The sequence below is a fragment of the Salvelinus fontinalis genome, chromosome 25 (assembly GCF_029448725.1).
Source record: "Salvelinus fontinalis isolate EN_2023a chromosome 25, ASM2944872v1, whole genome shotgun sequence".
NCBI lineage: Eukaryota > Metazoa > Chordata > Actinopteri > Salmoniformes > Salmonidae > Salvelinus > Salvelinus fontinalis.
The window spans coordinates 248,110-320,198 of record NC_074689.1 but is presented as its reverse complement, the minus strand read 5'-3'; the positions used below and the strand labels follow the sequence as shown (position 1 = coordinate 320,198).

At 43.1% G+C, this 72,089-nt stretch overlaps 1 protein-coding gene and 1 long non-coding RNA gene across 5 annotated transcripts; one reads left to right on the top strand and one right to left on the bottom strand.

Annotated features, from left to right (window-relative positions):
- Nucleotides 1–23,302: 23,302 nt before the first annotated feature.
- On the bottom strand, nt 23,303–43,379 carry LOC129822716 (uncharacterized). The gene is made up of 3 exons (XR_008754518.1): nt 42,659–43,379; nt 41,214–42,150; nt 23,303–28,214 (listed from the first exon to the last, which is right to left on the bottom strand). It is a non-coding gene; the product is annotated as an uncharacterized LOC129822716 (long non-coding RNA).
- LOC129822715 (enkurin-like) lies at nt 42,081–50,029 on the top strand. Of its 4 annotated transcripts, XM_055881041.1 has the most exons (6): nt 43,385–43,603; nt 43,900–44,045; nt 44,132–44,364; nt 44,552–44,698; nt 49,060–49,112; nt 49,666–49,755. In XM_055881041.1, the coding sequence occupies exons 1-6, from the start codon at nt 43,524–43,526 to the stop codon at nt 49,670–49,672; spliced, it is 666 nt and encodes a 221-aa protein (XP_055737016.1). In that variant the 5' UTR covers nt 43,385–43,523; the 3' UTR covers nt 49,673–49,755. The 4 variants fall into 4 exon arrangements, with proteins under 4 accessions (XP_055737014.1, XP_055737015.1, XP_055737016.1 ...); XM_055881039.1 differs by lacking the exons at nt 43,385–43,603; nt 49,060–49,112 and adding an exon at nt 42,081–42,206 and having other exon boundaries at nt 49,666–50,029; XM_055881040.1 differs by lacking the exons at nt 43,385–43,603; nt 49,060–49,112 and adding an exon at nt 42,141–42,227 and having other exon boundaries at nt 49,666–50,029.
- Nucleotides 50,030–72,089: the final 22,060 nt, after the last annotated feature.

The following is a 72,089-nucleotide window of genomic DNA, read 5'->3' as shown; positions in this document are numbered from 1 at the left end:
CCACTTTAATCAGTGTAGATGAAGGGGAGCAGACAGGTAAAAAAATTATTTTTAAGCCTTGAGACAGTTGAGACTTGGATTGTGTATGTGTGCCATTCAGAGGGTAAATGAGCAAGACAAAAGATTTAAGTGCCTTTGAACAGGGTATGGTAGTACGTGCAAGGTGCACTGGTTTGTGTCATGAACTGCAACGCTGCTGGGTTTTTCACACTCAACAGTTTCCTGTGTCTTTCAAGAATGGTCCACCACCCAAAGGACATCCAACCAACTTGACACAACAGTGGGAAGCATTGGAGTAAACATGGGCCCTGTGCATCCCTGTGGAATGCTTTCGACACCTTGTAGAGTCCATACCGCAACAGATTGAGGCTAATCAGAGGGGGAATTGAGGTGTGGGGTGCAACTAAATATTAGGAAAGATTTTAAGCAATCTCATTTCTAGTAGTAGTACAAGTACATTTACATTATTTAGCAGATGCTCTTATCCAGAGCGACTTAAAAAATTGGAAAGTTCATACATATTCATCCTGGTCCCCCCGTGGGAACTGAACCCACAACCCCGGCGTTGCAGGCGCCATGCTCTACCAACTGAGCCACACGGGACCGCATTTACAGTTTTAATTTATTATAGTACATTTATCTTAGTCAGGATTACTTATTTTAAGCACAATATGCTATTTTTCTGTACATTCCTGGGAATATTGCCTTATTTCAAGACGATTGCAATAGCATTGGATTCTAAATTTAAGCACATTTTCCTACATACTGAGAAAATAATTTAATATTTTCTTTGTATCCAGACAAATGTACTTGTTTTTAGTGTAGCTGTACTGGTTTTAAGATACTACTACTAGAAATGAGATTGGCCTGCTTAAAGAAAGAATGAATCTAATTTCTTTTCACTTCTTTATTGAGGACTCAGTATATCCAAAGGCTGATATGGGCAGAGCAAAGGATGCAAAAGCAACAACAAAGGCCATTGGTGGTCAAGGTGAAAATGTAAGACCTATAAAGATAAACATAACAGATAAACATAACAGTGCTTTAAATCTTCTGATAATAAACAACAAACGCCCTGCCCTACCTATTTATTAAAGGTTATCGTATCGGTTCTCGGATGGGCCAATACACCCAGTTCTGTTATCGGGACCGGAAATGAAAAAATGTATTGTGCAACCCTAGTCAGTAATGAACTTTTTCCACTCGGCCATATCCTTTTTATCATGTCCCGGTCGTGGATGGCGTCCGAGAGGACTTCTGTCTGCTGCACAGAGAGGAGTGTCGCAATGCACTTGGGATATGTGAGGTAAAGGCATAATAACACGCCATGAGATACATCACGCTGGCATAGATGTTCTCTTTTGGGAAGGTCACCACAGACATGGTTCCAATGGCCAGTACGCAGTTGGTTTCGCAGACAATCACGGCAGGGCTGAAGAGTGGTCTCGCCTGAAGAAATTGTTGGGGTCTTCTGCAGACTGACACAAACACAAAGAGAAAAACAAATATGACCACAAAGACAATTCACAATCTTTGTATGTTATGGTTAAGTAATGAAAATTCTAATACATGCACACATTTCTTACCTCAAGGATGTGAAGCATAGCCTCACTTGCATGTCCTAACTTCTTCGGTGGAGCCACAGGTTATGGGAACATATCTGGTAAAGCCTTCATCATGGCGATTGAAAATTAAAAATAGTTTCATTTGATTTACTGCAGCCAAATATTTAAAACCAGACCGAATCTCAAATGAGATACGGTGTGGGAACTGAGAAGCGTGAGAAGCCATAGCAGGCTTTGGTGCCCATAGCTATTTGATCTATATCTCACCTGAGCTGACTGGAGATTGTGGCAGAAGCCTATATAGGTGGATGTATTGCAAGAGCCCGTAGCATCAGTACTTGGGAGAGAGATCCCCCTGCAGTACTTTATATATATATATTTTTTTTTAAATTGATGATCTTCATCAGATGACACTCATAGGACTTCATGTTACACAATACATGTATGTTTTGTTCGGTAAAGTTCATATTTATATCCAAAAATCTGAGTTTACATTGGCGCGTTACGTTCAGTAGTTCCAAAACATCCGGTGATTTTGCAGAGAGCCACATCAATTTACAGAAATACTCATTATGAATGTTGATGAAAATACAAGTGTTATGCATGGAACTTTAGATACACTTCTCCTTAATGCAACCGCTGTGTCAGATTTCAAAAAAGCTTGACGGAAAAGCAAACCATGCAATAATCTGAGTACGGCGCTCAGAACCCATAAAAGACAAAAACATATCCGCCATATTTTGCAGTCAACAGAAGTCAGAAATAACATTATAAAGATTCACTTACCTTTGATGATTTTCATCAGAATGCACTCCCAGGAATCCCAGTTCCACAATAAATGTTTGTTTTGTTCGATAATGTCCATCATTTATGTCCAAATTCCTCCTTGTTGTTCTAGTGTTTAGTACACTTTCCAAACTCACGACACGCGTGCAAGTCCAGCGGAAAGTACGGACGAAAAGTTTAAAAATATATATTACAGTCCGTAGAAACATGACAAACGAAGTATTGAATCAATCTTTAGGATGTTTTTAACATAATTCTTCAATAATGTCCAAATGGAGAATTCCTTTGTCTTCAGAAGTGCGATGAAACAGAGCTCACTCTCACAAAGACTGTTAAAGACTGTTGACATCTAGTGGAAGAACAACAAGACCAATATCCCACTGTATCTTCAATAGGGAATGAGTTGAAAAACGACCAACCTCAGACTTCCCACTTCCTGGTTGGATTTTTGCTCAGGTTTTTGCCTGCCATATGAGTTCTGTTAAACTCACAGACATCATTCAAACAGTTTTAGAAACTTCAGAGTGTTTTGTATCTAATAATAATATGCATATTCTAGCTTTTATGGCTGAGTAGAAGGCAGTTTACTCTGGGCACGCTTTTCATCCGGACGTGAAAATACTGCCCCCTACCCCAAAGAAGTTTTAACCAAGCTAAAGAAGCATATGGCTACTTAAAATTAATACATTTGCTTACATGATCCAGTTCTCTGAAGCAGGGATATGCTTGAAGTATCTTGGTAGTCCTGTCCTGCTCCTTAGTAGGATCAGAGTCGATGAAGGCCCGTCTTGCTTGGAATTCAAGGTCCAGGAGCTGGGAAACATCCTTCTGGTTGGGTCTGGCCTTGGTTTTGTACATCTCCTGTAGAGTTTTATAATGTCTCGTCTGGTTCTGTAGGCCCTCAGTAGTTTCTGATGCCAGAAAACATAAAAAACCCGACCAAAAATGTAGACTGAAATGAAGACCAGTGATATCGCTGGTACTACCCCCCCCCCCCCCCAAACCTCTCATTCCACAGGAAACACTGAAGACTAAATATTCACTTTGTTTCTAGTCCCTCATTTAGAGTAGTAGTAGAAGTTGCATTTATACGGAAACACTATCCACTATTTCAATGTGTGTACTTACCACCCAACTGTTCAACCTCTGGGGTGCAGCATCTAGATTGTGGGGGTCTCTCCAAGATCAGGGTTGAGGAGGTGGATTCGTCAGTCTCATCAGTGGACATCTCCTGGCTACTCTGAAATCTAAGGCTTCGTGGCCTCTTTCTTGAAGGGGTCGCTCCTGCTTCTTTTTGGGGGTTGTCACATTCTGAATCCATTTCAAAAGCTGCTTCTTCACAGATTCCTAACAAACAACAAATGGTTTGTGTTATAAATCACATGAAACAAAATCGAATCCAGAAATGAAACGATACAAGCAGACACATGTTACCCTGATTGATCTGGATGAAGCACATCCCTCCTATTTTGAGTGTCAGATGTTTGCACGTTGGCTGCCAGGTATCCAACAGTGCTGTGTTTGGAAACATGTGTTGAATACCTGAGTAGTGACTTACCCACTCAGCTCCACTGGTTGTAGATCTGTCCCACAGCATTGGGTAGTACTCTATGAGACGCTTCGCCATTACGGTGAGTTCACGGCTGCATGGATACTGGAAGTCATGTTTGTTACTGTATTCCTGATTAGTCGACAGTGAAGATCTTTGGGAAGGATATAGTCTCCTTGTCCAGCATGCTGTTTTTCAAAAAAGGTGTTTCTTGATTGCTCCAACTCTGTGTCTGTGTATAAGACATACTGTGGGCTGACAAGCTGTACGGTTCTGGTGGCACCATGTTGGTCTCTTGGGTTTGGAGAGGGATGGGGGGGGGTGGAGTGGACAGGAGGGTGGAGGAAGGGGGGGTGGAGAGTGGAAGGAGTCTGAGTGGGGCTGAAATCACAGGTCCCAGAGGTGCCTGGCCTAAACAGGTCTGATTCTTGACCCTGTATAAGACATACATTTATTCAATGGTAATTATAGATAAAAAAATAACACCACACTGTAACAACAACCTAAAAGGAAACACCAAAACAACTACATCTTTAGATACATGTATTGTAATGATGGCCAGGAAACACTGTCTGCATGGTTAGATTAAATATCTCCCAAATGTCAAAATCTAACATTACCTCATTTTCGCCATGAGAAAATCTCCAAATGGTTCTCCTTCTGAAGAAGTGCTCTGGCCCGGGAAAAAGATCACGTAAATCCTCCTTAGAGAGGCTGGGCAGCATGTCTGTGTTAGCAGCTGATAAATATTATATATTAGCAGCTGATAAACACATTTAACCACATGGTAAAGAGTTAAGTAATTAGCAACTAAATCATAGTTTATAGACGCAAAGTGTCAGGTATATATGGGTTATGAGACATTAGCATACTGTCTTCCCTCTCCAGTTATTGCAGGAATAATTTACCAAGCTAGCTTATATTAGCTAACAAAATTAGACTACCAGTAACGGAAACTCTGGGACTGTAGGTACTGTAGTGACTGTGTTGGTATCAAAATGTGAACTACGTTTCGATTCAGAGTTGATTGACATGGTAATGGACTAACAGATGAAGGAGAAAAGATGAAAAAACTGAACCCTCTGACGCTGTACGTTACATCGTGACGTGTCACTACGTAACGTACAGCACTCATTTGCAACTCATTTTATGCCGTACAGCCTCTTTCCACCAGGGGTAGCCCTTCTCTCGCACATTAAAATCATGCTTAACCATATGCACTTGTAAGAAAACTTCATGATTTTTGTCTAAATTAATATAATTATTGCCAATATTAAACTAATATTTCATGACTAGGGTGCCAATTGTATTTTTTTGCTCGTCAATGCTGCAAGCCATCATGACACTCAAAAGCCGGAACAGCTGCAGTTCACTTGTGAGGCTAACGTTATAGCGCAGCCCTAAACCCCTCTTTAAATTCGACACAAACCTTCAAACAGGTATGTGATGAGACATTACATAAACTCTTTATGTTTTATTTACATTTTAAAGTTGATTAGTTGGAGAAATCGGGTGAAAAAAAACTATTTTCTTCACCCAACATATTTCCCCCTTTCAAGATCACCTCGTTGCCTTCGCTCCCCACCCGCCATTTTTAAAAAGACCCGACGAAGCTCATTGCCTTGTTGAATTATGCAGAGATCGGCATCATGAGGGTCTCATAAATTTTGTTGGAAAGGAGAGAAATTGTGCTTTACATTGGTATTGATATTACAGTTGATCTGGAAGTATTACGTTTTTTGGGTGCAAAAATAAGGTCAATTGTACGGACCAAGGCGATGTAAAAAAGTGAGTGAATTTACGTTATATCATTAACGTTGCCGTCAATTACTTTAAACCAAAAGATAGTTTCATTAGCTTGCACTAACGTTATCACTAAATTGTCTTGCATATTGAAAATCTTAGTTAGTTAATCTTTGCTTGCCTAGCTAAGATTGTAGACAATGACTGACCATCGATAATTTAGCTTCGCCGTCTTTGGTGCCCTTTCTATTTATTTTCTATTGTCAATAGAAAGGGCGCCAAAGATGGTGAAGCTCAATAATCGACGGTGTCAGTCATTAGGGCACATTTACACCTCATTAACACTATTTCTGGCAATAAAGCACTCTCAATCTAACCAAAGTAAAAAAAATCAACGAATGGCTGTTTGTGCAGTTATTAACTGCTAACAGTCAACGTTACCTAGTTAAAATTAGCATGCTTACTTGGTTTGCCAACTTTCCAATTCAAATGAACGTTAGCTAACGTTAGCTTGCTAAGTAGAAAGGTAGACGGTATAAACATGACCTTTTAATACTGCGGTTGATATATGATCCATGCCTGGATATGTGTCATCCATTCCATCTTCATTCATGGTGTTGTTAGATGACTCAAAGATTTGGACAGTCTATGAATTTTTAGTTATAGGCTTCCTTTATGTAGCTAGATAATGTGATGAGCGTTCGTCAGTTAAGCAATATCACACGAGAGGGAGTGCTGAATATCAGCACACCTGTGATTCGGTCATAGGTGCGAGGCCGCAGTCCAAAGATAATAATATTCAGTATAACAGCACGACCTCGAGTGTGATATTGCTTTTATACAACAGTTCTACAAGCGCAATTTATTAGTTAGTTATTAGTTTAACAGTAATAAGCGACAACAGATTATGATTTGTTTATTTATTTAATAATTTAATCATCATCATCATCATAGTTTCCCAACTGGTCTGGGACTGCCAAGCACCACATATACATTTTCCTGCACACTAGCTTGCTACTGCTACTTTGTGTAGGTCTACACGTTAACGTCCTCTCCTGACGACCATTCATCATTTAACTCAAATGTTATTTGTGGAAATATGTTCATCTTTGCGATGCGAAGTTTGTTACAATTTAAGATAGATAACGATCGTTAATGTATTTAACGGTTATTAGAACACCTGTACAGCGGAGTGATACATGTATAGTTAAAAGTCCCAGTCCTGCTGTACTCTACTCAAATCAAATTACTTGGTCGTATTATAAATACTTGTGAACGTCATTTTCAGTTCTTTCCCCCCCTTTTCATCGAAAGCAGTGGGAACGTTTTACTTGCGTTTGCTTTTAGTAACGTTCAAGATGCTTTGGCGGTGCGTTATCTGCTGCGTTTTTATTACTTTTTCATTGAAACTGTTATTGAGCCATATCAATAGATTGCACAGTCACAGCCCTGATTTCTGGTTGGTCTGTGGTATTGACGGATGCACTGAGGAATATAGAGTGTAGAATTCCTTCTATCATCATGTAAAGAGAAACCACCTTCAATAACTATTTGATTTCACCCGACCAGATGAACAGCCATCGGAGGAAAGCCAAGTACCACCGTAACAAGTAAGTAGCTAGCTAGGATTTTTTTTGGTAAGATATTTGAATGAACGGACGATGCACGGACCAAAGCCATACTGTCCATAGGATATTTGCTTTTAGCTATATTAATGTGAAAATACTCATTGATAAATAGGAAAAAAACACTTAACCTGTCTAGGACTGGGGTGCCGCGAGCGGCACCCCCCCCCCCACATTCCACTGAAAAGGCAGAGCCGCGATATTCAAAAAAAAAAATATTTTTTAAATATTTAACTTTCACACATTAAAGTCCAATACAGCTAATGAAAGACACAGATCGTGTGAATCCAGCCAACATGTCCGATTTTTAAAATGTTTTACAGGGAAGACACAATATGTAAAGATATAAATCTATTAGCTAAACTCATTAGCATAAGACACCATCTTTTATTTGTCCACCAACACCAGTAGCTATCACCAATTCGGCTAAACTAAGATATTGATAGCCACTAACCAAGAAAAAAACTCATCAGATGACAGTCTGATAACATATTTATGGTATAGGATAGGTTTTGTTAGAAAAATGTGCATATTTCAGGTAGATGTCATAGTTTACAATTGCACCCACCGTCACAAATGGACTAGAATAAATATATAGAGCAACGTGTTTACCTACTTACTAATCATCAAACATTTCGTAAAAATACACAGCATACACTAATCGAAAGACACAGATCCTGTGAATACAGACAATATTTCAGATTTTCTAAGTGTCTTACAGCGAAAACACAATAAATCGTTATATTAGCATACCACATATGCAAACGTTACCAGAGCATTGATTCTAGCCAAAGAGAGCGATAACGTAAACATCGCCAAAATATATAAATTTTTTCACTAACCTTCTCAGAATTCTTCAGATGACACTCCTGTAACATCACATTACAACATACATATACAGTTTGTTCGAAAATGTGCATATTTAGCCACCAAAATCATGGTTAGACAATGACAAAAGTTGCCCAGCTGGTCAGACAATGTCGTGCGCCATATTAGACAGTGATCTAGTCGTATACATAAATACTCATAAACGTGACTAAAAAATATAGGGTGGACAGCGATTGATAGACAATTTAATTCTTAATACAATCGCTGATTTACATTTTTTTAATTATCCTTACTTTTCAATACAGTTTGCGCCAAGCGAAGCTACGTCAAACAAGATGGCGTCCTAAGCGATTAACATTTCTCGACAGAAACACGATTTATCATAATAATTGTTCCTACTTTGAGCTGTTCTTCCATCAGAATCTTGGGCAAAGAATCCTTTCTTGGGTCTAATCGTCTTTTGGTCGAAAGCTGTCCTCTTGCCATGTAGAAATGCCCATTGCGTTCGGCATGAACTGGAACCGTGCCCAGAGATTCACAGTGTCTCAGAAATAAATGTCCCAAAATCGCACTAAACGGAAATAAATTGCTATAAAACGGTTTAAATTAACTACCTTATGATGTTTTTAACTCCTATAACGAGTAGAAACATGACCGGAGAAATATAACTGGCTTCACTAGTGCTTGGAAAAAGTGCAGGTCGGTGTCCTCCGCGCGCCTGACGCACCTGGAAAAGAGTTCCTACCTACATGTGTTTTTGTTTTATAGGGGCTGTGACTGGGCAATCGATACCATTCAAATCGTCATCACGTAAAGGCATCCAGGGGAAGACGTAAGCAGTGTCTGTATACTCATAGCAATAACAGTGGCCTTTTAACTGACTCCAGATCAGGGGCCAAAATGTGTGAAATCTGACTCCATGTCAGGGAAATTGCTGTAGAATGAGTTCTGTTCCACTCAGAGACAAAATTTCAACGGCTATAGAAACTAGAGACTGTTTTCTATCCAATAATAATAATAATATGCATATTGTACGATCAAGAATTTAGTAGGAAGCCGTTTCAAAAATTACACGATTTACATAAATAGTGACAACAGCACCCCCTAGCCTCAACAGGTTAAATAGCTCTATTGTTGAAACTAAATACAATTTCAAATAATAATCTCGTGTGGGACACAGGACAACATTCAACCCGATCAGCTTCTAGCTAACTCCAGCATCACTGATCAGCAACTCCATACATCTTACTCAGATGAAGGACAAAGGGGCATTGACCAACATGGAGCTGTCAAAGTGCAACAAGTAAGTTACTCGGTTGGTGGCAATCTACTGAAATGTACCATATTTTTTTAAGTACTTAGATTTACTAATAGCATTCATAGTCAGTCTTCACAACCACTTCTCCTCTCACAAACATTATACTTGTCATGAACTAGTAATGTCCAGCCTCAGGATCTACATTCAATGTCAAAACATTTTTAGGATCTGAAAACACATGCCACTGATTTCGTGATAAATGCCAGAGCCAAGCATCGTCTCTTACAGGTAAGATTCTTTTTCTGAACAGTATTTGGTTTGTTACATTATGCAGATAATTTTGTAGTTGTTCAGTGATGGTTGAGTTCATTCTCAGTGCTAGGTTGTCCACCTTACTATTGTTGATCCCTTATGTCCTTGTGTTAACCTCTTGAGAATACAGGGGGTGCTGTTTTCGCATTAGCATAATTTCCTCTACAGATTAAACTGCCTCTTATTCAATTATTGCTCTTACTATATGCATATAATTAATACCATTGGATAGAAAACAATCTATAGTTTCTAAAACCGTTTCAATTTTGTCTCTAAGTGAAACAGAAGTCATTTGACAGCACTTTCCCTGACCAAGAAGAAGAATGCAAGATGTGTATGCTCGCTTCAACGCTCTGCCTATATATGGTCACGCCACCTATGACCCGAAACACACTTCATTCGTCTTCCGCTGGGTGTCAAGAGGACGTCAGAGGAGAATTTTTTTGTTTATCTTGTACTGACGTGAAATAAGACCTATTTCTTTGGCGTGACCGACAACTTCCGGTTCTCTGAATCGCGCGATTTGTAGGTGTGATTGTCTTCTGTTTTGTTGCCGTTACGGATGAAAACTATCTCCGTCTCGAAGTTTGTTTGATACATGTGACCATATCATCTTAATGTATGTTTTTTCAATATAGTTTAATCAGATTATTTGAATTTTTTCGGGAGTTTTGCCGTGTTCCGTTCTGTGACTTTTTTTCTTTGGCCAGTCGACCAGTACATATGCTAAATGAAGAGGGAAAGTTGCCATTATGAATGGATTGAACGACTCATCAGGACTAAGGACACCTTGATCAACATTCTGATGAAAGATCAGCAATAGTAAGACCCAATTTACGATGTTATTTCATATATCTGTCGTGCATGTGAACTGGTCGGGGCCGCCCAGCTGGTTCTGGCTGGCGTGGCTATGCTAATTTAGCGCTACATTTTGTTTTCGCTATAAAACATTTAATAAATCAGAAATATTGTTTGGATTCACCAGATGTTGGGCTTTCAATATCTGTACGCTGTGTATTTTTTCTGAAATGTTTTAAGACAAGTAATTAGTTATATGACGTTGGCCTCTGTAATTGTTCTGGCTGCGTCAGCACTATTTCAGATTGCAGCTGCAATGTAGAACTGTGATTTATACCTGAAAAATTCACATTTTTCAAAAAAAAACTATGCTATACCATAAATATGTTATCAGACTGTCATCTTATGAACTTGTTTATTGGTTAGTGGCTATATATATTTTTATTTAGTCGAATTAGTGATAGCTACTGACGCAGGAAAAAACTGTTGGAGTAAAAAAATGGTGTCTTTTGCTAACGTGTTTAGCTAATAGATTTACATATTGTGTCTTCCCTGTAAAACATTATACAAATCTGAAATGGTGGCTTTATTCACAGGATCTGTATCTTTCATTAGGTGTCTTGGACTTGTGATTTAATGATATTTAGATGCTACTATTTAATTGTGACGCTATGCTACCGATGCTAATCAGTGTGGGGGGGGGTGGGGGGTGCTCCCGGACCCAGGGTAGGTGCTCGGTAGAGGTTTTAATGAATGTCATAAGCAAATCTGAATATCATAGGTATACATGTGTGTTCCAACCTCCATGATTGATTCTCTCTCTCTCATTTTCAGAAAGGCGTGAATGACATTGTTGCGTGGGTACAGCAGTATCAATCATCACTATTGGACAACCTCAGGAAGCAGATGGAGGCAGTGCTAAAGAAGCATTCAGGAAGCACATCAGGTCAACTTGAAAAAGATGCAATGGATATATTTGATAATTTCATTGACCCTTTTGCTGGCGTTGCAACAACATTTCGACAGGACAGTGTTATTAAGAAGCAGTTTAGCTGTTTGGACGCAGAGGAAATTCCAATTGTTCGAACCATATGCAGGATGAAATGTGGAGGATCAAAAGACATTTTCATCAAAGACAAATTATTTTATTATGTACCATTAGTCAAAAGTCTAGAACAGTTCTTATCACACCAAAGGATATGGTCTGTGGTTGAAAAGGGACCCCAGATGTGCAAGTTCTTTTCATGACATTGTTGATGGTGGTCTTCTAAAATCACATCCCTTATTTTCAGAGAAACCAAATGCATTGCAGATTGTTCTGTACACGGATGAAATAGAAATCTGTAATCCACTAGGATCCTTTGCATCAAAAAACAAGTTGTTAATGGTGTACTACACCCTAGGAAATATAAATCCAAAATACAGGTCTAAACTGGCTGCTATCAGGCTACTTGCCATGGCTAGATCAGCAGACCTCCGTCAATCTGGTGTAGATGTAATATTGAATAGAATCAAGGAAGACATGGATGCATTGTACAGTGGGGTTAAAATGCTTATTATTAACGGAGAGAACACGATATATGGTGCCATGGTCTCTCTCTGTGGAGACACCCTGGCACAACATGAACTAGCAGGGTTCAGAGGGTGTGGGCTTTGCCTACATGAAGTGCAGACACTGAGTGTTCTCTTGAGTACATGCAGACACACTTCAATGAGGATGCATATACTTAAAGGACATTGGAGAAGCATGTCAGACAGTGTGATGAAATAGAAAAGGCACAGACGGACTTGCTTCGCAACAGCCGAACAACACATGGGATCAATAGAAGGTGCAAGATAGCTGAATTCCCAGCCTTTGATATCATACAACAAACTCCGCAAGACATTATGCATGTAATTCTGGAGGGCATAGCCCCAATGGAAATCAACTATGTTTTGAATCATCTTGTTGTGTCAGGACAGATTGATTTGGACTCAGTGAATTCTGCTGTTTTTGGTTTTATTCCCCTCTAGATGTTAGAGATCGGCCATCCCCAATTTCCGTTAATACAGTCACATCAAGTGATGGTAAACTAAATTAGTAATCTGGGCCAATGCTTGTCCTGCTAAGGATATTGCCATTTGTTTTGGAGAGTTTGGAAGTGAAAAATCTGAAAAGGTTGCTCTGTTTCAGGGCTTGCCTATTCAACTGGCTTTAATTTATCGATATGCATGCACTTCATACGCCTTCCACTAGATGTCAACAGGCAGTGGAAGGTGGAATGGGGTGTCAAGCTTGATCTGAGGTCGAATAAGAGCTTTTGGAGTGACAGGTATTTTCTTTGTCCTCAAAGGCGCGCAGGGGAGCTCGACATTGTCTTCTGAAAAGCGTTCGGTATACACGGCAAATATCTCCGGTTCTGATTTTATTTGAAACATATGATAATAACATCATAAAGTAGGTTTTTTCAACCGAGTTTTATCAGTTTATTCAACGTTTATTGGGACTTTTGGAATTTTCCGTTCTTTGCACCAAGACAGGGTGGGAATGTTAGCAACCTTGGCTAGCATTTTGGCGCGAATTCGACAGAAGAAATGGACATTCTAAAACCAAACAACGATTTATTCTGGAAATAGGACTCCTTGTACAACATTCTGATGAAAGCTCAGCAAAAGTAAGGAAACATTTATGATGTTATTTCGTATTTCTGTGGAATATGTAGAATCCAACAGGGCGGAGAATATGTGAGCGCTGTCTCACAATAATGTATTTTGTATGTTGCAGTAAAGTTATATTTAAAAATCTAACACAGCAGTTGCATTAAAAACCAGTGTATCTTTCATTTGCCATACAACAAGTATTTTTATGTAAAGTTTATGATGAGTTCTTTGGTCAGATTAGGTGAGTGTCCAAAATATCTCCGGACATTCTGGGAAAATGTTGCTACGTATTCACAATGTATAACCACGATTTGCAGCTCTAAATATGAACATTTTCGAACAAAACATAAATGTATTGTATAACATGATGTTATAAGACTGTCATCTGATGAAGTTGTCCAAAGGTTAGTGATTCATTTTATATCTTTTGCTGGTTTTTGCGAAAGCTACCTTTGCGGTGAATAAATGCGTTTGTGTGTTTGGCTATTGTGGTAAGCTAATATAATTCTATATTGTGTTTTCGCTGTAAAACACTTAAAAAATCGGAAATATTGGCTGGATTCACAAGATGTTTATCTTTCATTTGCTGTACACCATGTATTTTTCATAAATGTTTTATGATGAGTATTTATGTATTTCACGTTGCTCTCTGTAATTATTCTGGCTGGTTTGGTGCTATTTTTGATGGTAGCTGCAATGTAAAACTATGATTTATACCTCAAATATGCACATTTTCAAACAAAACATAGATTTATTGTATAACATGTTATAAGACTGTCATCTGATGAAGTTGTTTCTTGGTTAGTGACAAATTTTATCTCTATTTTGTCGGTTTTGTGAAAGCTACCTATGCGGTGGAAACATGGTGAAAATATGCGGTTGAGTCTTTTGCTATTATGGTTAGCTAATAGAAATACATATTGTGTTTTCGCTGTAAAACATTAAAAAAATCGGAAATGATGGCTGGATTCACAAGATGTTTATCTTTCATTTGCTGTATTGGACTTGTGATTTCATGAAAATTATGTTATATGATATCCCTGTGGCGTTAGGCTAGGCTATGCTAGTCAGCTTTTTTGATGGGGGGGGATCCCGGATCCGGGTTTGTGACTCGTTAGAGGTTAATTAAGAACACATTTTTATTTACAATGAAGGCCGACCAAAAAGCAAAAGGCAAAAGGCCTCTTGCGGGGACGGGGGCTGGGATTAAAAATAAAAACAAATTAAATAAAAATATATGCCAAAACAAACATCACGACAAGAGAGACAACACAAAACTACATAAAGAGAGACCTAAGACAACAACATAGCATGGCAGCAACACATGACAACACAGCATGTTAGCAACACAACATGAGAACAACATGGTAGCAACACAACATGGCAGCAGCACAACATGGTATCAGCACAAAACATGGTACAAACATTATTGGGCACAGACAACAGCACAAAGGGCAAGAAGGTAGAGACAGCGATACATCACACAATGCATTTACAACTGTTAGTAAATGTCCATGATTGAGTCTTTGAATGAAGAGATTGAGATAAAACTGTCCAGTTTGAGTGTTTGTTGCAGCTTGTTCCAGTCGCTAGCTGCAGCGAACTGAAAAGACGAGCGACCCAAGGATGTGTGTGCTTTGGGGACCTTTAACAGAATGTGACTGGCAGAATGGGTGTTGTATGTGGAGGATGAGGGCTGCAGTAGATATCTCTGATAGGGGGGAGTGAGGCCTAAAATGGTTTTATAAATAAGCATCAAACAGTGGGTATTGCGACAGGTATACAGAGATGACCAGTTTACAGAAGAGTATAGAGTGCAGTGATGTGTCCTGTACCCCTGTAAACGCACCCATGACCATTTTATTGCAAGAGGGAATGTACTTTAAGTACTGTAAAAACTCCCAACAGGTATTTGTTAGTGCATTGAGTACACTCACATTGAATTGTATCTCAGTGCATTTGGATACAATCTGCTACCATGTCCTTCTCAAAGACATGAACTACCAGAACTAGTGATGGACAACAGGTGGTGAAGCTCTTACAGAAGAGAGCAAAAAGACACCATTTTGGATCTGATCAGCCAACGTCTTCAATTATATGACAATTCCATGTCTGCATCCTAAAAGTCACCCTATTCCCTATATAGGTTCTGTTCAAAAGTAAAGCAACATTTTTTTAATACCTTTATTTAACTAGGTAAGTCAGTTAAGAACACATTCTAATTTTCAACGACAGACTAGGAACAGTGGGTTAACTGCTTGTTCAGCGGCAGAACGACAGATTGTACTTTGTCAGCTCGGGGATTTGAACTTTCGACCTTTCGGTTACTAGTCCAACGCTCTAACCACTAGGCTACCCTGTCGCCCCACTATATAGGGAATAGGGTGCCATTTCAGACACACACCCATATTTAGCCTGTCTCCCATCACACACTAACCATAGGCCATCTAAAATAGAGATAAAACGACTTACTGTACAGTATGTTAATTTAAAACTACAGCATATCAAATAAGGCAGACAACCCTTCAAGCCTACATTTCCAGATGTTTCTTCTTGGAAATTGTTCTGTGAATTAGTGTCTGGTGCTACGAACGTGAGATTCCACTTGAAATGCATGAATGCCACCGACACCGTACAGCGCTTTGCATCAGCAGAGCAGATCTCACCAGGCAATAAAGTACAATAGAAAAAGCATTATTAATTTAATGGCAAATGTTCCTTCATGGGCACTTTCACTGGAGTCTACTATGAGTTGCAACATTAAGTGGTGGGATTTTTTGCAAAAGCTCTGAATTTGGGAATTCTGTCCAACAGAAGAAAGGGTACAAATCAAATATAAAATATTTCACTACCATTGGCATGGGAGAAATGTGTCAGCTTTTTACCACATTATAAGGGGCATTTTTGTTTTAACAGAGCTATCTAACTAAGCAAATGCTACCTGATGCAAAGTATGGAATGACCCTGTGTAGTGGTTGGTTAAGCAACGTGATTAATACAATTGTATTCATTTTGCTAAAGCTTAGCTAATTTCCATCCTTTCTTCTCTGTAACATTTACGTATCAACGACTAATCTTCCTAGTTCCATATCAAAAAGGCACATTTAATATAGGACATGATTTTTGACTGTGTTACTTATACATAAAATGTAATAAACAAAAAAAAAGCTGTGGAAAGAAACAGTAGAGTGGTGGAGAAAAGGATGATAAAGATGAACAAAGAAAACATTGTTGACATGTCTCTGAGTTTTATGTTACTAGGCAAGATCTTCCGCCTCTTCCACTAGCCTCGGCTTTCTTCTGCTTTCTTGTCATCTGGGTTCTTCTTCTCCTCTTCCTCTTTTTCTCTATACTCCTCGGGCCCTGCAGCTCTCCGGTGGTCTGCCGACCCTCATCCTCTTCTTCATCTTCCTCGTCGTCCTCCCTCTTCATGAGCTCCATGTCCTCTTGGCTGTCATCTCGGCTGTCCAGATGCCGTAGCACATCAGGATGATCGCGCACAGCGGCAGGCCAAACAGGAACGAGCCAGCACCGGTAAGCTGCAGAACACCAACTGAAGGGAGGGAGGGGTGAAGGGGGAAAATTGGTGAAGAGGAGGGATTGAGAGAGGGGTGAAGGGTGGGTGGGGTCAACGATGGAGAGGGAGGGTCTTTACAGAGAGGTGGGTGTCGTAGGCCAAACCAGACGATTTTGTGAGAAGACCGATTTTCGGAATGTCTCATGGTCTGACAAACATTGCTCTAACTCTGTCCCCTTTCACCGCAGATGCCGATGCGGTTTATTGAGACGCATCCAATGCAACAAAAAAAAAAGATATAGTTTAAACTGGCGGATGTTTATGTGGATTATTTTTTTATGGTAATTATATTTAGGCTTCTTTGCTGCCTTCTTGACACCAGGCCATCTTCCAAAAGTCTTTGCCTCACTGTGCGTGCAGATGCACTCACCCCTGCCTGCTGACATACTGGTGGATCCCCGATCCCGCAGCTAAATCAACTTTAGGAGACAGTCCTGGTGCTTACTGGACTTTCTTGGGCGTCCTGAAGCCTACATCACAACAATTGAACCGCTCTCATTGAAGTTCTTGATGATTCGATAAATGGTTGATTTAGGTGTAATCTTACTGGCAGCAACATCCTTGCCTGTGAAGCCCTTTTTTGTGCAAAGCAATGATGACGGTAACCAGGTAACCATGATTGACAGAGGAAGAACAATGATTCCAAGCACCACCCTCCTTTTGAAGCTTCCAGTCTGTTATTAGAACTCAATCAGCATGACAGAGTGATCTCCAGCCTTGTCCTCGTCAATACTCACACCTGTGTCAACGAGAGAATCACTGACATGATGTCAGCTGGTCCTTTTGTGGCAGGGCTAAAATGCAGTGGAAATGTTTTGGGGGGATTCAGTTCATTTGCATGGCAAAGTGGGACTTTGCCATTAATTGCAATTCATCTGATCACTCTTCATAACATTTTGGAGTATATGCAAATTGCAATCATACAAACTGAGGCAGCAGACTTTGTGAAAATTAATATTTGTGTCATTCTCAAAACATTTGGCCACAACTGTAGTCCCTGTGCCCAAGAAAGCAAAGGTAACCTGCCTAAATGATTACCGCCCCGTTGCACTCACGTCGGTAGTCATGAAGTGCTTTGAAAGGCTGGTCATGGCTCACATCAACACCATCATGCCGGAAACCCTAGACCTACTCCAATTTGCATACCGCCTCCACAGATGATGTAATCGCACTCCACAGTGCCCTTACCCACCTGGACAAAAGGATCAACTATGGGAGAATGGTGTTCATTGACTACAGCTCAGCGTTCAATACCATAGCGCCCACAAAGCACATCACTAAGCTAAGGACCCTGAAACTAAACACGTCCCTCTGCAACTGGATCCTGGACTTCCTGACGGGCCGCCCTCAGGCGGTAAGGGTAGGCGACAACACATCTGTCACGCTGATCCTCAACACGGGGGACCCTCAGTGGTGCGCGCTTAGTCCCCCTCCTGTACTCCCTGTTCACACATGACTGTGTGGCCAAGCACAACTCCAACACCATCATTAAGTTTACTGACGAGACAACAGTGGTAGGCCTGGTCACCTACAACGATGAGACAGCCTATAGGGAGCAGTGTGGTGCCAGGACAACAACCTCTCCCTCAATATGAGCAAGACAAAAGAGCTTATCGTGCACTATAGGAAAAGGAGGGCCAAACAGGCCCCCATTAATATTGACAGGGCTGTAGCGGAGAGGTTGGTGGCTGATTCTTGATCTATACCAATTATCCTTCCCGTCATCTTAATCAAGCACTGAAGCTTGACTTGGTCTTGCATTCGCATGTTTCAAAACATGCATATCAGACCAAAGGACAGCACATTCTGTAGGGCAGATTTATAGAACATTTGTAAGATATGGTGGTCCACATTAATATGGTTCAGTTTGCATAAAAAAAACATTCTCTGTTGCAATTTCTTTATCTTTGCAAAGGCACAGTCATTGAATTTCAGTTTAAGGGTCTATTTCGATTCCCAGGCACTTATATGTGGTCACTCTATCGACAGATTCCCCATTGATCTTCGTAGGGGGTAGTGGAGTTTTGTTCCTTCTGAAATCAATTTCCTTGTCTTTTGTTTTCTTAACGTTTATTTTAAAAAAGTTATCTGCCCATCACTGGACGAATTTTGACGTTTCTCTATCAAAACCTTGAGAGGCTTGGTCTGGGTGGAGGAAACCCACAACAGCAATGTCATCTGCATATTTCAAAAATGTGTGGAGTGCTTCAGAGGCTTGACAATCATTTGTGTACAGTGTGTACAGTATCGGTGAAAGTACGCAACCTTGAGGGGCTCCTGTATTCACTGTTCTAGATGTAGAGATGGCGGAGTTGAACTTCACTTGTTGAGTACGGTTCACAAGGAAGCTATTCATCCACTTAATCAGTAGAGAGTTGACACCCACATTCACCAGCTTATCTACGAGTAGGTGGCATTGGATGGTGTTCAACGCACTACTGAAATCAATGAGTACAATTTTTACTAGGCTATTTGCCGTTTCTAAATGTTTGTAGATATTGTTCAGTATGACCAGTAACGCATCATCCACACACCTGGAGGCACGGTAGGCGAATTGGTTTGAGTCTAATTGGGATGAGAGGCCGAAGAAATATATATATTTTTTCATAATTCTTTCTAAATATTTCATATGTACAGATGTCAGGGCAACAGGGTGTAAATCGTTATTTTCTTTTTGCATGTTGTTTTTAGGTATTGGGAAAATCAGCAACTTCTTCCATAAGTCTGGAATTATCTCACTGTTCAGTGACAGCTGGAACAGCTTCGGGAACAGTAATACAAGCTGGTCTGTGCACACCTGAATTGCCTTGCTGCTGACACCGTCCGGACCGTATGATTTTTGTAGGTCGACACATTGAATGTATTGCTTGACGTCATTCACAGAGATCTGTATCAACAGCTGGTATGCTGTCTATACTGTCCACGTATAGAGACATGACTTTGTTATACTGGTGACTAGCAGGGGAATACTACTGGGCATCAGACAGTAGCTACACAGGATATTGTACAGAGGGGTGTTATTGTGAGAGAGAGTAGAGAGAGTCCTCAGGCAGCAGCACCAGGCATGGCAGCCATGAGGTAGGCTGGCACGGGCCTGTGGACCAGAACTCCCTGTCCACTGCTGTTTACTTGGTGGGGTTTTAGTTTGTTTTGCCAGGTAAAAATAACCCTGCTGAATGCTCTAGGAAAGATAGTGACTTCCGTTGTGTTAGGATTATTGTATAATTCATGACTTTATAATATACAAGGGGGGAAAAGGATCTCACTTTTTCCAGCTGCCATATAGTGGAGTATATTATAATGCCAAATACTGACACTGGAAATTGATGGAAATTGATGGACGACACAGACACCTAGCTGTTGGGAGAGGAAGAGGAGATTTTCACTCTAAAAAAGGTTACAGAGATATCTCAATAAAGGATGATTGCAATCCTTCCACTGCAAAAATCAGACAGGTGGGATTAAAAAAAAATACGGATTGAACCCTGGTCTTCGGTGGGGAAAGAGGAGTATACATGTGTTTCAGCAAGGAGCAGTACTGCAATCTATGCTCACATGTCCCTATTCAAACCATAGGTCTTTATATTTGACATCCAGACCCTACTTAAAAGACACAGGAACATAAAGGTGTAATATTTTCCTATACTGCAGATTATCCCTCTACCCTTATGATATAGGGCCAGGAGTTTTTCTTACCTTGTGAGCTGACCAAGGAAAACCCCACATATCATATCAAACATGATGCCAATTAAATAGTAGATTAGAGTAAACAAAAAAAGCTGTATAGTCAAGATGCATCCAAGATCCCTTCTTTTTGATGTGACCTGACATGGTATGGATGAAAGGCAATGTGATGCGATGTTTTTGGAGTGTCATCTCTATTTTTATGCAAACAGTGCGACTATGGGGGCAACATGGGCCCCTGACGGTCACAGTTAATGAAACCTTTACAAACTAGAGCTGACAACTGAATCAGAGGTGGTCCAGCACTGGGCAGCCACACAGCTGAGATGACATGCATACACACAGGACACATACACACACACACACACAGTAGACAACTACACAGCCCAGCTAAGATAAAGCATGTTGTGCATCACTGTGCCACTCCACATCTCAGATGTGCACACCCCAGCTGTGATAAGGCAGCGCCCCATGCACTCAAAAACACACATAACTGTGCCACACATACCCCCATCCATCACTGTGCTACTCCACACACACACACACACACACACACACACACACACACACACACACACACACACACACACACACACAGCACCAACAGATGACAGCCATCCTGAATAAACAGTTAGCTCATTCACCTTTCAGAGAGCAGACTGTGAGGGCTTTTCAGTAGCACTGCCACTCTCATGCTGCTATACAAAATGCTATAGCATGGTTCTCAGTTACAGCCATGGCCATTTCATAGAATGAGAGAGTCGCCCCAGTTATGGCTTCTCACGTTTCCACCCAAACTCAATGTAATGAATGCTTACCAAATGTGAGGCTTTGTCGCGCCGTTGCTACAGCAACCAGCCTCACTTAGACATTAAAGTACATAGGACCCTGCCTGCCTGCCTGCCTGCCTGCCTGCCTGCCTGCCTGCCTGCCTGTCTGTCTGTCTGTCTGTCTGTCTGTCTGTCTGCCTGTCCTTGTATGTGTGTGCAAGCACACGTGCATGAGTGTGTGTATGGATCTAAGCACTATAAACCAACCCTGCCAGATATGACCGGGCGCTGCCAAAGAGAGCCCAGAGAGAGCCCAGTAATCTGTGTGATGAAAAAGGGGACGATAAAATGCCATCATTTATTTCCCTGGCCTTTCTAAGGGAGCGGGGATTAGTGGCCATTGGCAGGCCAGGATTTCATTCCTCAAAGGAGGCCAATTAATGCTGGGCAGACTTGGCCCGGAGCCATCAAAGAAATCACAGCTAGGACACACACACACACACACACACACACACACACACACACACACACACACACACACACACACACACACACACACACACACACACACACACACACACACACACTGGGGCTCACTGCATTATTAGCACAGCTCTCCCTCTAACAGTCATTACAGTTTTTTACGATTGCTGACACACTACAATTTAACTTTTTCCACAATTAGCAAAACCTTACACTCAAGGAGCAAAACACAAGGCTAGATTTGCACAACTGTAAGCACATTGTCAGCTTCACACTATTTGCAAAGCATTACACACAGTAATTTGCAAAACACTAAACACACTTGTATACATCAGACACAGAAGTATATCATAATGTCACTTCCTTGCAATTCAAAAGCACTGACTGTCAAATTACCACACCTATGAGCCAATCTGTTAAACACAGCCATCAGGTGCACAAACACATGATTGCTAAATTGTAGACACACCAATCAGGTTTAAGCACTATAAAATTGCAGGAGGTAGGTTCACCTGCCTTCAACCAAAATGCCTTCAACCAATATAATCAATGTCACAGGGCAACGTGGGGGTAACATCACCCTTTGCGCTGCCTTTTCACAGCATGGGGTTGTCCTCCATCATGCCAAAATGGGTCTTTACAACACACCTCACATTCTCTCATTTTTGGACCGATTGCACCACATCGTCACAGTAGGTAATGAAATGCACCAGATGCAATACACGGTCTTCTGGGACAATGTGTCATTCCACCGCTCTGCTTTGGTCCAGAACTGGTTTCAACACCATCCACAGTTGACAGTACTATACCTTCCACCATACTCTCCGTTTCTAAACCCTATCGAAGAGTTTTTCTCTGCATGGCGGTGGAAGGTTTACGATCTCCAGCCCCAGGCTCAGGTACCCCTCATTCAGGCCATGGAGGACGCCTGTGACCAAGTCGACGCCGCAGCTGTGCAAGGATGGATTCGACATTCAAGACGATTCTTCCCGCGTTGTCTTGCTAATGACGATATTGCTTGTGATGATGAAATTCTCTGGCCAGATCCAGCTAGGCGAAGAGATAATGTATAGTATGTTTACTGTAGTATTTTCTGATAATTTTTTATGTTTGTTGTTGTTGTTATTTACTGTAATTGTAACCTGTACTGGATACAGTATTTTAAGTTTGTCTGTTGTTTGCTGAGCTAACAGTGTTATGCACACTACTGTAGTAGCATGAAAACTGGGACATGTTTTGTTGTGATTCTCCATGTTGACATGTTGACTGATTTGGGTATATGGAGAGAAATAAATGATATTTTCCTCAGTCTGCAGCGTTGGTCTTGTGTAGTGTTTGTATAGTTGCACTTTCTCTGTGTACTTCATTTACACTACTCTAATCACTGACAATTAAACTTGCGAAAAGTGTTTTAGGTTAGCAACAGCAGTGTGTAACTGGTTCAAAAAGATTGAAGTCATATGAAATGTGTGTGTTTCGTATGGTAACAAAATATCATTTTTATGAAGTCGTGTATAGTTTTGACAAGTGTTCCATTTTGCAAATGATCTGAAGTGTTGTGCTACTTTGGTGTAGGTTTGTGCTAATTGTGTGTAGTGTTTTGACAAACCGGGCCCTGTTTTCAAAATTGTGCTTAAACAATTGAAAAAAACTGTAAAGCACATGCCCAATAAGACTAATCCACCAGTTTCATAGGACTCATATATTCTCTTTTAAACAGCAGTATTCATACAAGGTTAAACCTGGCAGGGAGCTAGCACAGTGTTAAAATTGACAAGCCCATTAAAAAGAAAATGACAGTCACTCCCGGATAATTGACAGATACATAAGAATGCATTTTAATGGTGGGGGCCGACTTTAAATCGTGGCTTTATGGAGTCCGACATTGTCTGGTTACTGCGGTAGCCTAAAAAACCTGTGAAGGGAGAGTGGGTGGAGGAGGTGAGGAGGAGGCTGTAGAAAACAGGAATATGAGAAGGAGGAGAAGAGGAGGTGAAAGAGGAGGAGGAGAAAAGGAAGTACAGAAGAGGAGGTAAATAAGCAGAGAGGTAGATGAGAGGAGGAGGAGAGTAGACACTCATCCCCTAATGAGGCTGTTGATGTAGTCATTTCCATCCATGAGGCCAACGAAAGGAATGGAGACCAACTCGTACTATATAAGCATTGATTGGTATCCTAACATGTTACATGACACAAGACCTAGTTTCCTGTGAAAGAGGTGCCATTTCAATCAAGGCACACAATAGCAGAATAACACTGATGCTCTCTCGCTGTGCTTTCTCAAAGAAAATGTATATCCTTTTTGTGTATGTTAGACTCCCCGAACTCCCCACTAACCCTGCCTCCTTCTTCACAGAAACGTATTGGTGTGATTTATAAGTAAGGAATGAATTAAGAATATATACATATGTCTTATGTCAGAGCGGCATTGGACTAAGATACAGGTACATAGTATAGAACACAGTGATAGGTGATGCAATATTTACACACAATTAAAGTGATTAAGATGCCGTAGAATAGTATAGAGTACAGTTTATACATATGTGATGAGTTATGCAAGATACAGAGACATTGTTAAAGCGGCTAGTGTTTCATTTCCTTAAAGTAGCCAGTGATTTCTAATCTATGTCTATAGGCAGCAGCCTCTGGTGTGCTGGAGATGGCTGTTGTCAGTGGTGTAGTATAGAATACAATACAGTACATATGAGATGGGTGATGCAATATGTAAATATTACTGAAAAGTGACTAAGATACCGTAGAATAGTGTGGAGTGCAGTTTATACATATGAGATGAGTAATGCTAGATACTGAAACATTATTAAAGTGGCTAGTGATCCATTTCTAAAAGTGGCCAGTGATTCCTTATCTATGTCGCTGATGTGCTAGTGATGGCTGTTTAGCAGTCTGATGGCCTTGAGACAGAAGCTGTTCTTCAGTCTCTCGGTTCCAGCTTTGATGCACCTGTACTGACCTCGCTTTCTGGATGATAGCGGAGTGAACAGGCAGTGGCTCAGGTGGTTGACGTTCTTGATGATCTTTTTGGCCTTCCTATGGCATAGGGTGCTGTAGGTGTCAAGGAGGGCGGGAAGTTTTCCCCATGTGATGCGTTGGGCAGATTGCACCACTCTCTGGAGAGCTTTGCGGTTGAGGGCGGTGCAGTTGCCGTACCAGGCGGAGATACAGCCCGACAGGATGCTCTCAATTGTGCATCTGTAAAGGTTTGTGAGGGTTTTGGGCGTTAAGCCAAATGTCACCACATTGTCTGAGTGGGTGGACAATTCAGTTTGTCAGTGATGTGTATGCCAAGGAATTTGAAGCTTTCCACCTCCACTGCGTTCCCATCGATGTGGATGTGGGGTGCTCCCTCTGCTGTTTCCTGAAGTCCACGATCATCCTTTGTTTTGTTGACTTGAGTGAAAGGTTATTTTCCTGGCACCACACTCCCAGAGTCCTCACTTCCTCCCTGTAGGAGGTCCTTTTGTTCGATAAATTCCTTTATTATAGCCCCAAAACATCAATTTATTTGGCGCGTTTGATTCAGACACTGGTTCCAACTCGCCCAACATGACTACACAGTTTATAATAAGTTACCTGTAAACTTGGTCCAAACATTTCAAACGACTTTCCTAATCCTTCTTTAGGTATTTTAAAACGTAAATAATCGCTAAAATTTAAGACGGATTATACTGTGTTCAATAGCGGATAAAATGAAAGTTGAGCCAGTTCCAGGTCTTGCGCACTAAAAAAAGTACACTTGGCTTGAAACTTAGGAAGGAAAGGGATACTTTTTCATTTCTCAAAGGAAAAACATCAACCAATTTCTAAAGACTGTTGACATCTAGTGGAAGCCATAGGAACTGTAACCAGGTGCCTCACAAATTTAGTTCCCTATAGAAACCCAATTGAAAACACAGTGATCTCAATTGTTTTTTTCCTGGATGGTTTCTCCTCAGGGTTTCGCCTGCCAAATAAGTTCTGTTATACTCACAGACATTATTTTAACAGTTTAGAAACGTTAGAGTGTTCTCTATCCAAATCGACCAATTATATGCATATCCTAGCTTCTGGTCCTGAGAAACAGGCAGTTTACTTTGGGCACGCTTTTCATCCAGACATGAAAATACTGCCCCCTAGTCCAAAGAGGTTTTAACAAGAAATTTGTGGAGTGGTTCGAAAAACCTAAGTGTATGTGAACTTACAATTTCAACTGTATGTGTATGTACAGTCGTGGCCAAAAGTTTTGAGAATGACACAAATATACATTTTCACAAAGTCTGCTGCCTCAGTTTGTATGATGGCAATTTTCATATACTCCAGAATGTTATGAAGATTGATCAGATGAATTGCAATGTCCCTCTTCGCCATGGAAATTAACTGAAAAACATTTCCACCGCATTTCAGCCCTGCCACAAAAGGACCAGCTGACATCATGTCAGTGATTCTCTCGTTAACACAGGTGTGAGTGTTGACGAGGAAAAGGCTGGAGATTACTCTGCCATGCTGATTGAGTTCGAATAACAGCCTGGAAGCTTCAAAAGAAGGGTGGTGCTTGGAATCATTGTTCTTCCTCTGTTAAACATGGTTACCTGCAAGTAAACACGTGCCGTCATCATTGCTTTGCACAAAAAGGGCTTCACAGGCAAGGATATTGCTGCCAGTAAGATTGCCCCCTAATCTACCATTTAAGAACTTCAAGGAGATTGGTTTAATTGTTGTGAAGAAGGCTTCAGGGCGCCCAAGAAAATCCAGCAAGCACCAGGACCGTCTCCTAAAGTTGATTCAGCTGCGGGATCGGGGCACCACCAGTACAGAGCTTGCTCAGGAATGGCAGCAGGCAGGTGTGAGTGCATCTTCACGCACAGAGAGGCGAAGACTTTTGGAGGATGGCCTGGTGTCAAGAAGGGCAGCAAAGAAGCGACTTCTTTCCAGGAAAAACATCAGGGACAGACTGATATTCTGCAAAAGGTACAGGGATTGGACTGCTGAGGACTGGGGTAAAGTCATTTCTTTGATGAATCCCCTTTCCGATTGCTTGGGGCATCCGGAAAAAAACTTTTCAGAAAAAGACAAGGTGAGCGCTACCGTCAGTCCTGTGTCATGCCAACAGTAAAGCATCCTGAGACCATTCGTGTGTGGGGTTGCTTCTCAGCCAAGGGAGTGGGCTCACTCACAATTTTGCCTAATCCATGAATAAAGAATGGTACCAACACATCCTCCGAGAGCAACTTCTCCCAACCATCCAGGAACAGTTTGGTGACGAAAATGCCTTTTCCAGCATGATGGAGCCCCTTGCCATAAGGCAAAAGTGATAACTAAGTGGCTCGGGGAACAAAACATCGATATTTTGGGTCCATGGCTAGGAAACTCCCCAGACCTTAATCCCATTGAGAACTTGTGGCCAATCCTCAAGAGGCGGGTGGACAAACAAAACCCCACAAATTCTGACAAACTCCAAGCATTGATTATGCAAGAATGGGCTGCCATCAGTCAGGATGTTGCCCAGAAGTTAATTGACAGCATGCCAGGGCAGATTGCAGAGGTCTTGAAAAAGAAGGGTCAACACTGCAAATATTGACTCTTTGCATCAACTTCATGTAATTGTCAATAAAAGCCTTTGACACTTATGAAATGCTTGTAATTATACTTCAGTATTCCATAGTAACATCTGACAAAAATATCTAAAGACACTGAAGCAGCAACCTTTGTGGAAATTCATGTTTGTGTCATTCTCAAAACTTTTGGCCATGACTGTACTATGTGAGAGCAAAAAACAATAATTCTAATGTACATATTTCTTATAACACCTCTGAAGGGCAAATTAACTACTTGAAATTGACTGGGGTAAATGTGTCTTTTAATCGTTATCAAATGTCCATCAACACACTGTGAAAATATGAATGCTACTATGATTTCAGGCACTGAATTCCTTAATTAACATTTGACATAATTTACTATCAAATGAATCTGTGAGTGATGTAATAATTGATTGTAGGGCCTTGATTTTCTTCTTGACCAGGAAAACTGTAGTTCCTAATTCCACACCATCATCAACATCAATCTACATCATCAAAATCATTCTGAATTATTTTCTATGGTTTGTATCATGACATATATTGAGATCGTGATTCCCATCTCCCCTATAGCCCCAGAGGTTAGGCCCTGTGCCTGAGGAGAGCTGAGTAGCTTGCTAGCTGTAGACACATCAACGATGTATGATTCTTGAGCACTGATGGAGCTGGGAGAGTTTGAGCGTCTCCCCACATCAACCTAGTGCGTGTTGACTGTGTCGTTTCAACTGTAGCCCATCCCCCTTTTTTTATTCTTGCTTGGTGGGTGTTTATTCCACTAACTATTTGTTAATAGTGATATTTATGTTAACTAACATGTCTGATTGTATTTGACCAAAACAACGTCTATTGTATTGCTACATATTGTAATATCTCTCACTCTGCTCTTGGAAGCTATGCTCTGAATCGAAGAAACATCCGGAGCCCCTTCCTTGAGTGGAGACTCCTTTCCAACATAAACAAAGAGCACGTCGTTTCTCCTCATCGTAGTCAACCATCTGTTTGCCTGGATGTTCTCGGACTGCTGGCCTGGAGAGGACAGAAGACATACACACAAACAGAAACATTACAGTTAAGATAAGATAATGTCTTTGACATCAGTTAAAATGCTTAGAGGCAGAACACAGGGTGAACTAATCACCGGTTTCCTCTGGTTGAACTATAAAGTGTATGGTTCTGGTGCCATCTAATGGACACTGCAGCAGCCTGCAGTTAGAGAGAATACCTTTGATGTATAGGTTCATACATAGTCCACTGAATATACAGCATATGTCCAGTGAAACTATAGGATTCATATGCCTACATGCAGGGCATGTAGATGTAACAGGGTTAGTTACGTTCCCACTTTCCTCTGCAGAAATATGTATTCAATGGTTATGTATTCATATTGGTTGGTTGAATTTACATATCATTAACCTCTTTGGGCTGCAGGGGCAGTATTGAGTAGCCTGGATAAAAGGTGCCCATTTCAAACGGCCTCGTACTCAATTCTTGCTCGTACAATATGCATATTATTATTACTATTGGATAGAAAACACTCTCTAGTTTCTAAAATCGTTTGAATTATATCTGTGAGTAAAACAGAACTCATTTGGCACAAACTTTCTGACAGGAAGTGGAAAATCTGAAATCGATGCTCTGTTCTAGGGCCTGCCTATAAATGTGCTTGATATTTATTAGTAAACATGCACTTCATACGCCTTCCACTAGATGTCAACAGGCAGTGAGAGAAGAAATGGAGTGTATAACATGATCTGAGGTCGAACAAAAGCTTTTGGCATGACGTGACCCCAATTTCCTGATTTCTGGAACGCGCGAGAAGTGACCTGGTATTGCCTTCTGTAAAGCTGCCGTTATAGACGACTAATATCTCTGGCTTTGATTTTATTTGATACATGTGACAATATCATCGTAAAGTATGTTTTTTCAATATAGTTTTATTAGATTATTGAAATTTTTTCGGGACGTTAGGCGTGTTGCTTTGTCTGCGTATGTTCAGGAAGGAAAGCTTCGCGCTACTTTGCTAGCTTTCCGTGCTAATTGACTGGAGAAGAGGACATTCTAAATCCAAACAACGATTGTTCTGGACAAAGGACCTCTTGTACAACATTCTGATGGAAGATCATCAAAAGTAGGACCCATTTTATGATGCTATTTCATATATCTGTCGAACATGTGAACTAGTAGTTTGCGCCCAGATTTTGGGCACGCTCTCGCCATAACGTAAACTGCATGTCGTAATGAAGTTATTTTTAGAATTCTAACACGGCGATTGCATTAAGAACTAGTGTATCTATCATTTCCTATACAACATGTATTTTTTAATAATGTTTATGAATAGTTATTTGGTCAGAATATGTGAGTGTCAGAAAAATATCCGGACATTGTGGGAAAAAGATGCTACGTTAGCACAATGTATAACCACTGATTTCAGCTCTAAATATGCACATTTTCAAACAAAACATAAGTGTATGTATAACCTGATGTTATAGGACTGTCATCTGATCAAGCTTATCAAGGTTAGTCAAAAATTATATATCTTTTGCTGGTTTGTTACGATCGCTAACTTTTGCTGCTGGTAAATGGCTTGTGTTTCTGGCTATTGTGGTAAGCTAATATAATGCTATATTGTGTTTTCGCTGTAAAACACTTAAGAAATCGGAAATATTGGCTGGAATCACAAGATGCCTGTCTTTCATTTGCTGTACACCATGTATTTTTCAGAAATGTTTTATGATGAGTATTTAGGTATTTGACGTTGGTGTCTAATTACTCTGGCTGCTTCGGTGCTATTTCTGACGGTAGCTGTGATGGTAGCTGCAATTGAAAACTGATTTATAGCTCAAATATGCACATTTTTCGAACAAAACATAGATTTATTGAATAACATGTTATAAGACTGTCATCTGATGAAGTTGTTTCTTGGTTAGTTTGGTTGGTTCTTGGTTAGTTAGGTTGGTTTTGTGCATGCTACCTGTGCTGTGAAAAATGTATGTCCTTTTTTGTATTTGGTGGTGAGCTAACATAAATATACGTGGTGTTTTCGCTGTAAAACATTTGAAAAATCGGACATGTTGGCTGGATTCACAAGATGTTTATCTTTCATTTCCTGTATTGGACTTGTTAATGTGTGAAAGTTAAATATTTCAAAAAAATATATTTTGAATTTCGCGCCCTGCACTTGAAGTGGCTGTTGTCATATTGTGCCCGGCTTCGGGCTTGCAGCCCAAAGAAGATAAGCTGTTATGTTATTGGTCATGCTTGCAGATAGGGGGAGATTGCGAACATCAATTCTTCCCAGTCTGATATTGACATGTAAGAGGTAGGTCACGTTCTGAAATACTGTATTCTATTTTCATATTTACAATGTGTATGAGTTCACTATGTACATGTCCTTATGTGTATAGATGTTGTAGATTCACCAATATTTTGTTCTACTCGGGTGCCTAACGTCACACCCTCAGCTCCTGTAATTATGCCTAGTTACACCCACTCAGATAGTTCAGAGCTGGCCAATCCTGAAAATCTTATCACACAATTTGCTCATCAGATAGGACCGTCTATATCAGCTCAGATTAGGAAGGAAGATAGAGGGGCACATGCTCAGTGTAGGCCAGACATTCACTGACACACCCTCTCTTAATTTATCTGGTATGAAGTTGGTCAAGCAGCCTGACATCAGAGAGCCCCCATTATTCAGAGGGGACGGGTCTGAAAAGTACTCAGTACATGAATAGGAGGAGCTCATGGATGCTTACCTGAGGAAAAGGGGCATGCCTGTGATATAACAGTCACAGGAGATTATGTCCAAGCTTATGGTGAGAGCTAGAGACATCGTAAAGATAACACTCCACAGCAATACATCTCTGAAACCTTACGAGAACCCTAAAGTGATAATAGATATACTGAAACAGCATTTCAGTGAGTCGACATATTCATCCATGCTTCTTGCCAATGTTTATAACACTTTGCCAGTACTAGGTGAAAATGTCACAGAGTACTGGATCCGTCTGAACAAGTGGCTGACGAGTGTTTGAGGAGGCAGGGTCAGAGCATCTAGGACTCCAGCAGAGGTAACCATGATGTTTGTGAAACACTGCCCAGATCCTTCTCTTTCTGCGGTTCTAAAGTTCAAAACAGCTAATAGGTGGACGGCAGCTGAGATACAAGAACGTCTAGACGAGTATCAGTCTGAAATGAAAGCCCGATTGCTGACCAGGTCAAAACGCCCTACTGCTGTGAGACAGGTGAGACACATGTCCAGACACCTGTACTTGAAGATGAAGTGACAACTTGTCCAGTGTCTCCTAGCCATAGTGAGGTACTTGTCACACCATCTAATCAAACTGAGCGAAACTGCATGCAAACCTTGATAAGTCTACTTGACCGTGTGCTAACACAGACCACTCAGACAACAGTAAGACCGCAGAACCCACCTAACCAAAGGTACTCTTTCAGGAAATACTGCAAGGTGTGTAAAGGTACAAACCACTCTACGCTTGCATACTGTAGAAGGGAGGGTCTGTGTTTGTCAAGCTTTGAGTCAGGTCACTGGAAGAAAAACTGTCTGAAGCCTGGGTCTAGATACAGCGAAGAGCCAACACAAGCAACCCATGGAGCGGAGCCGTTAAACTAGCGGGCCCACATTTGGAGTGGGTGATCACCTTGAAAACTAGATTACCTTGAAAACAACAGCAGACTTCTTGGACGCAGTCTCCAGTTCTTATTGTACATTAGTGGCTAGAATGCATTGACCCTATTGCCAGGGTTAGAGGCAAAGTCATTAAAAACTTCTTGCCACTAGGGGGGTGCCATTTCAACATAGCACAAAATTGTACCCAATTTAAAAGGCCTCGTACTCAAGTCTTGCTCGTACAATATGCATATTATTCTTACTATTGAATAGAAAACACTCTCTAGTTTCTAAAACCGTTTGAATTATGTCTGTGGGTGAAACAGAACTCTCTCTGCAGCGAAATCCATGACAGGAACTGCGAAGGTCTGAAAACTAGGCTCTGCTCTCAGATCAGTTTAAAGCTCTGTATGTATCCTATGGGTCGACATGAACTGCACCCGCCTTCCCCTGGATGTCAGTAACCAATGAGAAGTGGAATGGACTTTCTGCGTAGTTCCCAGAGTTTATAAAAGGCCAAGGACCTCTCTTTTCAACGCTCGCCATTACGCAAAGCAAGACCTCAGGATGGCATTTTGAAACGCGCAGTTATCAACCTTAGATATATCCGTCTGCAATTTAATTCGTTATAGGTGTTAGAAACATCATAACGAAGTTATTTTAAACCGAGTTATATCAGTTTATGCGAGTATATTGCTATTTTCGGAATTTCCTTAGTATTGAGTATAAAGATTTGGGCATGCTGTGGCCTCATAGCTACTTGTTAGCTGCTACTTCCGAATTTGAACACGACGTTTTACAATCAAGCAACAATTCTTTTGGACAAAGGACCACTTCGCCAAGATTCTGATGGAAGCTCGTCCAAAAGTAAGAGCTATTTATAATGTTATTCCGTATTTATGTGGAAAAATGTAAACGTATTTGTCCGCCATTATTGCGGCACTAGTCTGGCTGTAACGCACACTGTATGTCTAATAACGTTAATTTAAAAAATCTAACTCAGCGATTGCATTAAGAACTAATTTGTCTTTCAATTGCTGTCCAACCTGTATTTTTTTAGTCAAGTTTATGAATAGCTTCCGATAAGAATAGGTGCCTTTCCAAGATGGCGCAAGACAGATTGCTTGATTTTTTGCCCACTAATCACGTTGTGTAACCACGAATTGTGCGGCTAAATATGCACATTTTCGAACCAACTCTATATGAATTGTGTAATATGATGTTACAGGACTGTCATCTGAAGAATTCTGAGAAGGTTAGTGAAAAAATTAATAGCGTTTGGTGGTTTATAACGTTATTGCTATTTTTGCCTTGAATCAATGCTGCTGTGTGACTGACTATTGTAGTAAGCTAAGATAACGCTATATTGTGTTTTCGCTGTAAAACACTTAGAACATCTGAAATATTGACTATATTCACAAGATCTGTGTCTTTCATCTGCTGTACGCTGTGTATTTTTAAGAAATGTTTTATGATGAGTAATTAGCTAATACACAATGGTCTCTGTAGTTATTCTAGTCATTTTAGTGAGAGTTGTGATGGGGGCTGCAATTGTAAACTATGATTTATACCTGAAATATGCACATTTTTCTAACAAAACCTATGCTATACAATAAATATGTTATCAGACTGTCATCTGATGAGGTTGTTTCTTGGTTAGTGGCTATTTATATCTTTATTTGGTCGAATTTGTGATAGCTACTGATGCAGTAAGAAAATGGTGGAGTAAGAAAAGTGTTGTCTTTTGCTAACGTGGTTAGCTAATAGATTTACATATTGTGTCTTCCCTGTAAAACATTTAAAAAATCAGAGATGATGGCTTGAATCACAAGATCTGTATCTTTCATTTGGTGTCTTGGACTTGTGATTTCATGAACATTTTATTTTATGATATCCCTGTAGGCTAGGCTATGCTAGTCAGCTTTTGTGATGGGGGTGCTCCCGGATCCGGATTTGTGAGGCGTTAGAGGTTAAAACCAGGTTAGAGGTTCCGAACTCCTTCTATTCATTCTAGTTCTATGTGTGCTGCTGCTGCATTGTGACCTAGGCAACCAAAGACTTGTTCGCTTGTTTCCGCAAGGAGCAACAAAGGAGAAGAGGGCCAGGGCCAGATCTTCCGGGAAGTCATCAAATAAAGTCTCTCGGACATTTGGTTTCCGTTTAGGTTTGGTAGGTTTGGTCTAATGGCCTGTTAGCCCAGAAACAAGATGGCGTTGAGGCCTCAACCCTTTTTGAGTTAAGGCCATTCTTCTGGGATTAAAGGTCAAAAACGAAAATAGAGCGGTAATTTGACCGCTTCACGTCAAAGTACATGAACCTACGGTGTCAGGAAAAAAAGAACCAGCCATTTATCGGAAATTACGACCATTGGTAAATAAATGTAAAAAAATTCAAAGTTACGGATCCAGTTGCGGCGTGTTCAGACGAATCCGTAAAGGTGGGTTCTGGAGCGCTACGTGATTTCTGTGATTTTCTGAAATCACACACACACACACACACACACACACACACACACACACACACACACACACACACACACACACACACACACACACACACAAACACACACACACACACACACACACACACACACACACACAGAGCTAGGATGGAGTGACACAGTGTGGGGCTTAATTCTTGAAGCTAGGGGCCAGATTATTATTTTTTTTTTTACCTGTTAGGGGTGCAGCCCGACACCGGTACACTTATGACAACATCCAGCTCAAAGTGCAGGGCGCGAAATTCAAAAGATATTTTTTTTAAATATTTAACTTTCACACATTAACAAGTCCAAGACACCAGATGAAAGGTGCACATCTTGTGAATCAAGCCAACATGTCCGATTTTTAAAATGTTTTACAGGGAAGACACAATATGTAAATCTATTAGCTAACCACGTTAGCAAAAGACACCACTTTTCTTTCTCCATCAATTTTTTACTCCATCAGTAGCTATCACAAATTCGGCCAAATAAAGATAAAAATAGCCACTAACCAAGAAACAACCTCATCAGATGACAATCTGATAACATATTTATTGTATAGCATGTGTTTACATTTTTTTTTGTGCATATTTCAGGTATAATTCATAGTTTACATTTCAGCTACAATCAGAAATTGCACCGAAAGCAGCCATAATATTTACAGACACCAACGTCAAATACCTAATTACTCATCATAAAATATTTCTGAAAAATACATAGTGTACAGCAATTGAAAGACAGGCATCTTGTGATTCTAGACAATATTTCCGATTTATTAAATGTTTTACAGCGCAAACAAAATGTAGCAGCAATAGACAGAAAAACTTGGGCGCCCACGACCAGTCAACATGCACGACAGATATATGAAATAACATCATAAATTGGCTCTTACTTTTGCTGATCTTTCATCAGAATGTTGAACAAGGTGTCCTCTGTCCAGATGAGTCGTTGTTTGGATTCAGAATGGCAAATTTCCCTCTTCACTTAGCATTGGCACTAGCCGAGTGGCACAAATCTCTCCGACGTAAACACAGTCAGGACGGAACACGGCAAAACTCCCGAAAAAATTTCAATAATCTGATTAAACTATATTGAAAAAAACATACATTACGATGATATGTTCACATGTATCAAAAAAATTCCGAGCCGGGGATAGTTTTCGTCTATTACGGCAGCAAAACAGAAGGCAATGGCACTTCCTTGTCGCGCGTTTCAGAGAACCGGAAGTGGACGGTCACGTCAAAGAAATAGCTTTTATTCCACCCCTGACCAAGATGAACACAAAATTTCTTCTCTCACATCCTCTTGAGACCAAGAGGAAGGCGTATGGAGTGTAAGTAGACTCCTAAGTGTCATGACCATATATAGGCATCAAGTTGAACAGAACACATATTTCTGACATTTCACTTCCTGGTCAGGGAAAGTGCTGCCAAATGAATTCTGTTTCACTCAGAGAAATAATTCCAACGGTTTTAGAAACTAGAGAGTGTTTTCTATCCAATATTAATAATAATATCCATATTGTACGAGCAATAATTGAGTAGGAGGCCGTTTGAAATGGGCACGATTTCACTGGCTACTCAACACTTTCCCTTGCAGCCAGAAGAAGTTTTAAATAACGTTCCCAAGGTAAACGGACTATTTCTCAGGTCGCCGGAGTGTAATGTGTTTTTGTGTGTGTTTTTTTTCTGTTCAATTTCTATTAGGTAGGGAACACAAAACTAATCGAGAGTATGGCATGGTCCAGATGTCGCTGACGAAGTAGGAGTAGAGTTGGTTTTCAGACTTCCTGAAATTCAAACACTGTCTCTCAGGGGGAAAGAAGGCCCAGCACTTATTTTTCAATCCCACAAATACTGAGCTGAAGAACCTGCCTGCCTACCTGAGGGAGGTGTGGAAGGAGATGGGTCTGCCCGAAAGTCCTTCCTTCACTGACCTGCGGACCTCCATTGTCACTCATGTAGGTCAGATAAGATAGGAATCTAATTATTGTAAGATCCTATTCCACTGTTGTCTGAAGTAATATCAATAATATCATATCTTTGTGTGTGTGTGTATGTGTGTGTGTGTGTGTGCTTTTTTTAAGGTTTGGATTTGGACTGCGTCACTTAATTTGTAAGTGTTGAACCTTCGCTGTGTTTACTGTCTTTCAAAGTTGGAAAAAACAGTTAGGATTTATTGGCATGGGAAACATATGTTAAACTTCTTTGGGATAGGGGGTGCTATTTTCACTTTGGGAAAAAATCGTGCCCAATTTAAACGGCCTCGTACCTTATTCTAGATCGTACAATATGCATATTATTATTACTATTGGATAGAAAACACTCTCAAGTTTCTAAAACCGTTTGAATTATATCTGTGAGTAAAACAGAACTAATTTTGCAGCAAACTTCCTGTCAGGAAGTTAAAAATCTGAAATCGAGGCTCTGTTCCAGGGCCTTCCTATTCATTTGCTTGAAATCTATGGATATACATGCACTTCATACGCCTTCCACTAGATGTCAACAGGCAGTAGGAGGTGGAATGGGGTGTCTAGCTTGATCTGAGGTCGAACAAGAGCTCTTGGAATGACGTGACCCCAAATTTCCTTTGTTCAGCAAGGAACCCTGGATTGCCTTCTGAATAGCTTTCGGTATAGACGGCTAATATCTCCGGCTTTGATTTTATTTGATACATGTGATAATATCATCCTAAAGTATGTTTTTTCAATATAGTTTTATCAGATTATTGAACGTTTATCGGGAGTTTTGGCGTTTTCCATTCTCTGCGTTTGGTGAAGATGGACAACTTCGCGCCACTTAGCTAGCTTTGGTTGCTAATTCGACAGGAGAAGAGGACATTCTAAAACCAAACAACGATGTATTCTGGATAAAGGACTCCTTGTACAAGATTCTGATGGAAGCTCAGCAAAAGTAGGAACCATTTATGATGTTATTTCGTATTTCTGTGGAAAATGTTTAGTATTATTTTCCGCCCTCATTGCAGGCGCTGTCTCGCTATAACGTAAGCTGTATGTCGTACTAAAGTTATTTTTAGAATTCTAACACGGCGATTGCATTAAGAACTAGTGTATCTTTCATTTGCTGTACACCATGTATTTTTCATAAATGTTTTATGATGAGTATTTAGGTATTTCACGTTGCTCTCTGTAGTTATTCTTGCTGCTTCGGTGCTATTTGTGATTGTAGCTGCAATGTAAAACTATGATTTATACCTGAAATATGCACATTTTTCGAACAAAACATAGATTTATTGTATAACATGTTATAAGACTGTCATCTGATGAAGTTGTTTCTTGGTTAGTGACTAATTCTATCTCTATTTGGGGGTTTTATGCAAGCTACCTGTGCTGTGAAAGAAATGTCTGTGCTTTTTTGTATTTGGTGGTGAGCTAACATAAATATACGTGGTGTTTCCGCTGTAAAACATTTAAAAAATCGGACATGTTGGCTGGATTCACAAGATGTTTATCTTTCATTTGCTGTATTGGACTTGTTAATGTGTGAAAGTTAAATATTTCAAAAAAATATTTTTTGAATTTCACGCGCTGCCTTTTCAGTGGAATGTGGGGGGGGGGGGGGTTCCGCTAGCAGAACCCCGGGGCTAGACAGGTTAACATTGCCAAAGCAAGTGAAGTAGATAATAAACAATTAAGACCTGTAGTCTGTATTCCTGCTGTTCTGGAAGCACAATTTGTACTAGAAACATACACAAACAGGCTGAAATCATCACAGAAAGGGAAACAAATGGCATCAACCTAGTCTCTAGGCCGTGCCGAGTTCAACGAGATGCCCCACTTGACCATAGCTCACTCGGTCTGAAAACACTGCATTCAACCCTGTGTAATTCAGTAAATTCTTAACGTAAAGACTATAAACTCATGCAGACCCAGTGGGTTAGTGAAGGCTGTATACGTTTTATTCTCCTCACACATAGGTATGTTGTTAAAGCCTCTTCAAGTCCATTGTACTGAAGTAGGTGTTGCCCCCTTGATCAGAATGGTGTGGAAGTGGGTGTGCATCTTTGAGTGTCCTTACATTTAGCCATCTGAAATCTTTACATATACGGAGCCCACTGTCTTTCATCCACACCATTACCAGAGAGGAAGCATATTTGCTGACGGATTTCCTGATTATATCCTGTCCCTCCATTGACGTCAATACTTGTCATAGTTTGGGCAGGCAGAACCCTACCGTATGGTAGGCGAAATGGTCTGTCATCTGTGAACCAAATGCGATGCTTAAAGCCCTTTGCTTCGCCACAATCCTGAGCGCTCTTGGAGAACACATCATTGTAGATAATATTATTAAACTTATTTTTCATTGAAATAACATGGCTGGTTGGCTACCTAGCATTAGAGACTTCTGGCTAGCCTGTAACTAAAAGGCTCTGCATGGTCAATCCGTCATCTGCAGTGGCCATACAGCATTGACTGCAAAAGGCATTCATACTTTGTGCGTGTCGCTGAGCAGAGCTGTTGTGAAGGATGTTGTCAAGGAAGTGAATTTGTGTTTATACAGAACCTCCCGCCTCCAACTACCATCAACCAATCATGTCAATGTGGAGCTATGCTGAGCTGTGCCAGATTGGAAGAGGAAGAGAGAGCCCCAACACGTTGTTTCGCAGACCAAGAAATTAGTATTTGTATGGAGGTCAATGAGAGTGTTGAATTTGGTCAATAAAAAAAAGTATGGCTTAATTGCTACGTGAGGTTATTTTGATCTAATAGAAGTTGCGTAATGCTTAAGTTGTTATGAGTGTATAAGTAGGACAAGCGACATTCCGGCAACTTTGAGAAAAAACACTTTATATCAGAGTTGTCTTGAGATGGCTATGCATACTCATGTCATGAGGCTAGTAGCATAGCATCTCTCTCCATTGAATACCGACGGTTCACGTCAACAACTCTCATCGACTATCCAAAAAAAGATTACAATAATGAGATGTATCAACCAATCCATAGAAAGGCGAGAGCCATACAGCCCGCAGTGCCGCTTTGTGGACAACAACTCCCATTTTTAGAGTGGAGAGACATGTATCTTGTCAGTAAATCCATAATACACATTTTATATCCCCACTGATGAGTATCAAAGTAGTGTAGTGGAGGTATACGCCCTATCAATTATGTAGTACAATAGAGAAATCATGACAAACGCAAAGCATGTGAAAAATATTCACATGTGCGCTGCACACATACTGGTAGCCTAGTTTCAGTAGAATATATTCTGTGGGCAGCATGAGTGCGCAGCTAACAACTGGTAGTTGCATGGAGCAGCTCATACGGGTATTTTTCTCATACGGGGTATTTTACAGCGACTGAAATGACTGCAACACTCAACAAAAAGCTGCGGTTAGTTTCAATGTGGGTGGCAAGGAATAAGTTAGCCCTAAATATTTCTAAAACTAAAAGCATTCTATTTGAAAACAAAACACTCATTAAACCCTAAACCTCAACTAAATCTTGTAATAAATAATGTGGAAATTGAGCAGATTGAGATGACTAAACTGCTTGGAGTAGCCCAAGACTGTAAACTGTCATGGTCAAAACATATTGATACAACAGTAGCTAAGATGGGGAGAAATCTGTCTATAATAAAGCGCTGCTCTGCCTTCTTAACAACACTATCAACAAGGCAGGTCCTACAGGCCCTAGTTGTGTCGCACCTTGAGTCGTGTGGTCAGGTGCCACAAAAAAGGACTTAGAAAAATTGCAATTGGATCAGAACAGGGCAGCACGGCTGGACCTTGGATGTACACAGAGCCGCTAACATTAATAATATGCATGTCAATCTCTCCTGACATGCCACTAGAGGTCTCTTCACAGTCCCCAAGTCCAGAACAGACTATGGGAGTCAAACAGTACTACATAGAGCCATGACACGGTCCCGTGTGGCTCAGTTGGTAGAGCATGGCGCTTGCAACGCCAGGGTTGTGGGTTCAATTCCCACGGGGGGACCAGGGTTCAATTCTCACGGGGGGACCAGGATTAATATGTATGAACTTTCCAATTTGTAAGTCGCTCTGGATAAGAGCGTCTGCTAAATGACTTAAATGTAAATGACTATATGGAACTCTGTTCCATATCAAGTAACTCATGCAAGCATTAAAAATATATAAAAATAAACCTTATGGAACAGCATAAACTGTTAAGCAACACAAACATAGGCACATGCATACACACACACATAATAACATACACACACGTAAACATGGATTTTTATAAATGTGGTAGTACAGTAGGAGCCTGAGGGCACACACTTAATGTGTTGTGAAATCTGTTGTGAATGTATTGTAATGTTTTTAAAATTGTATAACTGCCTTAATTTTGCTGGACCCCTTGGCAGCAGCTAATGGTGATACATAATAAATACAAACACAAATACACTTCACTTACTGCCATTAAATAACCCAAATAGATTTTTTCAAATTCAAGGTGTCATATCATAGCTGACACCCCATTATTTCTGCAGACATCTTTGAATCTGAATTCAGAGTAGATATTTAACTTGGAAAACGTGGTCACATAAAAAAACGGAGGTACATTTTAAATGTGTTTTGTAAAATTGTCAGTGGAAATTGTTAAAAGTAGTCATTGTGCATAGAGTTGTATGGTTTGTTTAACTTTGTAATAAACATTTTAGTTTGACACACTTTTAAAGTGAAATCTGTGTCTCAGCATCATTCTGTTATCGTGGAATTGCGCTGAATTAAATCAAACAATTATTCATTGTTTAGCCTATATTTAATTAATGTTCATTTAAAATGTATTCATCCCCACCCCTGAATATAATAAATATGGGTTTGTAGTCCCCTATAACACAAATGTAAAAAAATATCACTTTACAGTTCAGATCTCATTTTCTGAGCTGTAATAACACAAGTACTACCATGTCATCTTACCGCATGACCTCACCTGTGGTAGCAGCCATGCCCGGGTGATGGTTAGAGGTACTGATGACAGTGCCATACTCCACAGCCAAGTGTCCTGTTAGACCTAAATCCCCAAATATTGTCCGATTGGACACTGACAGCCCTAGCGTTGCCCTCTTTGTAGCCTGTCATCTGTAGCTTCTCGATCTCACTCAGCAGTGGGGCGGTGGAAGAGCTCCTGCACAAACTGGTTATGACCGAGGTTTCACTGGTGCAATGGTCTTGCTGGCAAAGTTAACCCCGTAAGCTCTGAACACCATTCTTCTGAGATCTGTACCAAGGATATCCATGGGGTGTATTGCAATTTTCAAGGATGGCTCGTTCAGGATAGGGCATGTCTGCTCAACCCTCAACAACAACTTCACTGAAGTATTTTGAATCACTAGATAATCCGTTAAAACTCCTGGTTGACACAGTGGTCTCCGAATCAGAGTTCTGGTATCCCAGCCCACATTCCTGTTCATCTTCATCATGGAGAGCCTCTGTATGATGTCATCGGTGGCTACATCTAGATACACTACCAGTCCAGTGTGTTTGAGGTGCTGCATAGCCCCAGAGTGGAGTGGGTTGGATCCAGTTATGGAGATGACACTGCCAGCAGTGGAGAATTTGCACACAACCTGCCCCTCTTCTTCCAGGAAACGTTCACCTCTGACAGCTTGTCAGCCATGGCACCTTCCACGCCCCACTGAGGTTTTTCCTGTTCCAGCCAGACCCATTAGCAGGATGTTTTGGTCCCCTATCTGGGGTACAGTAGATAGCCATGATCTAGATACTGAGAAAGAGCTTGTGCTTGTCCACCATTTCCCAGCTTTCTGAGCAAGCTGCTGTGTGTTGTTCAACACTCCCATCGCTATATACATTTTCACCCTTTGTCAGTAGGATACTGGAAGCATTTTGAGGTAGTTGTTATGTCAGATCTGTAAGACATAAGATCAGATTGATTCTGCAGGGTAATGCCATCAAATATTGACAGGTAATACATTCATTCAGTGAGGTAAGTTTCTTGTTAGGAGCTGTTGAAATGTGTAATTTATGTAGATGATAATTAACATCTATCCTGGTCATACAGCAGTTAATGTAGCTAGCTAAATTAGCTACATGACCAGTATGAATAGGTTATCTGCATTCTTCAATTTCTGTCTTCTAAAATACGATTCTGTTTAAAGAGGCAATCAGCAGTTGAAACAATAACAAAGCCTTCTCTTCACCACTGTTTGTTTTCCTAAAAAGCTGAGAGATGGAGCTGACATTTTAACCATGTTTTGAAGCTATACGGTGTTCGTTAATATTTACTTTGTTTACAAACATTGGAGTAAAACAAGCTTATATGTTGGGTTTTGATGGGGTACGAGCTTGCTCTCTGATTTAATCTGACAATTATTTTATTTAAATGTTATAGTCTACCTGGATAATATTTTACAGTACCTTAGCTAGCCATTGTTGTAATAGAGAAAGAGCTGCTGCACCAAATTCAGCCACGTTGGCTTGTTGAACGTCGACATATTGTACAGCAAAGTAAATGGACAAACTTGATTTCGCGATTACCGTACTACATGTAAAATAGGGCAAAGCAAAACAGACAAACTGCAGATTGCTCTACGATTAGATAGGCCACTTGTTTCTATTTTCGATGCACCATCCTATTTCACTTATTAAATTAATATACAATGTAGTAATCAATCAGTAACAAGGCCTATATATGAATGAAAGTAACACAGAGATTACACTGTGGTAGTAATACTGTCTGTCTTCTATTCGGTTCGTAAATTCAGAGCGTTTTGCTCTCGGGCTGCACACTGGACGCTCCGGCAGAGGAGTAGGGTTGATCCGAGCGTTCTAGGCTCACAACGGCAGTCAAGCACCCGAGCCAACTGGCTAAAGTTAGCTAGCTTGCTAGTAACTTCCAGAAAAAAATGAGAGAACACCTCACTCTGACCATTTTACTCGCCCAAGCAGAGCTGGTTAGGGGTTTTTCATTTTTTCCAGAGCGTTTAATGTTTAATGACACCGGCCATATTCGATGCGTGTTATGGGTCAGTTATTCTGCGCCCTGCCACGTTCAGACAGACGGGAGTGCTCTGACCGACAGCCAGCGCGAATTACAAACGCGCCCTTAGATTGTAGCACGTTGATGCTGATGTCGCAATCATTCCGCGACAGTTGCCCAGCAACTGTTGCCCAGGGATCTTGTCAAACAAAACATTCCAGAAATTCGAATGTAGAGCCAGCTAGAGTTGACTAGCTAGCTATTATTTGCTTCTAAAAAAAAAGAGTTGCATATTCCAGAAATATGTCGACCACTATGTATCCAGCAGAAAGTATTTACAACCTTATTCCAAGGGAGGAGGTTAAAATAGAGAAACCACCAAGGTATGGCTGACTGTGAACTGTCTATAGCTAGCTAACGTAGCTAGTTAACAACGTAATTGTATGTAGGCTACATTGTAGTTAGCTAAACTTATTTGCACCGCACACAGCCGATGGCATTTTTACTGTACCCAGCTAGCCACATATATTTATTTAGCCTATGTTTCTGTGTATTATGAATGTAATGGAGATACTTTGTTGCCACAACCTGCACAGTGAAAAAGACTGCACATGGCTTCTGACTCATGCCATGTCCTGTAATAATCTATCAATCTTGTCTTTTTTATTCCATTGTCAAGGTATATGTCAAAGTTTAGGGCACAAGTTAAGCATGAGAAAATGCTGAATAAGGCTACCAACAAGACTATGGGACCAGTAAAAGTAGACTTTCCCTCTCCAGAGAAATATCTGCTCAAGCACTCCAAGGAACCCAAACTTCCTGAAAGTAAGCAATAGGATGAGATTACATCTCAATATCACTTTGTTTGGAGGTCATTTCCTAACTCTGTGTCTATGTTGTTATACCCTTAGAGCAACCATTTTCATATTTGGATGATGAGACTTTCAAAAAACCACAAATACCTGCCAAAGCAGACAACCCACTTATGGGCATTCACACCAAAAAGGACTTTGTAAAGACAAACGCCTTTGAGAACATCATGGCAGTGCCAAAAAAGCCACAGCCTATCTATGCCGACACTAAAACTGGAGACAAACAGCTCCTGGAAAATTCAGGACTACTCCCAAAGTACATCAAGAAAAAGGTGAACTTATCATTACATATGCAAATACTGCTTTTGCTTTGTCTGTCAAGCAGGTAGTGAATTTGTCCAAGATTTTGATTGCTATTCAAAGAAAGATACTTATATGCTTATTGCACAAAGACACTCAACCTATTTGAACTGAACTGAAGAGGAGCCTAACATAACTATTTTCCCATCCCCTCCCTAGGACTTTGGAAAGACCCCTGAATACTTGCAGCATCGCACTGAGGAGGTGAGGAGGGCTCAGGATGAGTATGACAGCTTTGTCAAGGAACACATGAGACAGGGCACCATGAAACAGCTCTCTGAGGATGAGCAAAACAACATCCTACAGGTAAACCACTTAGGTTCTTAGAACCAAGCCAATAGAATCTGACCTAGAATTATTCATAAAGTTTCATTACATTCATGTATTTGTTTTAGTTGATTAGTCATTTAGATAAGATTCAATATTTGAACAATGTATCAAATGACGAAAAGGCTTACAAAGCACCAGCATACATTCAAATTGAATGAAGGGTGTGAGAGAAGGGGTAAGATTTGTGTCTGTTAATTTTTGGAACACGGAAGGGCATTACGATTATTCTCTTTTTAAAATTATTTTATTTATGATTTAAAAAAATAAAAAATAAATACAAAACATACACAAACAAACGACAACATACAGACTCATACAAACATCCACAACATCACCCCTGCCCAGACCCACCTACTCACACCCCTATCTCCAGCGCTGCATCACTCCGCCACATGGCCTCAAACTGCACCGTTTTGTTTCTCTCCATCGCCCACTCACTTTCAACATTTGGATAATAAATCATTTGAATTTGTATTTATTATAGATCCCCATTAGCTACTCTTCCTGGGGTCCAGCAAAATTAAGGCAGCTTATACAATTTTAAAAACATTACAATACATTCACAGATTTCACAACACACTGTGTGCCCTCAGGCCCCTACTCCACCACTACCACACATCTACAGTACTAAATCCATGTGTATCTATAGTGTGTGTGTGTGTGCCAATGTTTGTGTTGCTTCACAGTCCCCGCTGTTCCATAAGGTGTTTATTTATCTGTTTTTTTTTATCTAATTTTACTGCTTGCGTCAGTTACTTGATGTGGAATAGAGTTCCATGTAGTAATTTGTGTTAACGATGGAGAATTGGTTGATGTCCAGTTAACTATACAGGTATCTCACTGCACCCTCATATGCCATGTGTCACGTTCCTGACCTATTTATGTTAGTTTGTTATGTGTGTTAGTTGGTCAGGACGTGAGGTTGGGTGGGCATTCTATGTTTTCTGTTTCTGTGTTGGTTTTGGGTTGCCTGGTATGGCTCTTAATTAGAGGCAGGTGTTTGGCGTTCCTCTAATTAAGAGTCATATTTAGGTAGGCGTTGTCACAGTGTTCGTTGTGGGTGATTGTCTTCCGTGTCTGTGTAATTGTTTGCACCATACGGGACTGTTACGGTTTGTTCGGTTTGTGTAGTCTAATTGTCCTATTTCGTGCGTTCTTCTTGTTTTGATGTAAGTTCGTCGTATAGGTCTGTCTACACCGTTTTGTTGTTTTGTTAGTTTATTCAAGTTCGTGTCTATGTTAAACGTTTGTAGCCTGTGTGTGCACATCGTTTATTTAGTTTCACGACCGTTTTCTTGTTTTGTTAAATAAATATGTTTTCAAACTTCGATGCGCCTTGGTTCCCTCAATACTCCTCCTCTTCCGAAGATGAAGAGGAGGAGGATCGCCGTTACAGAATCACCCACCAATCCAGAGCCAAGCAACGGAGTAAACGGAGTAAGGGACAGGAAAAGAAGGAGGAATGGACTTGGGACGATATATCGGACGGGAAAGGTTGCTACACATGGGAGGAGATCCTGGCTGGTAGGGATCGCCTCCCATGGGAACAGCTGGAGGCACTGAGGAGAGCAGAGGCTACCGGAGAGAGGAACCGGAGTTATGAGGGAACGCGTCTTGCACGGAAGCCCAAAAAGCCCGTGAGTAACACCCAAAAATTTATTGGGAGGGGGCTAAGAGGTAGTGGGCCAAGGGCAGGTAGGAGACCTGCGCCCACTTCCTAGGCTTACCGTGGAGAGCGGGAGTACGGGCAGGCGCCGTGTTACGCAGTAGAGCGCACGGTGTCTCCTGTACGAGTGCATAGCCCAGTGCGGGTTATTCCACCTCCCCGCACTGGTAGGGCTAGATTGGGTATTGAGCCAGGTGTCATGAGGCCGGCTCAACGCGTCTGGTCTCCAGTGCGTCTCCTCGGGCCGGCATACATGGCACCTGCCTTACGCATGGTTTCCCCGGTTCGCCTACATAGGCCGGTGCGGGTTATTCCACCTCCCCGCACTGGTCGGGCGACCGGGAGCATTCAACCAGGTAAGGTTGGGCAGGCTCAATGCTCAAGAGTGCCAGTACGCCTCCACGGTCCGGTATTTCCGGCGCCACCTCCCCGCCCCAGCCTAGTACCTACAGTGCCTACACTACGCACTAGGCTACCAGTGCGTCTCCTGAGCCCAGTTCCTCCTCCACGCACTCTCCCTGTAGTGCGTGTATCCAGTTCAGTGCCTCCAGTTCCGGCACCACGCACTAAGCCTCCTGTGCGTCTCCAGAGCCCTGTACACACTGTATCTTCTCTCCCTACTAATCCTGATGTGCTTGTCCTCAGCCCGGTGTCACCAGTGCCGGTACCACGCATCAGGTATAGAGTGGGCTTTGAGAGTACAGTGTGCCCTGTCCCTGCTCCCCGCACTAGTATGAAGGTGCGTGTCCTTAGCCCGGTGCCTCCAGTTCCGGCACCACGCACCAGGTCTACAGTGCGCCTTATCCGGCCAGAGCCATCCGTCTCACCAGCGCCATCTGAGCCATCCGTCTCACCAGCGCCATCTGAGCCATCCGTCTCCCCAGCGCCATCTGAGCCATCCGTCTCCCCAGCGCCATCTGAGCCATCCGTCTCCCCAGCGCCGTCTGAGCCAGCCATCTGCAATGAGCCTGCAAAGCCGCCCGTCTGCAATGAGCCTGCAAAGCCGCCCGTCTGCCATGAGCCTGCAAAGCCGCCCGTCTGCCATGAGCCTGCAAAGCCGCCCGTCTGCCATGAGCCTACAGAGCCGTCCGCCAGACGGGAGCCGCTAGAGCCGCCCGCCAGACAGGAGCCGCTAGAGCCGCCCGTCAGACAGGATCTGCCAGAGCCGCCAACCAGACAGGATCTGCCAGAGCCGCCAACCAGACAGGATCTGCCAGAGCCGCCAACCAGACAGGATCTGCCAGAGCCGCCAGCCAGCCATGAGCGTCGAGAGCCGTCAGCCTGCCATGAGCGTCGAGAGCCGTCAGCCTGCCATGAGCGTCGAGAGCCGTCAGCCTGCCATGAGCGTCGAGAGCCGTCAGCCTGCCATGAGCGTCGAGAGCCGTCAGCCTGCCATGAGCTGCCCTTCAGCCAGAAATGGCTATATACCCAGAACTGCCCCTCTATTATGATCTCCCTCTCTTTCTTGATCTACCTCTTTATTCTTATCTATCCCTCTGTCTTGATTTATTCCTCTGTCCCGGTGCTGTCCCTGTCATGGATGTTACAAAGAGGATTTTGTGGGATATGGGTGGACATTTTTAGGGGTAGATGGAGGTAGGGATTGACTATGGTGGGGTGGGGACCTCGCCCGGAGCCTGAGCCACCACCGTGGTTAGATGCCCACCCAGACCCTCCCCTAGACTTTGTGCTGGTGCGCCCGGAGTTCGCACCTTATGGGGGGGGTTATGTCACGTTCCTGACCTATTTATGTTAGTTTGTTATGTGTGTTAGTTGGTCAGGACGTGAGGTTGGGTGGGCATTCTATGTTTTCTGTTTCTGTGTTGGTTTTGGGTTGCCTGGTATGGCTCTTAATTAGAGGCAGGTGTTTGGCGTTCCTCTAATTAAGAGTCATATTTAGGTAGGCGTTGTCACAGTGTTCGTTGTGGGTGATTGTCTTCCGTGTCTGTGTAATTGTTTGCACCATACGGGACTGTTACGGTTTGTTCGGTTTGTGTAGTCTAATTGTCCTATTTCGTGCGTTCTTCTTGTTTTGATGTAAGTTCGTCGTATAGGTCTGTCTACACCGTTTTGTTAGTTTATTCAAGTTCGTGTCTATGTTAAACGTTTGTAGCCTGTGTGTGCACATCGTTTATTTAGTTTCACGACCGTTTTCTTGTTTTGTTAAATAAATATGTGTTCAAACTTCGCTGCGCCTTGGTTCCCTCAATACTCCTCCTCTTCCGAAGATGAGGAGGAGGATCGCCGTTACACCATGTCTTGAAATATGCAGACAGACGGAATTAAAAGTAAATGTACATTGTAATACTTTTGACAGCCAACTTTCTAACACCACGCATAACTTTTCGAGAAGGCATGTATTATTGAGTCATTGTTAGTTTTATACTTAAGACATGACTCTGCCGTTGTGCAGTAGAATGTGTGAATTTTGTTTTGTGTAATAAATTATATACCTTACATTAGTTTATACTGGATTAAGCATACATTTTTGTTAACTGTAATTTCATTAGTTATGTTCCAACATTTCCTCCATCTTGTGCTATTATCAGTTATTTAAGTCTTGGTTCCAGTAGTTTATATTGTTTTCTGATAGATTGTCATTTGGATAGGCTCTCTGCAAGATTTTACATATCTTACCTATCATATGAATATCCTTTTCTAACTCAAATAGGGTTCCCTCAAGATTGCTCTGATGTCCAAAAGATTTCAAAACGAAATTTCTTGGTATGAAACTTTTAAGTTGCATGTATTTGAAAATATCTACATTGGTCAGTCCAAAATGGCTTTTTAATTCTGTCATGGAAATAAATGTATTTTCATATTACCATGTCATTTATGCCTTTAGTTTTCCATGTGGACCAATTTATCTGTGAATTCTGAAAAGCTATCCAAGGATTGTTCCATAGGGTTGTGTTTTTAGGAAGTGATATTGGTTCTTGTAGAATACGTTTCATTTTCTTCCATATTGTTAAAGTGTTCTTAACTATGAAGTTGTTAATGTTCTTAGCTTTATCCTTAGAAAATAGACACTTAAAACCACCCTCTAACTTAGGAAGATGTAAAACATTCCTTTTTATTCTATGAGTTTTATTTGCCCATATATAGTCTCTTATGACCAAGTATACTTTTTTTAAGCAGTCTTTGGTGGGGTAATTAGTATTGCAGAGAATAAATATTACGCTGACATACACAGGCTCATTGATAATTCATTGTTCCTGAGCAATAGTGGAAAGATCATCTCTTAGCCTGTGTGATTGATGGATCATCCTCTGTCCAGGGCTTGAAGATGAACTGGGGGGAGCTGCACCATCAGTACCAGGGACTCTCTGTTGTCACGGACACCACACCTAAGAAGTACCGCAAGGAGCGTCTGGAGCTGGAGATGAAGCAGCTGGAGAGGGACATTGACCTCATCGAGAGATACAAGACTATCTACATCGCCAACAACTAACACACGACACCTCTTTTCTGTAGTGTCAAATGGCAAATGCATTGTAAACAGATATTCAGTGAAGAAAAAAACAACTGCCCTAAATGCTAGATGTGAAATTGTCTGGAAAATAGTCATATAACTCTCATTACCCTTGTCTATGATTTCACTTTGTTTTGGAAAACTAAATAAACTCTGCACTATATTTTAAGATCTTTTGATGTTATTTAATCTCAAACACAACACGTCAGTATTTTGTGCTGTTTTTGTTTATTTGTTCATTCACTATGGTAAATGTGTTTTTTGAAGGTCTGCTTATAAGCTGTTTAAAAGCTAGGGTCTATTTTTCTCCACTTCCTGTCTGACTGACATGCCCAAAGTAAACTGTCTGTTACTCAGGCCCAGAAGCCAGCATATGCATATAATTGGTACCATTGGATAGAAAACACTTTGAAGTTTGTAGAAATGTTAAAATAATGTATGAGACTATAACACAATAGATATGGTAGGAGAAAATCCAAAGAAAAAACAACCAGAATGTTTGTTTTTTTGAGAGCCCCTTCCAATGGAACGGTCTTATCCAAATCTAGCTCCCAGATTGCAATTCCTATTGCTTCCACTAGATGTCAACAGTCTTTGTTCAAGGTTTCAGGCTTGTTTCTTTCCAAACGAGGAAGAATTTTGAGTTTTGGTACTGGGAGTCAGAGTTGGATATTAGTCTGTGGGCGCTCAGCGAAGGGGACGTGCACCTGCTAATTTTGCTTTTCTATTGAACATACTTCTTTCCCTATGAAATATTACCTGAGGATTAAATGGAAATGTATTTTGACTTGTTTTAACAAAGTTTAGCGGTAGCTTTTTAGATTCCTTTCTCTGCATGTTGAACGAGTGGATTACTCAAATCGATGGCGCCAATTAAACTGACCTTTTGGGTTATAAAGAAGGATTTTATCTAACAAAACGACCATGCATGTTGTAGCTGGGACCCATTGGATTGCAAATCAGAGGAAGATTTTCAAAAAGTAAGTGAATATTTAATCGCTATTTGTGATTTTATGAAGCCTGTGCTGGTTGAAAAATATTTTGATGTGGGGCGCCGTCCTCAAACAATCGCATGGCATGCTTTCGCTGTAAAGCCTATTGTAAATCGGACAATGCAGTTAGATGAACAAGACTTTAAGCTTTTTAACCAAGTGAAGACACTTGTATGTACCTAAATGTTTAATATCCATAATTTGTATGATTATTTATTTGAATTGCGCCCCCTCCAATTTCACCGGAAGTTGTCGACAGGTGTCCTGCTAGCCTAGCCCTACTGTTAATACATGCTATGTTTATGGTGTAATCCTTAAAGTTCGTTATACAAGAGCCTAAATGAGCAAATACTTATCTGGTGCTTTTCCAAAATGTCTCGACCCAAATTAGTCACTTTTCCTTTGTAGCAACTTTGCCTACAAGAAAACTACTACAGGATATCACAAGCAGCTTATGATCCACCCCTGTGGATGTCTAATTGTTACATTTAGTGGTCTATTCAGAAGGACTGTAATACAACAACCACCTGTTTTTAGTCACACTAATGACTACAATATGACCACACAGCATGCTTGTCTTGATGGCTAGTTTAGAGTTTCAGCCTAAAATTGCACCAGGAATTGTTCCTTAAAAAGTGAAAAGGGTAAGGGACAGAATAAGAAAGTATTTATCATTTAACAGGATTAACTTCAGAACTAAGCTTTTTTGGAACACCACATCACTATTATCTTAAATGTAATTTTTTACGAAAAATACTAATTTTCTTCCTTCCCCTTTAGTGGTTGTCTGCTGACTTCATCCTATGGCTCTGAATTTTTACTTCTACTGTCTGTCTGTTTGTCATCGGGGAAAACTATCATGGCAGAATGCATTCCATCCAGAGCCACGGGAATAGAAGGAGGAATTGTGGTAAATACAGTGAGCTCCAAAAGTATTGGGTCAGTGACCATTTTTGGGGTTTTTGGGTCTGTACTCCAGCACTTTGAAATTATACAATGACTATGAGGTTAAAGTGCAGACTGTCAGTTTTAATTTTTGTGTATTTTAATCAATATCGGGTGAACCATTTAGAAATTACAGCATTTCTTGTACATAGTCCCCCCATTTTTTTAATAATGATGAATAAGAAAGTTACAGAGGCATAAATATCCTACCCCCCATATCATATTAACACTTACCCCTTTTTTACCCAATGCTACACATTCCTGCTACACATGCCCTTCTGCACACTTCTCACACTTAGGAACCTCCCTTCTACACACTGCTGCCACATGCCCATAAGCTTGACACCTGTAACAACGTAATGTACGCGGCACGAAAGCTTGGATAACTTATATATCCTAACATCACTTTGTCGGCCAAATACTCAACATCAAAACTCAAAAGGACAGACGACTCTTCCGTTTCACCACTCACGCCACCATGTCTGCGTCGTACCAAATGACGAGCATCACAAACACCGGGAACCTTCCCCTTCAGTTGGTCAACTTTCACATTTACCGCTACCCCAGTAATCACTCCTCTCAGTTGCACACTTTCCTTGAGAGCAAAACAATTCACATTTCTTGTCCCCATTTGTTTAACATGGAGCACCTGCTCCCTCTGACCAGCAGAAACACAAACAATTATCACAAGCCCACTTCTGGTTACCTACACCGATGCCACAGTACCCAACTAGTTTTTTTTTCACCCACCCTGAATCCACAAATCGATCAGCCAAAAGGCAAGGATCCACTTTTTCCAAGAATGTCACTTCTACTGTCACACTCATCTTTATCCTGACCCTCGGTGCTAGCCTCAGGCTCCGAGAACTTCACCACATCTACCACATCCGATACTTCACCCTCATTCACATCCGGTGCACAGCTCACTCTGCTTACACTTTCTACCATTTTTCTATAACAAATCTCGCTTTTTCTGCCATTTTTAAATGACTCAAGCTCACACTCTTACTCCCTCTCTCTCGTTGACCTCTGCCTCTCCTTTTCCCTCCTGTCACGATCGTGTGGCGGATTGACGGACCAAAATGCAGCTTTTGGAAAATAAGCCATCTTCTTTATTAAACACAACACGAAGATGAACACGACACAAAAACTCTATACAAAATAACAAAACAACAAAACGACCGTGAAGCTACAAACGTTGTGCACATACAAACAGGCTACAAACGTTCTTACATAGACAATTACCCACAACCAATGAGAGCCTATGGCTACCCTAAATAAGGCTCCCAATCAGAGACAACCGAAATCAGCTGTCTCTAATTGGGAACTCATTCAGGTAACCATAGACTCTCCTAGATGACTAACCAACATAGACAACGCTAGACATCTACACTCAACACAAAACCATATACTTCACCCCATAACCCCTTTACCAAATAAACACCCAAAACCAACAAAACATCAACATTCCCCATGTCACACCCTGACCTAACTAAAATAATAAAGAAAACAAAGAATAATAAGGCCAGGGCGTGACATAACCCCCCCCTTGAGGCGCGAACTCCGGGCGCACCATACACAGTCTAAGGGAGGGTCTGGGTGGGCTCCCCTCCACGGTGGCGGCTCCGGCTCTGGTCGTAGTCCCCACGTCACCACAGTACCTAACCACCTCCTAGGCCTCCTCCAAACGACCCCCCTCCACATTAACCCCATTGCATTAAGGGGGAGTTCCGGACTAAGGGACAGCTCCGGACTAAGGACCAGTACCAGGGTAAGGGGCAGTACCAGGGTCAGGGGCAGTACCAGGATAAGGGGCAGTACCAGGGTAAGGGGCAGCACCAGGGTAAGGGGCAGCACCAGGGTAAGGGGCAGCACCAGGGTAAGGGGCAGCTCCAGGGTAAGGGGCAGCTCCGGACTGAGGAATGGCAGCTCCGGACTGAGGGACTGCAGCTCCGGACTGAGGGACAGCAGCTCCGGACTGAGGGACGGCCCATGGCTGGCTGACAGATCTGGCTGCTCATGGCTGGCTAACGGATCTGGCTGCTCATGGCTGGCTAACTGATCTGGCTGCTCATGGCTGGCTGACGGATCTGGCTGCTCATGGCTGGCTGACGGATCTGGCTGCTCATGGCTGGCTGACGGATCTGGCTGCTCATGGCTGGCTGACGGATCTGGCTGCTCATGGCTGGCTGACGGATCTGGCTGCTCATGGCTAGCTGACGGATCTGGCTGCTCATGGCTAGCTGACGGATCTGGCTGCTCATGGCTAGCTGACGGATCTGGCTGCTCATGGCTAGCTGACGGATCTGGCTGCTCATAGCTAGCTGACGGATCTGGCTGCTCATGGCTGGCTGACGGATCTGGCTGCTCATGGCTAGCTGACGGATCTGGCTGCTCATGGCTAGCTGACGGATCTGGCTGCTCATGGCTAGCTGACGGATCTGGCTGCTCATGGCTAGCTGACGGATCTGGCTGCTCATGGCTAGCTGACGGATCTGGCTGCTCATGGCTAGCTGACGGATCTGGCTGCTCATGGCTAGCTGACGGATCTGGCTGCTCATGGCTAGCTGACGGATCTGGCTGCTCATGGCTGGCTGACTGATCTGGCTGCTCCTGTCTGGTTGGCGGCTCTGGCAGATCCTGTCTGGTTGGCGGCTCTGGCAGATCCTGTCTGGTTGGCGGCTCTGGCAGATCCTGTCTGACGGACGGCTCTAGCGGCTCCTGTCTGGCTGGCGGCTCTAGCGGCTCCTGTCTGGCGGACGGCTCAGTGGGCTCATGGCAGACGGGCGGCTTTGCAGGCTCATGGCAGACGGGCGGCTTTGCAGGCTCATTGCAGACGGATGGCTCAGATGGAGCTGGGGAGACGGATGGCTCAGATGGCGCTGGGGAGACGGATGGCTCAGATGGCGCTGGGGAGACGAGCAGTTCAGTCAACGCTGTGCAGACGGCAGACTCCTGCCGGCTGAGGCGCACTGTAGGCCTGGTGCGTGGTGCCGGGACTGGTGGCACCGGGCTGGGGACACGCATCTCAGGGCTAGTGCGGGGAGCAGGAACAGGGCATACTGGACCCTGGGGACGCACATTAGGCCTAGTGCGTGGGGCCGGAACTGGTGGTACCGGACTGGGGACACGCATCTCAGGGCTAATGCGGGGAGCAGCAACAGGATGCACAGGACTCTGGAGACGCACAAAAGGCTTAGTGCGTGGTGCCGGAATTGGTGATACCGGGCTGGAGACACGCACCATAGGACGAGTGCGTGGAGGAGGAACAGGGCTCTGGAGACACACTGGAAGCCTGTTACGTGGTGTAGGCACTGGTGGCACTGAACTGGGGCGGGGAGGTGGCGCCGGAAATACCGGACCGTGCAGGCGTATTGGCTCCCTTGAGCATTGAGCCTGACCAACCTTACCTGGTTGAATGCTCCCCGTTGCCCGACCAGTGCGGGGAGGTGGAATAACCCGCACCGGGCTATGTAGGCGAACCGGGGACACCATGCGTAAGGCTGGTGCCATGTAAACCGGCCCGAGGAGACGCACTGGTGGCCAGATATGTAGGGCCGGCTTCATGACATCCGGCTCAATACTCAATCTAGCCCTGCCAGTGCGGGGAGGTGGAATAACCCGCACCGGGCTATGCACACGTACAGGAGACACCGTGCGCTCTACTGCGTAACACGGTGTCTGCACGTACTCTCGCTCTCCACGGTAATTACAGGGAGTAGGCGCAGGTTTCCTACCTGACTTCGCCACTCTCCCTTTAAGCCCCCCCCAAAGAAATTTTTTGGGTTTTCCCACAGACTTCCTACCGCTTCGTCGTGCTGCCTCCATTCGCCGGTATCCCTCCTCGCACTGCGCCAGAGAATCCCAGGCGGGCTCCGGCACTCTCCCTGGGTTGATCGCCCACCTGTCGATCTCCTCCCACGTAGTGTAACCCAGATCCTTTGTAGGTTCCTTTTCCTGCCTCCGAGCTAGCTCCTCATATCGCCGCCTCTCTGCTTTCGCTGCCTCCAGCTCAGCTTTGGGGCGGTTATATTCTCCTGGTACCTCCCGGTCTAAAATTTCCTCCCATGTCCATAAATCCTTGTATTGCTCCTGTTGCCGCTGGTCATGCCGCTTGGTCCTATGGTGGGTAATTCTGTCACGATCGTGTGGCGGATTGACGGACCAAAATGCAGCCTTTGGAAAATAAGCCATCTTCTTTATTAAACACAACACGAAGATGAACACGACACAAAAACTCTATACAAAATAACAAAACAACAAAACGACCGTGAAGCTACAAACGTTGTGCACATACAAACAGGCTACAAACGTTCTTACATAGACAATTACCCACAACCAATGAGAGCCTATGGCTACCCTAAATAAGGCTCCCAATCAGAGACAACCGAAATCAGCTGTCTCTAATTGGGAACTCATTCAGGTAACCATAGACTCTCCTAGATGACTAACCAACATAGACAACGCTAGACATCTACACTCAACACAAAACCATATACTTCACCCCATAACCCCTTTACCAAATAAACACCCAAAACCAACAAAACATCAACATTCCCCATGTCACACCCTGACCTAACTAAAATAATAAAGAAAACAAAGAATAATAAGGCCAGGGCGTGACACCTCCATTCCTCCTCCGTATTGTAAGTATACGTCTCCTCATGAGAATACTGCACTTCTCCCAACATACATCTTGTTCTTGCCCTCTCAAAGGAAGCAATTTAACCAGCTGTGACAATCTATGTACAATCAGCACGAACCCCTCGGGATGTAGCGCTCAACAGTGCATCCCACTTTTAAAGCAGATGCTTCGTCTTGATGTTCTTCTTTGTCAATAGCTTCCAAGAAGATTTTCCATTTCTAACAAGCGCGCTCTTCCAACCACCATCCACAGACACTTCCTGAGGTACGACCGGAGTGCCTTGGGATTGTGTTGGCAGATTGCATCCAATTTAAAGTTCATACACTGCCACCTACTGTACTGTACTGTAAGGCTATTCACGGCCTACCTACATTAAATTATTTGTGATACGGTGCAATAAAATTGGGGAAAAGGAAATATTACCCTACCAACTATTACCCTTCTCTAAATAAAAATAAAAAACATCACCCCATTCCATCATTTACCCTATCTCATCCTACTCCAGATCAACGGTACCACTCAGTACCACTCAACACCTCCTGCAACTAACTTTCTGTCTGTCTGTCTGTCTGTCTGTCTGTCTGTCTGTCGTTGGAGACAGGTGTGCTGGAGTCAGAGCAGTTCCCTACCAGCTGCAAATCGTCCCATAAATCAAGACCTCTACATACAGTATACTCTTTCCTGCCACCTCCACTCTGCCAGATCGTAATCTCTGCTCAGTCAGTATCAGACTAGCCTTTTGTCTATTCTCAAGATCCTGTTGCTCTGCTTTGCTCGTTTTCCTGCCTTACACCATTTGTGTCCTCTCCTTGCAGTTACCTCTCTGGCTCCTGTCTCCTGTTCCACATCTCACCAACAAGCACCTTGCTCTGGATATCACCCACCACCATTACCTTGGATTCACCTCAGGACCTGTTCCCCAGTTCTACTCAGCCAACTCCAACCTCACTCTACCCTCCTGGTTTTTGCAACTCATCTGAGCTTCCCCTGGTTCTGCACTGCCCATTTCTCTGTGATCAATAAACCTCTTTGTGCATTCATCCCGGCTTCCTCTTCTGAGTCTGCTCTTGGGTTTACCCCCTTCGCTCATCGCGGCAGGGTAGCCTAGTGGTTAGAGCGTTGGACTAGTAACCGAAAGGTTGCAAGTTCTAATCCCCGAGCTGACAAGGTACAAATCTGTCGTTCTGCCCCTGAACAGGCAGTTAACCCACTGTTCCTAGGCCGTCATTGAAAATAAGAATTTGTTCTTAACTGACTTGCCTAGTTAAATAAAGGTAAAATAAAAAAAATAAAAAAATCGTAACAGCAAGTGCATAATGAGTGCTCTAACTCCCCCTTGTGGTGATTTGGAGCAATGAAGCCGTGACACTGGGTACCTCTACGTCCTGCGGTGAAGGCTCGCAACTTTTAAAGGAAGAACCACTGTACCTACACGTACTCTACGGTCACACGACGGAGGCCTCCTTACTGTCCCTAGAAATTCTAAGCAAACACCTGGAGGCAGGGCATTCTTCTATAGAGCTCCATTTTTACGGAATGGTCTGCCAATCCATGTTAGAGATGCAGATACGGTCTCGACCTTTAACTAACTGCACCTACAGCTGAAGAATACACTTTGAATTGCCTAAGGGCTCCATTTAATCAAATACACTTTTGGCGGTCAGTGGTGGAACTCTATTAGATTGGCTCCTGGCAACTGCACAAGTGGCTTTTGGCATTATATAGCGAAAGCGGACATTGCCATTTGCTGCGCGGAGTCACATTAAGATAAATCCCATGCATTTCTTTACAAGTTCAAACACTGGAATGTGAGATGTAATCTACACTTGATTAGAATGATAGACATCTTCATTATTTTGTTTAATGATTTTCAACTTGAGCTTCATTATTTCTACAGTATATAGACTACAGTGGAGATTTTAGCATGTACAGAGCATTCGGAAAGTAATCAGACCCCTTGACTTTTACCACATTTTGTTATGTTACAGCCGATTCAAAAATTGATTTAATTGTTTTTTTCCCCTCATCAATCTACACACAATACCCCATGATGACAGCTGATTTTTTTTGTGCAAATTTTTTTAAATTTAAAAAACTGGCCTCTCGGGTGGCGCAGTGGTCTAGGGCACTGCATCGCAGTGCTAACTGCGCCAACAGAGTCTCTGGGCAGCCGGCCGCGACCGGGAGGTCCGTGGGGCGACGCACAATTGGGCTAGCGTCGTCCGGGTTAGGGAGGGTTTGGCCGGTAGGGATTTCCTTGTCTCATCGCGCTCCAGCGACTCCTGTGGCGGGCTGGGCGCAGTGCGCGCTAACCAAGGGGGCCAGGTGCACGGTGTTTCCTCCGACACATTGGTGCGGCTGGCTTCCGGGTTGGAGGCGTGCTGTGTTAAAGAAGCAGTGCGGCTTGGTTGGGTTCTGCCTCGGAGGACGCATGGCTTTCGACCTTCGTCTCTCCCGAGCTCGTACGGGAGTTATAGCGATGAGACAAGATAGTAATTACTAGCGATTGGATACCACGAAAATTGGGGAGAAAAGGGGGGAATTTTTTTTTTAACAAAAAATAATTAATAATAATTAAAACTTAAATATCACATTTACATAAGTATTCAGACTCTTTACTCAGTACTTTATTGAAGCACCTTTGGCAGTGTAACGGCAGTCTAAGTCGTCCTCCTCCTCAGTTGAGGAGAGGCGAGAAGGATCAGAGGACAAATACGCAGCGTGGTAATTTTCCATAATGAATTTAATCAACACAAAACAATACACTATACAAAATAACAAAAGAACATACCGTCACAGTCCTAGCTGGTGCAGAACACAAACACAGAGACAGGAAATAACCACCCACAATCCCCAACACAAAACAAGCCACCTATATATGATTCTCAATCAGGGACAACGATTGACAGCTGTCTCTGATTGAGAACCATATCAGGCTGAACATAGAAACAGACGAACTAGACACACAACATAGAATTCCCACCCAGCTCACGTCCTGACCAACACTAAACAAGCAAAACACATAAGAACTCTGGTCAGGACGTTACAGTACCCCCCCCCCCTGAGGTGCGGACTCCGAACGCACCCCTAAAATTCAAGGGGAGGGTCTGGGTGGGCATCTGTCCGCGGTGGCGGCTCCGGCGGTGGACGAGGACACCACTCCACCACTGTCTTTGTCCCCCTCCTTAGCGTCCTTTGAGTGGCGACCCTCGCCCACGACCTTGGCCTAAGAATCCTCCCCAAGGCCCCCACATGATTTAGGAGGTAGCTCAGGACAGAGAGGTAGCTCAGGACAGAGAGGTAGCTCAGGACAGAGAGGTAGCTCAGGACGAATGGCAGCTCCGGACTGAATGGCAGCTCCGAACTGAATGGCAGCTCCGGACTGAATGGCAGCTCCGGACTGAGTGGCAGCTCATGACTGAGTGGCAGCTCATGACTGAGTGGCAGCTCATGACTGAGTAGCAGCTCATGACTGGAGGGCAGCTCATGACTGGAGGGCAGCTCATGACTGGAGGGCAGCTCATGACTGTAGGGCAGCTCATGACTGTAGGGCAGCTCATGACGAAGGCAGCTCATGACTGTAGGGCAGCTCATGACTGGAGGGCAGCTCATGACTGGAGGGCAGCTCATGACTGGATGACGGCTCTGGCAGCTCCTGACTGGCTGGCGGCTCTGGCAGCTCCTGACTGGCTGGCGGCTCTGGCAGCTCCTGACTGGCTGGCGGCTCTGGCAGCTCCTGACTGGCTGGTGGCTCTGGTGGCTCCTGACTGACGGACGGCTCTAGCGGCTCCTGACTGACGGACGGCTCTAATGGATCGGGACAGACGGGCGGCTCTAATGGCTCGTGGCAGACGGATGGCTCAGATGGCGCTGGGAAGACAGATGGCTCAGATGGCGCTGGGCAGACAGATGGCTCAGACGGCGCTGGGCAGACCGATGGCTCAGACGGCGCTGGGCAGACGGATGGCTCAGACGGCGCTGGGCAGACGGATGGCTCAGACGGCGCTGGGCAGACGGATGACTCAGACGGCGCTGGGCAGACGGATGGCTCAGACGGCGCTGGGCAGACAGGTAGCTCAGACGGTGCTGGGCAGACGAGCAGTGCAGGCAGCTCAGACGGCGCTGGGCAGACGAGCAGTGCAGGCAGCTCAGACGGCGCTGGGCAGACGAGCAGTACAGGCGGCGTTGGACAGACGGCCGACTCTGACCTGCTGAGGCGCACAGTAGGCCTGGTGCGTGGTGCCGGAACTGGTGGTACCGGACTGGAGACACGCACCTCAAGGCTAGTGCAGGGAGAAGGAACAGGGCACACTGGACTCTCGATGCGCACTATAGGCCTGGTGCATGGTACCGGAACTGGAGGTACCGAGCTGGAGACACGCACCACAGGGAGATTGCGTGGAGGAGGAACAGGGCTCTGGAGACGCACTGGAAGCCTGGTGCGTGGTGTAGGCACTGGTGGTACTGGGCTGGGGCAGGAAGGTAGCGCCGGATGTACCGGACCGTGCAGGCGTACTGGCTCCCTTGAGCACTGAGCCTGCCCAACCTTACCTGGTTGCATGCTCCCCGTAGCCCGTCCAGTGCGGGGAGGTGGAATAACCCGCACTGGGCTGTGTTGGCGAACCGGGGACACCATGCGTAAGGCTGGTGCCATGTACACCGGCCCGAGGAGACGTACTGGAGGCCAGATATGTAGAGCCGGCTTCATGGCACTTGGCTTAATGCTCACTCTAGCCCGCCCAGTGCGGGGAGGTGGAATAAACCGCACCGGGCTATGCACCCGTACAGGAGACACCGTGCGCTCTTCCGCATAACACGGTGTCTGCCCGTACTCCTGCTCTCCACGGTAAGCATGGGAAGTGGGCGCAGGTTTCCTACCTGCCCTCGCCACACTACCCTTTAGCCCCCCCCCCCCCCCCCCCCCCCCGGGGTTTCTTCACGGGGTTCCAGCCCCGCTTCCGTGCTGCCTCCTCAGACCACCGCTCCTGGGCTTTAGCTGCCTCCATCTCTTCCCGAGAGCGGCGATATTCTCCAACCTTAGCCCAGGGTCCTTCTCCGTTAAATATTTGCTCCCATGACCATTCCTCCTGGTACCGCTGCTGCTGTCGCTGCTGCCCGTTGCCACGCTGCTTGATCCTTGTTTGGTGGGTGGTTCTGTAACGGCTTTCTTCCTGGGATGAAGGAGAGGACCAAAATGCAGCGCAGTTAGTGTTCAACATGTTTAATTGAACAATAACCGATGAACATTAACAAATAACAAAATAACAAACGTGAAAGCCGAGACAGTCCTATCTGGTGCAGAACACAAACACAGAGACAGGAAACAACCACCCACAATCCCCAACACAAAACAAGCCACCTATATATGATTCTCAATCAGGGACAACGATTGACAGCTGTCTCTGATTGAGAACCATATCAGGCTGAACATAGAAACAGACGAACTAGACACACAATATAGAATTCCCACCCAGCTCACGTCCTGACCAACACTAAACAAGCAAAACACATAAGAACTCTGGTCAGGACGTTACAGGCAGTGATTACAGTCTCGGGTCTTCTTGGGTATAACGCTACAAGCTTGGCACACCTGTAAGTGGGGAGTTTGTCCCATTCATCTCTGCAGATCCACTCAAGCTCTGTCAGGGTAGATGGGGAGCGTTGCTGCACAGCTACTTTCAGGTCTCTCCAGATATGTTAGATTGGGTTCAAGTCCGGGCTCTGGCTGGGCCACTCAAGGACATTTACAGACTTGTCCCGAAGCCACTCCTGCCTTGTCTTGGCTGTGTGCTTCGGGTTGTTGTCCTGTTGGAAGGTTAACCTTCGCCCCAGTCTGAGGTCCTGAGCACTCTGGAGCAGGTTTTCATCAAGGATCTCTCTGCACTTGGCTCCATTTCTCTTTCCCTCGATCATGACTAGTCTCCCAGTTCCTGCCGCTGAATAACATCCCCACAGCATGATGCTGCCATCATGCTTCATCGCAGGGCGGGTGCCAAGTTTCCTACAGATGTGACGCTTGGCATTCAGGCTAAAGAGTTCAATCTTGTTTTCATCAGACCATATAATCTTGTTTCTCAAGATCTGAGAGTCTTTTAGGTGCCTATTGGCAAACTCCAAGTGGGCAGTCATTTGCCTTTTACTGAGGAGTGGCTTCGGTCTGTCCATTCTACCATAAAGGCCTGATTGGTGGAGCGCTGCAGAGATCATTGTCTTTCTGGAAGGTTCTCCCATCACCACAGAGGAACTCTGGAGCTCTGTCAGAGTGACCATCGGGTTATTGTTCACCTCCCTGACCAAGGCCCTTCTCCTCCGATTGCTCAGTTTGGCAGGGCAGCCAGCTCTAGGAAGAGTCTTGGTGGTTCCAAACTTCTTTCATTGAAGAATTATGATAGCCACTGTGTTCTTGGGGACCATTTTTTGGTACCCTTCACCGGATCTCTGCCTCGACACAATCCTGTCTTGGAGCTCTACGGACAATTCCTTCAACCTCATGGCTTGGTTTTTGCTCTGACATGCACTGTCAACTGTGGGACCTTATATAGACAGGTGTGGGCTTTTCCAAATCATGTCCAATCAATTGAATTTACCACAGGTGGACTCCAATGATCCATAGAAACAGGATGCACTGGAGCTCAATTTCTAGACTCATAGCAAAGGGTCTGAACACTTATGTAAATAAGGTATTTCTGTTTTTTATTTTTAACATATTAGCTAAAATTTCTAAAAATGTGTTTTCCCTTTGTCATTATGTAGTATTGTGTGTAGATTGATGAAGAAAAAAAATATTTAGTACATTTTAGAATAAGGCTGTAACGTAACGAATGTGGAAAAAGGGAAGGGGTCTGGAATACATCTTTTTTTATGTATGCCAGCAAAGCCACAACACAACACAAAAGTAGTAAATATAACTATTTGTTCAGCACTTTTGAAATGAACAGCGACAGAATTCAGAACATGGCCCGTTCTTACAGTATTCTTCCTGTACACCAAGTCAGAACCATAGGATAAATAAAGGGGCATATAAGCAGACAATGTGCTGGAGTCAGAGCAGATCCCCACCAGCTGCAACCAGTTCCATTATCAAGACCTCTACAAATACTCAGTCCTGCCACTTCCACACTGTCAGATCGTAATCTCTGCTCAGTCAGTCTACGTTTCTAGCCATGTGTTACTATTTAGATCCTGTTATCCTTTTGTGCCTGTTTTCCTTGCCTGACACGGTTTTCCTCTCCGCTACAGTTCTGCCCTCTCTGACTCTGGTCCCTGTCTCCAGTCCCACGTCTCCTCATCCTGCTACTCTGCCCTTGATTCCACATTCTACTGCTCCCCTGCTCCAGCCTCAGCCTCCGCACCTGGTTTCCTGCATCCCGCCCGAGCTTCCCCTGGCCTGCACTCCATCTTCCCCCTGTGTTTCAATAATTACCTTGGTTACTTCATCCCAGTCTCCTCGTCTGGGTTTCCCTGTTACACTCCGCGTAACAAATATATTTTATACTTGAGATCTTTCACATAGCCACCGTTTACCTTAATGACAGATGTGCACACTCTTGGCATTCTCTCAACCAGCTTCACGAGGTAGTCACCTGGAATGCACACCTGAAAGTTAATTTGAACAATTTCCTTCCTTCTTAAAACCTTTTCTCAATAGGGGGTGCTGTTGGCACTTTGTAATAATTACGTTCCCAAATTAAACGGCCTCGTACTCAATTCTTGCTGGTACAATATGCATATTATTATTACTATTGGATAGAAAACACTCTCTAGTTCCTAAAACAGTTTGAATTATATCTGTGAGTGAAACAGAACTGGACTTAGAGCAATTTTCCTATGTGGATGTGAGAATGCAAAATTTTGCAAGCTGCTCTAAGATCTGTTTATAAATCTGCCTGTCTTCTATTGGTTGAGATGCACTGCATACGCCTTCCCCCGGATGTTAGCGAATAGGGAGACTTGAAATGGAGTCTCTACGTAGATCTGAAAGGTTATAAATGGCTTGGGAAGAAAAGTACTGGTCTTTTCCGTCTTCGCTTTGACGCACGGAAGGACCTTGGCATATCGTATTAGAACCTTCGGTTATAGCTCTTAGAAATTTCCAGCTGTGTTTTTATTCGATATAGGCTTCAAAGACATCATAATGTTGTTATTTTAAACCGAATTATATCAGTTTATGTCAGTATATTGCGATTTTCGGGTATTTATTTCCGTGGCGTTCTAGGGAGTTGGGTATCTCTGTCTCAAATGCTAATATTTACTGCTAATTGCAACGTTGAAGAGGACGTTATACAACCGAGCAAATATTCTTTTGGACAAAGGACACCTTTCCCAAGATTCTGATGGGAGTTCATCAAAAAGTAAGAACTATTTATGCTGATAATTCGTTGTTCTGTTGAAAAATGTCAAATGCATAAGCCGCCATTAATTTCAGTGCAGCCTCGCTTTAACCTGTTGGGGATGGGGGCGCTGTTTAGACTACTTATGCTAATGTGGCTAATTTTTTAAACGGCTTCCCACAAAATCCTTGATCGTACAATATGCATATTATTATTATTATTGGATAGAAAACAGTCTATAGTTTCTATAGGAGTTGAAATTTTGTCTCTAAGTGGAACAGAGCCCATTCTACAGCAATTTCCCTGACATGGAGTCAGATTTGAGAAATGTTGGCCACTCTTCTGAAGTCATTTAAAAGGGCACTGTCGTTGCTATGACTATACGGACACTTCTTACGTCTTCCCCTGGATGCCTTTACGTGATGACGATTCCAACGGGGTCGATTGCACGTTCACAGGCCCTACAAATGAAAAAACCCTGAAGCTAGTCATTCTTTGGGAGCTGCGTCATGAGCAAAGTGGACACCGGCGCGCACCTGTTCCAAGCGTTAGTTTAGCCTGTTATATTTCTCCGGTCATCTTTTCACTCGTTATAGGAGTTAAAAACATCATAAGGTAGTTAATTTAAAGCGTTTTATAGCAATTTATATCCGTTTAGTGCGATTTTGGGACATTTATTTTTGCAACGATGTGAAAAGTTGGGCACGCTTTTCAGTTCATCCCGAACGCAGTTGACTTTTCCACATGGCAAGAGGACAGCTTTCCACCAAAAGACGATTTCTCCCAAGAAAGGATCCTTTGCCCAAGATACTGATGGAAGAACAGCTCAAGGTAGGACATTTTTATTATGATAAATCGTGTTTCTGTCGAAACATTTTAGTGGCTTAGGACGCCATGTTTTTTGACGTAGCTTCGCTTGGCGCAAACTGTATTGAAAAGTAAGGATAAATTAAAAAATGTAATAACGCAATTGTATTAAGAATTAAATTGTCTATCAATCCCTGTCCACCCTATATTTTTTAGTCACGTTTATGAGTATTTATGTATAAGAGTAGATCACTGTCTAAGTGGCGCAAGGACAAATTCTGACCAGCTGAGTTACATTTCACATTGTCTAACCATGATTTTGGTGGCTAAATATAAACATTTTCGATCAAACTCTATATGGATTGTGTAATATGATGTTACAGGAGTGTCATCTGAAGAATTCTGAGAAGGTTAGTGAAAAAATTAATATATTTTTGGCGATGTTGACGTTATCGCCCACTTTGGCTAGAATCAATGCTGGGCTGCTATGTGCTATGTGCTATGCTAATATAACGATTTATTGTGTTTTCGCTGTAAGACACTTAGAAAATCTGAAATATTGTCTGTATTCACAGGATCTGTGTCTTTCGATTCGTGTATGCTGTGTATTTTTACGAAATGTTTGATGATTAGTAGTTAGGTAAACACGTTGCTCATTGTAATTATTCTAGTCCATTTGTGATGGTGGGTGCAATTGTAAACTATGCCATATACCTGAAATATGCACTTTTTTCTAACAAAACCTATCCCATACCATAAATATGTTATCAGACTGTCATCTAATGAGTTTTTTTGTTGGTTAGGGGCTATAAATATCTTAGTTTAGCCGAATTGGTGATGGCTACTGGTGTTGGTGGACAAATAAAAGATGGTGGATTATGCTAATGTGTTTTTAGGTAATAGATGTACATCTTTACATATTGTGTCTTCCCTGTAAAACATTTTAAAAATCGGAAAAGTTGACTGGATTCACAAGATCTGTGTCTTTCATTAGCTGTATTGGACTTTAATGTGTGAAAGTTAAATATTTTAAAAAAATATTTTTTTTGAATTTCGCGGCACTGGTTTTTCAGTGGGGGGGGGGGGGGGGGTGCCGCTAGCGCCACGCTGATCCTAGACAGGTTAATGCACGCTGTATGTTGAAGTAACGTTAATTTTAAAAATGTAACACAGCGATTGCATTAAGAACTAATTTGTCTTTCATTTGCTGTCGAACCTGTATTTTTTAGTCAAGTTTAGGATTAGTTACTGATTAGAATAGGTGCCTCTCCAAAGATTTCTCCCGACATTTTCTGGGCAGCTTTGCTACTTTTCTCATTGTATAACCACGATTTGTGCCGCTAAATATGCACATTTTCGAACAAACTCTATATGCATTGTGTAATATGATGTTATAGGACTGTCATCTGAAGAATTCTGAGAAGGTTAGTGAAATTAATATGAATAATGTGAATTAATATATTTTGGTGATTTATATGTTATTGCTATTTTTGGCTTGAATCAATGCTGTTGTGATGTTTGCTATTGTGGTAAGCTAATATAACGCTATATTGTGTTTTCGCTGTAAAACACTTAGAACATCTGAAATATTGGCTGGATTCAGAAGATCTGTGTCTTTCATTTGCTGTACGCTGTGTATTTTTAAGAAATGTTCTATGATGAGTAATTAGGTAATACACTATGGTCTCTGTAGTTATTCTAGTTGCTTTGGTGAGAGTTGTGATGGTGGCTGCAATGGTAAACTATGATTTATACCTAAAATATGCACATTTTTCTAACAAAACATATGCTATAAAATAAATATGTTATCAGACTGTCATCTGATGAAGTTGTTTCTTGGTTAGTGGCAATTTATATCTTTAGTTGGTCGAATTTGTGATAGCTACTGATGCAGTAAGAAAATGGTGGAGTAAAAAAAGTGGTGTCTTTTGCTAACGTGGTTAGCTAATAGATTTACATATTGTTTCTTCCCTGTAAAACATTTTAAAAATCAGAAATGATGGCTGGATTCACAAGATGTGTATCTTTCATCTGGTGTCTTGGACTTGTGATTTAATGATATTTAGATGCTACTATTTACTTGTGACGCTATGCTAGGCTATGCTAGTCAGCTTTTTTACTGATGGGGGTGCTCCCGGACCCGGGATTGGGTGGAAGTAGAAGTTAATGCATTTGAGCCAATCAATTGTGTTGTGACAAGATAGGGGGTATACAGAAGATAGCCCAATTTGGTAAAATAACAAATACATATTATGGCAAGACCATCTCAAATAAGCAAAAAGAAATGTCATGAAGGTCAGTCAATACGGAACATTTCAAGAACTTTTCACGTTTCTTCAAATGCAGTCGCAAAAACCATTAAACGCTATGATGAAGCTGGCTCTCATGAGGACCGCCACAGGAATGTAAGACCCAGACTTACCTCTGCTGCAAATAATAAGTTAATTAGATTTACCAGCCTATGAAATTGCAGTCCAAATAAATGCTTCAAAGAGTTCAAGTAACAGACACATCTCAACTGTCATGTTTTGTCTTTGATTTTCATGTCTTGTCCCTGTGCTTCCCTCTGCTGGTCTTATTAGGTTCTTTCCCTCTTTCTATTCCTCTCTCTCCTCCTCCCTCTCTCCCTCCCCCGCTCTCTCTCTCTATCGTTCCGTTCCTGCTCCCAGCTGTTTCTCTTTCTCCTAACGACCTCATTTACTCTTTCACACCTGTCCCCTATTTTGCCCTCTGATTTGAGTCCCTATTTCTCCCTCTGTTTTCCGCTTCTGTCTTTGTCGGATTCTTGTTTGAGGTTTGCTGCTCTGTGTCCTTGTTCCGCCCTGTTGTGTTTTTGCATTTGTCAGAAGCTGCGTGTGAGCAGGTGTCTATGTCAGCTACGGTCTGTGCCTTCCTGAAGCGACCTGCAGTCTGTGGTCGCGTCTCCAGTCGTTCCTCTCTACTGACAAGAGGTTTTCAGTTTCCTGTTTTGGATTACCTTTGATAATATCCAGGAACATCATTGTTTGTTTAAGACTGGAATAAAGACTCTGTTTCTATTACGTCGCTTTTGGGTCCTCCTTCATCAGCATAACAGAAGAATCCGACCAAGAATGGACCCAGTGACTACGGATTCTCTCTACACTACCGTCAAGTTCCAGGGAGCAATGCTCGGCAGACACGAGCAGGAATTGTCTGCTGCTCGTCATGCCGTTGAGACCCTGGCCGCTCAGGTTTCCGATCTCTCAGGACAGTTTCAGAGTCTTCGTCTCGTACCACAAGCTACTTCCTGGTCTTCCGAGTCTCCGGAACCCAGGGTTAATAATCCACCATGTTACTCTGGACAGCCCACTGAGTGTCGCTCCTTTATCACCCAGTGTGATATTGTGTTCTCTCTCCAGCCCAACACATACTCTGGAGAGAGAGCTCGGATCGCTTACGTCATATCACTCCTTACTGGGCGGGCTCGGGAGTGGGGCACAGCTATCTGGGAGGCAAGGGCTGAGTGTTCTGACGTTTATCAGAACTTTAAGGAGGAGATGATACGGGTTTTTGATCGTTCAGTTTTTGGGAAGGAGGCTTCCAGGGGTCTGGCTTCCCTATGTCAAGGTGATCGATCCATAACGGATTACTCTATAGAGTTTCGTACTCTTGCTGCATCCAGTGACTGGAACGAGCCGGCGTTGCTCGCTCGTTTTCTGGAGGGACTCCACGCTGAGGTTAAGGATGAGATTCTCTCCCGGGAGGTTCCTTCCAGCGTGGACTCGTTGATTGCACTCGCCATCCGCATAGAACGACGGGTAGATCTTCGTCACCGAGCTCGTGGAAGAGAGCTCGCGTTAGCGGGGCTTCCCTTCTCCGCATCTCGACCATCTCCTTCCATCGGCTCAGAGACTGAGCCCATGCAGCTGGGAGGTGTTCACATCTCGACTAAGGAGAGGGAACGGAGAATCACCAACCGCCTTTGCTTCTATTGCGGTTCTGCTGGACATTTTGTCATGTCATGTCCAGTTAAAGGCCAGAGCTCATCAGTAAGCGGAGGGCTACTGGTGAGCGCTACTACTCAGGTCTCTCCATCAAGATCCTGTACTACCTTGTCGGTCCATCTACGCTGGACCGGGTCGGCTGCTTCCTGCAGTGCCTTGATAGACTCTGGGGCTGAGGGTTGTTTTATGGACGAAGCATGGGCTCGGAAACATGACATTCCTCTCAGAGAGTTAGGGAGGATCACACCCATGTTCGCCTTAGATGGTAGTCCTCTCCCCAGTATCAGATATGAGACACTACCTTTAACCCTCACAGTATCTGGTAACCACAGTGAGACCATTTCTTTTTTGATTTTTTGTTCACCTGTTACACCTGTTGTTTTGGGTCATCCCTGGCTAGTATGTCATAATCCTTCTATTAATTGGTCTAGTAATTCTATCCTATCCTGGAACGTTTCTTGTCATGTGAAGTGTTTAATGTCTGCTATTCCTCCTGTTTCTTCTGTCCCCTCTAATCAGGAGGAGCCTGGTGATGTGACAGGAGTGCCGGAGGAATATCATGATCTACGCACGGTCTTCAGTCAGTCCAGAGCCAACTCTCTTCCTCCTCACCGGTCGTATGATTGTTGTATTGATCTCCTTCCGGGGACCACTTCTCCTCGGGGTAGATTATTCTCTCTGTCGGCTCCCGAACGTAAGGCTCTCGATGATTATCTGTCTGCTGAAGGCATTCAGATGGATCCCGCTAAGGTCCAGGATGTCAGCGATTGGCCCGTTCCTAAGTCACGTGTCGAGTTACAGCGCTTTCTCGGTTTCGCTAATTTCTATCGGCGTTTCATTCGTAATTTCGGTCAAGTGGCTGCCCCTCTCACAGCTCTGACTTCTGTCAAGTCTTGCTTTAAGTGGTCCGGTTCCGCCCAGGGAGCTTTTGATCTCCTCAAGAAGCGTTTTACATCCGCCCCTATCCTTGTTACTCCTGACGTCACTAAACAATTCATTGTCGAGGTTGACGCTTCAGAGGTGGGCGTGGGAGCCATTCTGTCCCAGCGCTTCCAGTCTGACGATAAGGTTCATCCTTGCGCTTACTTTTCTCATCGCTTGTCGCCATCGGAACCCGAGGGGATTCTCCCTGAAGGGCGGGTTGTCGGGTTGACTGTCTGGGGAATTGAGAGACAGGTAAAGCAAGCACTCACTCACACTGCGTCGCCGCGCGCTTGTCCTAGTAACCTTCTGTTTGTTCCTGTCTCTATTCGTCTGGCTGTTCTTCAGTGGGCTCATTCTGCCAAGTTAGCTGGTCACCCCGGCGTTCGGGGTACGCTTGCTTCTATTCGCCAGCGGTTTTGGTGGCCTACTCAGGAGCGGGACACGCGCCGTTTCGTGGCTGCTTGTTCGGACTGCGCGCAGACTAAGTCAGGTAACTCTCCTCCTGCCGGTCGTCTTAGACCGCTTCCCATTTCTTCTCGACCATGGTCTCAGATCGCCTTAGACTTTATTACCGGTCTGCCTTCGTCTGCGGGGAGGACTGTGAGAGCCGCCAATAAACGTAGGATTAAGAGTCCTAGGTATTGTCGCGGTCAGAGAGTGTGGCTTTCCACTCGTAACCTTTCCCTTACGACAGCTTCTCGCAAGTTGACTCCGCGGTTCATTGGTCCGTTCCGTGTCTCTCAGGTCGTTAATCCTGTCGCTGTGCGACTGCTTCTTCCGCGACATCTTCGTCGCGTTCACCCTGTCTTCCATGTCTCTTGTGTCAAGCCTTTTCTTCGCGCCCCCGTTCGTCTTCCCTCCCCCCCTCCCGTCCTTGTCGAGGGCGCACCTATTTACAAGGAACGGAGGATCATGGACATGCGTTCTCAGGGACGTGGTCACCAGTACTTAGTGGATTGGGAGGGTTACGGTCCTGAGGAGAGGAGTTGGGTTCCTTCTCGGGACGTGCTGGACCGTTCGTTGATTGATGATTTCCTTCGTCGCCGCCAGGGTTCCTCCTTGAGTGCGCCAGGAGGCGCTTGGTGAGTGGGGGGGTACTGTCATGTTTTGTCTTTGATTTTCATGTCTTGTCCCTGTGCTTCCCTCTGCTGGTCTTATTAGGTTCTTTCCCTCTTTCTATTCCTCTCTCTCCTCCTCCCTCTCTCCCTCCCCCGCTCTCTCTCTCTATCGTTCCGTTCCTGCTCCCAGCTGTTTCTCTTTCTCCTAACGACCTCATTTACTCTTTCACACCTGTCCCCTATTTTGCCCTCTGATTTGAGTCCCTATTTCTCCCTCTGTTTTCCGCTTCTGTCTTTGTCGGATTCTTGTTTGAGGTTAGCTGCTCTGTGTCCTTGTTCCGCCCTGTTGTGTTTTTGCATTTGTCAGAAGCTGCGTGTGAGCAGGTGTCTATGTCAGCTACGGTCTGTGCCTTCCTGAAGCGACCTGCAGTCTGTGGTCGCGTCTCCAGTCGTTCCTCTCTACTGACAAGAGGTTTTCAGTTTCCTGTTTTGGATTACCTTTGATAATATCCAGGAACATCATTGTTTGTTTAAGACTGGAATAAAGACTCTGTTTCTATTAC

What these genes read in the sequence shown, in the direction of transcription:
- LOC129822715 (XM_055881038.1), top strand. Translation starts at nt 43,524, where the DNA reads ATGTCGACCACTATGTATCCAGCAGAAAGTATTTACAACCTTATTCCA. An exon ending in GGAACCCAAACTTCCTGAAA is followed by an intron (nt 44,046 to 44,131) that starts GTAAGCAATAGG and finishes TTATACCCTTAG; the next exon opens with AGCAACCATTTTCATATTTG. An exon ending in AGCAAAACAACATCCTACAG is followed by an intron (nt 44,699 to 49,665) that starts GTAAACCACTTA and finishes TCCTCTGTCCAG; the next exon opens with GGCTTGAAGATGAACTGGGG.